This window comes from Thunnus maccoyii, chromosome 9 (assembly GCF_910596095.1).
Source record: "Thunnus maccoyii chromosome 9, fThuMac1.1, whole genome shotgun sequence".
NCBI classification, from domain to species: Eukaryota; Metazoa; Chordata; class Actinopteri; order Scombriformes; family Scombridae; genus Thunnus; species Thunnus maccoyii.
Window position 1 is genome coordinate 34,897,780 of NC_056541.1, and position 56,363 is coordinate 34,954,142.

The 56,363-nt window shown below is 38.9% G+C and overlaps 3 protein-coding genes across 4 annotated transcripts; all 3 read left to right on the plus strand.

Annotated features, from left to right (window-relative positions):
- The first annotated feature begins 11,285 nt into the window (after positions 1-11,285).
- Positions 11,286-22,975, plus strand: ncaph (non-SMC condensin I complex, subunit H). The gene is made up of 18 exons (XM_042422382.1): positions 11,286-11,405; positions 12,463-12,685; positions 12,867-12,957; positions 13,142-13,234; positions 13,778-13,895; positions 14,093-14,235; positions 14,852-15,041; positions 15,488-15,570; positions 16,558-16,751; positions 17,295-17,440; positions 18,674-18,780; positions 19,567-19,686; positions 20,055-20,162; positions 20,376-20,519; positions 20,800-20,910; positions 21,103-21,179; positions 21,496-21,571; positions 22,674-22,975. Exons 2-18 carry the CDS (start codon positions 12,468-12,470, stop codon positions 22,731-22,733), a joined length of 2,079 nt encoding a protein of 692 aa, XP_042278316.1. The 5' UTR covers positions 11,286-11,405; positions 12,463-12,467; the 3' UTR covers positions 22,734-22,975.
- A 1,197-nt stretch (positions 22,976-24,172) lies between these two features.
- vamp8 (vesicle-associated membrane protein 8 (endobrevin)) lies at positions 24,173-38,913 on the plus strand. Of its 2 annotated transcripts, XM_042422179.1 has the most exons (4): positions 24,173-24,683; positions 27,823-27,999; positions 29,195-29,275; positions 37,989-38,913. In XM_042422179.1, the coding sequence occupies exons 1-4, from the start codon at positions 24,669-24,671 to the stop codon at positions 38,091-38,093; spliced, it is 378 nt and encodes a 125-aa protein (XP_042278113.1). In that variant the 5' UTR covers positions 24,173-24,668; the 3' UTR covers positions 38,094-38,913. The 2 variants fall into 2 exon arrangements, with proteins under 2 accessions (XP_042278113.1, XP_042278112.1); XM_042422178.1 differs by lacking the exon at positions 37,989-38,913 and having other exon boundaries at positions 24,419-24,683; positions 29,195-30,731.
- Positions 38,914-47,060: 8,147 nt separating this feature from the next.
- vamp5 (vesicle-associated membrane protein 5) lies at positions 47,061-52,737 on the plus strand. The gene is made up of 3 exons (XM_042421480.1): positions 47,061-47,359; positions 50,642-50,785; positions 51,854-52,737. The coding sequence occupies exons 1-3, from the start codon at positions 47,357-47,359 to the stop codon at positions 51,995-51,997; spliced, it is 291 nt and encodes a 96-aa protein (XP_042277414.1). The 5' UTR covers positions 47,061-47,356; the 3' UTR covers positions 51,998-52,737.
- The last annotated feature ends 3,626 nt before the right edge of the window (positions 52,738-56,363 follow it).

A 56,363-nucleotide genomic window follows, 5' to 3' on the forward strand; every position in this document is an offset into this window, starting at 1 on the left:
CATCAAGCATAGGTGTGTCGTATTAAAACTCATATATTCTATATATATATATATATATATATATATATATATATATATATATATATATATATATAGTGGAGTTATTTCTTTATTCATCATCAAAGTGTTTTCTACCACAATTAGGGTTAGGGAAAGATCATTGTTTGGGTTGAAACGTGGTAAATGGACTGTACTTGTATAGCATCTTTCTAGTCTTCCGACCACTCAAAGTGCTCTTTACACTATGAATCACATTCACCCGTTCACACACATTCATACGCTGAATGGTACAGGGGCTACCATGCAAGGTCCCAACCTGCCTATCAGAGGAAATCTAATCATTCATACACATTCACACACTGATGGTTCAGCCATCAGGAGCAATTCAGGGTCGGTGTCTTGCCCAAGGACACATCGACATGTGGACATGTGGACTGGGGGAGCTGGGAATCGAACCGCCGACCTACCTCCTGAGCCACAGCCGGGGGTTAAAGTTTAAAAAACTGTCAAAACTCATGGTTGGAAACATGACACTTGCAGTTGGAAGTGGGAACCTTCCACTTTTTGCAAGTTAGGATCTATCCATCCACCCAACCCCTTAGAATATGGAAATTTGTCGCCTTATATAGACGTCATCTGAACTGCGCCACTTGATAGGCTCTTTGAAAGTCGCACACGCATGTACTAAGTTCACACCCAGGTGATCCTCTAGTGGATTGTCAGGTGTATTACATGCTTTGGCATGATATGATATGACGCTTTGGCGTGATATGGGCTGAAATAAGACAGTAAAAGCGTTGAGGCTAGGTTTAGTGACAAGGAGAGAGGAAAGGATATCCTTACTTACAACAGAGGGTTCCTCTGCAAACAACAACAAACCTATGATGACATGCATACATGACATGTCTATCAAGCGTGACAGGTCACATTTATACATACATTTATAATAGAAAACTGCCTTTCTGAGATGAAGTGCTGACTATCAACTAACTTCATGCACCTGAATGCAAGTAAGATGGACATGCTGATAATTTCTCTGGAACTTTTCCCTAAATATTGATAACTGTACAAAATCAGTACACTGGTACATAATAAGGTAAATGATTACAAATACCATTGTTATCAGTTTTGTCTGCAGTTTTGACACAGACAGAATTATGGCCTGGTCACACCAGAGCGTGACACAGTGAAACTCATCCACACATGGTTGCAAAATATGCGGTTCTACAAGTTTGGTAACAAACTATCATGACCACTCAGTGGGCTGGTTGCTGAACAACTGTGTAGCTGTTAAGCTAACTGCTAACCTGCCATTTACATTTACTTCCCCGTGGCATTTTGTTCTCAATATTATACATCATTTCATTTAATAAACAGTTATTGAAGAAGGGAAAAAAGTTCTCAGAGCAGTCACCTAGCTTGTGTCTCACAAATGTAGCACAAATTTTAACCATATTTCCAGAAAATCTGAACAAAGAAAAATTTATTTAATGCGCATTTCCATCCATTGCTGTTATGCAAATATTTTGAGTTAGGTTGTCGAGATAAACAGCCAGTGGTCCTAATTTTCCAGTCGCAGGCCAGTAAAGCATTGCAGAAGAAGGGGGCGCATCAAGATAATGTTAATTAAAAGAGCGCCAGTCAAACCTGAAACAGTTAAAAAACATGTATGTAGAAAAAACATGATGGAAATATAAGTCATGTTTTCACCTACCGGAGTGGAAGCATGAGTGGACATGCTCCATGTCATGATTTATTCGCTGGGTCTGTTTCCGCTGCATTTCGTTACATTTTGCTTTTATCAATACACCAACTTTTCCACCTCAGCCAACATGGAATCCTTTTGATATATTTCAGGATCTTTTCAAATTTCCAGCATTTCAACTTTTGCCAACAACAACAGTTGAAAATGCAAATAAAAACAGGTGGAAATGCACCTACAGTTTATTTATTTGTACCATCGACTCTCATAACTGTTTGCAAACCGTTTCTCTTCTGTTGATTGGTTTATACTTTGACAGAGGAGGTTAAATAAAAGTGAAGACAGCTTGTTATTCATCAGCAGTGACAATTTTCTTGCCAAAATTCACATTAACAAAATCCCAGTGGCAGCAGAAATATTTGAGAGTGTGTGATTTGGATGAAGTGACCATTTAAGAAGGCCAGTTTGGACCTTATGTACCCACCTGGCCCTGAATGTTCGCTGCATACCAGACTTTGAAAAACCAACGAGACAATATTAAGCCTCAGCCTTTAACCTCAATTCTGCAAATGCTCTAAATATTTAGGTGTATGTAAGCAGACTGGATAGTCTAGATAGTAAAGACTAGATAGTAAATGTGCTGGTTTGTGTAAAGTACTGTTAAAATCACCTTCCTTCAGTTTCCTGGTTATTCACTGAACAACGTGATACAAAGAGTCATGACTTAATATTGAAATATAAAGAAGGTCAAGCACTTCCACTGCTTTCTGAGAGCTTGTTAGGCAACTTTGTGGCTCAGCAGTGTGAAGCTCAGCTTGACAGGCACATAATAATTGTCCTCACCTGATTTCTAAGACACATCATTGCTGCTGAATCACATTTGTCTGAGAGTAAATCCACACTGAGGCCACGATCAGACCAACATTAGACATGAAAAAATGCAGCCCTCATTCATTTGAATGGGGGGGGGGGGGTCCAGCAAAAAGTTGAACCAGGCTAAACTTTTGCTCATCGCCTGTATTGGCCAATCACATACATGGAAGAGTTCATTCCTTGTGGATTATTTTGTAATGTGAATACTGTATTTCTGCTGTTTACCTCACAATCATCATGACATAAGCTTCCCAGTGAGGATCAGGGGTTGTATGGCAGTAAAGTGATGAAGGACTTTCTGTGTGATAGATCATTTTAAGTGTCAGGAACTTCGAGCAGAGCTGTAGTCATCCTCCTGTATTTATTTGATTTTGTCACAATGAAATAACTGTTGTCTGACAACAGAAACAGAAAATATGTGAATGAGAACAACTACACTGTGAATGAAAAACACAGTAAAAGTGATCACAAAGAGCAGAATTGAAATATTAGACAGCTACATGTCAACATAGTCTTGATGATATGCTGGGGAAATACAGGTCAGCTCTTCACCCTCTGGAATCAAATCTGCAGCTATCACTGGAAAGATAAGTGAACACACTGATGTGATGGAGAAGGAGGCAGCTGCAGGGGGAGGAGAAGGTGTATATTTCAGCGAACACGGTGCAGTCCTACAACTGTCTTCTTCTACTCCTGAGCCTCATAATCAATGAGGAATGAATGATTGACACAAATTGCACCCTGATTCTAGTAGAGAGAACCAGAGATGCATAATATTTCTTCCCTCCCACCATACAACCCCCTAATGCTTCAATTAATCCTGCATGTAGCGTAGCATTAATTATCAAGATTTCACCAGTTTAAACACTGAGCACATTCATAGTGTGACACGTGATAACGGCAGGAGTTAAGAGAGCCGTTCATCACATCAGCTAGAATACACTGGGTTTCCCATGATAAAGAAGCCTTGTGGACAATTAAACAAAGCTAAATAACACATTATACAACTACACACTAATCTTAAACCTGCATTTCAAACTAACACAGCTGGACATTGATTAGAAGTGTTCAGATTCAATAGTGGATAAGAACACAGAACAGCATAATGGTTTTGAGATATGTACAAAAACATCCGTCTCAACTGAAAAATGTCATTTCATGGACTGTCCTACTGCTTCTTCAGTGGCCCGAGTAGTTTTAAACATAAAGAGCTGAGAATTGTAAATGCATTTAGAACCTGGTCTGTCTGCAGACTAAACATGATGAACATACTGAGCCAGAGAGAGAGATGTCCCAGCAACGCAACGAGCAGAAGATATCATGGCTACGTTCACACTGCAGGCCTTCAGCATTCAGCTATGATCTTTTTAAATTATGATCTGAATGTTATATATATATATATAATGTTACATACAGTATTTCAAGACATATTAAAACACCCTGCTTTGAATATTAATTTCTGTCCTGATAAATGTTTCCAACAGAAAGGTGAAATTACCTCATTAAATATTCTTAAAATGACATCTACTTCGCCCTAATTGAAGAATCCAGAATCTATGAATATCCAAATGTGTTTCCTTTCAAAAGTTTAACCACTGGACACAAAATACGACCATACGACCTTGTGATGTCATAAATCATGACTGCCTTTCAGTGCCTAATGCAATCTCTGCCTAGAAATGAAACACACACACACACACACACACACACACAAACTGTTAATATATAGTAGACTTCTTATTTTATGATAATCCTATTTTAGGATTCTGTTTGCATTTTGCACAAAAAGGTGGGTTTGCTTTGCGTGGCCCTTATCTGCTTCTTGGTAGCTGTGCATTTGTTGAAGTATAAATACTCGATACTAGCATGAATATAAATGCATGCCTTTTTTTAAACCAACTGAGGCCCTGTGTAGTTTCATTTTCACCCATGTGGATACAAACTTCACCTTTTCCCTTGAGGAAGCCGAGCATGAATAACACGAGTACAACTCCTAGCCAATAAGGCCATCATAAAGGCAGACCATGGCCACTGAGGTCATGATGATAACAAGTGTGCACTGCTCCTGATCGGCATCTTCGCTCTGCTGATTATTGTTTCTCTCAAAGATGCTATCGTACTGTCGTTCCCCCTTCTGTCTCCTTCTTGTGTTCGCTTTCCTTCCCCACAGTCCTGTCTGCCCTAAAAGTCAAACCACCCAGCAGTCTGCTCCCCGCAGAGGCCAGAAGATTAGCACACCACATTGTGACAAAGTGGGTGAGAATACACCATTTGTCCCTACTTTCACCATCAATGCCACATAGCTCACAAATTTAACCATGCTTGGTAATTGTTTGTTTAGCCACATGTTTATGATCAATCTGTAACTTGCAGACACATACTATCCCGGGTTTGTTTGTGGTTTGCATTATGTCTGGTTACAGTTCACATACCAGCAACATTTTTGGTTAAAGTAAAACACCGACAAGTATTGTTAAGTTTAGTTATTGTTTATTGGGTTAAGTCTGCATTTCATAATTCAATTCTATTCTTTCTGTGTTACTTACCATACTCACCATGTGCTCCACAGACAAAAGAAGGAGGCACCCAACAATGGCCTGTATTTATACACTGGGTGACATCATTGGTGATGTCACTGGGTTGGATAATGTGGCGGGGGTGGTAGTTAATTATGTTAAGTGAGTTATTTACTGTGACTTTGATCAGTGTATGTATGGTTGGAAGTGTGTTGTGTGGTGAGCTATGATGAAGTGTTTCACCATGGAGATTGGTAAGAGTGAATAACTTTATCTCTGACCTGTTTTAGCAGAGACATGGGATGCACCTGCAGCAATGGTACAGCCCAGATTGACTCTGATGGACTGCTTATGGAAGGGTCTATTTAAGCAGTTGCTTTTTGGCTGTCGGGGGGTTAGTACATCAGTGTGTAGCTGTGTGCACATGATGATAAGTTAATATAAGTTCAGTTGATATGAGTTGAGTTTTGATCAGTTAGGCCAAGTTAACTATTTAGTTGTTTTTTTGTTTTGTACATAATTTTTTTGTTTTTTGTTGTTTTGTTACATGTGTAGCATGGTGCCACTTTTTCTTGTAAATAAACCACCTTGTGATACCTGGATAAGGAGTCCTGTGTCTGCCTCCTACCAAGTGACCAGCCACTCCGGTCAGGCTACACCACACACATCCTGGTGAGTAAGAGCACGCTGGGAGATGCAGACACACCTGGACAATTTAACACGTGCTTGTCTTAATCAGCAGATGGAGCTTTTTGTTTGTTTGTTTGTTTGTTTTTTGTGTGTGATGTGCTAAGTCTCATCTTTTAATTAGAGGGACTACACCACAGGGTTGCTTCACTCCTCAGGGACAAATCATGTAGTAGAAGATGAATAGTAGAAGGTCCTGAACAGGCTTTTAACAGCTTCCTGTGGTGAGAGGCTGCACACAGACCTGTTGTACTGCTCTCTCTCTCTCTCTCTCTCTCTCTCTCTCTCTCTCTCTCTCTCTCTCTCTCTCTCTCTCTCTCTCTCTCTCTCTCTCTCTCTCTCTCTCTCTCTCTCTCTCTCTCTCTCTCTCTCTCTCTCTCTCTCTCTCTCTCTCTCTCTCTCTCTCTCTGCGCATCATTAATTCATGGCACTGGTTACAGGGCTCCTCTTTATTTCTCTCCTTCCACCTCTGATGTGAAATTGTAGGTGCTCCATCACTGGCCTATCCCTCACACTCATGGATATTCATCTTGCTGTGTTGCATGGGAACTGAAAATTCCCCATTAGTCTTTGCATTGAGGGAAGACCTCCATAGGAGATGTAATGTACCTTAATTTGTGTTTTATTTTCCAGATCTCCTTTTTAATGCGACCATAAAGTTTAGAACAAGCCTGATTCTCTGGATAAGAGCGGATACATTTCGGGTGGCGGAGGTGCCGACGTGGTGCTGCACAGTGTTTTCTGTCAAATATCTCAGAGGAAATGACAAATGACATCATCAATAAGTCTCAGGCGGCATCGGTTCGATTTAAAGAGCTTTACGATGCACACAGATGCACCATTGATTCTAGCTGTATGGCATGTCATAAAAATTGATCGGTCTGACAGTCGGAGGTTCCATGTGATCAGCCGCTGGCGAGTCCATAAAGCAGAATCCCAGGTTGGACAGTAAATTAGCTCACGTCAGTCTCGCTAATCACAGTTTTTTACCTGTGATCAGTAGATCGAGAAATCAAATCAATATTTGGAATCCTGCCACCTGCTTTCCTGATATGAGCCATCAGTATTCATGGAGTCACTTATAGGATATTCAGATGTTGGTGATGGAACCAATGGGACCATTACAGAGTTTATACTCGACTTCCCCTCAATATACAAAAAAATATTTGAAAGGATGTTATGAATTTGGTCATTTAATTTGGATATGGATTAAGGCTGCTTCTGAAGTAAATAGTGTATAAATACTAATGTGGAAATATATTGCACATACAGTGTGCACACATGTCTGCGAGTGTTTGCTCATCTGAGTCCTTATGTGTGTGTGTGTGTGTGTGTGTGTGCATGTGTCAATACACATCTGTTAGTGTATGTGTGTGTGCGTGCGTGCGTGCGTGCGTGCGTGCATGTGTGCGTGCATGCGTGCGTGCATGTGTGTGTGCATGTGTGCGTGGGAGACTGACAGACAGAAAGAGGCACAGACATGCTGTCTCTCCAGGTCAACCAGCCTTCCTCAGGTGGTTATTTGACGATCCCAGGCCTCAGTGGATGTCAGGGAATCAGCCTCCCTCCCAGAGAGGCTGCAGCTTCCTCCTGGGAAAGCTTATGTAGCTCCCAGTACAACTCAAAAGGGGAAGTAGCAAGAATGGCACATGCTTCTGAAAATCTGATCATCCTCTTCATGTTAGCTTTATTTTACAAATATTTATGCAAGGTTTGAAATTAAGATTTTTGAAACATGTATAGTGGCTGTTCAGACCAAAAACAGCTGTGCATCAAAAAAATGCAAGTGGCAGCACTGGTGGGGGCTTGTTGCCTCGGCTACTGGTAAGACAATGAAATAGGATCCAGGAAGTCCAGTTAGAGTTAGAAGCACTGCACAACAGTTTATAATTTTGTGAGGAAGAATTTTACTGCTCTGTAAAGTTATCACAGTGGCAATGATTGTATCTGTTGTGTCAAGGTAAACGAGGTAATCTACAAAGACTGTACGCTTGCATGCATTTGTGGATGGTTCAGCTTCTTTTCATTCTGTTTTTCTCACTAAAAGACATCATTTGTGTCCTCAAGGCTCAACAAACATGTTGAATACATTTCCTTCCTCATAAGACATTTTCAGTTGTGTTTTAAACCTGTATTGTTCACATCAATGTTAGTAGCGAGCTACCAGTTCTCCACCTTTTGCTGGTGCATTTCCACATTTCTTGGTGTGTCACTTCCACCAGCTGTCAATCAGATGATTAGCACTGACAGGAATGTGTATCAAATCATTTGCATGCTCATGTGAGTTGTATGTCTTTGTTGCATGTCTCACCACTTCCTGTCTATATCTCTACTGTCACTATAAAATAAAAGCAAAATGCCCAAACAAATGTTTTTAAAAATTGCTGATCCATAAAGAAAAACTCCCAGAGCAAAGTTAGCAACTAGCTGGTGAACATTTAGCAGCTAAAGAGCAGATATTTTTTTCTCAGGAGAGCAGCACAGAGCTAAAAGGAGGATTTATATTCATCAGGTGACCAGGTGTATCAGGACGTGTAAATAGGCTACTGTTTGCTAACATGTCAGCCATCATCAACTGTATAAGATGACAATATGTCAGTTTGGTATTTACAACTTGTTTCACTGCCCCCAAGTGGCCAAAAATACAAATAATTACAGCTTTATATATTTAAGTTATTGTAGTTTTGGTCAGACCTCTAAAGCTGCTGCCGGGGGGTTTGTTCCATCAGTGAAATGACAATATATTCTGCATTTCCTTTTGACTTTTATGATCTTATTCCCAATGACACACTGTCTTCCTGACCCTGGCCCATCTGACATTCCCTGCATGTTCAAACAAATGGCCACCACTCTGCTCTACTGCTTCAGTCTGCCCTTGTTTTAACAACCCTGCCTACACGTTCGCAGCACTCTGCTGCTCAGTAATTTCATTAAAAGCGTTGGACCGTTACAGTACATCTATCTTCCTCATTGACTTGGACCTTATCCCATCAAGTTAACAGCACAACCTAATAGGCTCGCCGTGCACTGCGTATTGTTTGAGTATGCTAGAAGTTAAATGCTCCATTAATGCTGAGCTAACATGATTGTGTAACTTCAGTGTCCAAATCAGAGTGAGTCTGTGTTTGAGTAAAAGCAGGGTTTAACTAAGACGGTCAAAACCTGACTAAGGTTCACTGTTAAAAATAACTTCAGGCCAGAAATGTTCAGTGTTAATAAGCACAGAATAAAAACTACAGAAATGCAGAACAGAAACAGTGAGTCAGTTAAAAATCTTCATCATCTTGCATCAATGACCAGACAGGAAAAATCTATCAAGTGTTGTTGGTTAAAAACAAGTTGAGGCTCCTGTTGAGAAGATTAATGCTTTTCATTTGTTAGGCACTGCTGTATGTATGTGAGTGTGGCTTCTTATATTTATGTGTGTGTGGTTTAAATATAGTGCATACACATAATACACACACACACACACCATGAGTTCATTTCAGTTGTAATGCCACAACCATCTATCACACTGAAGTGCTTCTCTTTGGAGGCATAAACACAGCACTCACACACACACACACACACACACACACACACACACACACACACACAGGCATGTGCCTCTGCTCTTGCTTCTCAGGATGTAAACACAGTATACATAGCTGTATAGCTCAGACTAGTGTCAGAGGACACATGATGTTTGGGTTTGTTCTCCGTCACACATATACTGAAGTCCGTTCTCAACCTCGCGGCTGGAGGAGTCAGAGAGCTAAAATGTCGAGCTGTGCTTTGTGTTAAGTCAGATTAATATTTGGGCTGTAGTGGGTACAGCATTTAACTGAAGATTCAGGCCACATGACCGGGAACGGAGACAATATTTGAGTAACTTGAGACTTTGACACCTGCATAAATGACATTATTGTTCTACGACAGAAAGATTTGTACATCAAACTGTATCAGCTCGGACGCTGGAAACAAGTTGTGGACACAAGGCTGACATGATCACACCTCAGAGACAGTGATGAGCCAGACAGCCTGTAGAATGCAAACTCCAAAACGTTTGTCCTGGGGACTGAGTTTTAATTCAATGCAAGTGGGGAAAATACAACAGACAGTGTTTTACCCAAATGCCAAACCAGTGCTTTAGCATTTACTGCAACCTGCAGTCAGTGGTAGGAACCTTATTTTTTACTGCCATCTAGTGAGCAGCGATTGTATTTTCATTGTCGTCAACTTCTTTCTACTTAATCTTCAACCCATATGTAAGCTGCCTGGGAAATGTATTTGTCAGTAGAAACATAAAATTTAACAAATATGGAGCCCTTGGGTCACAGACTACCCTTTGATAATACTTTAACACTAATATGCAAATGAAGGCTTCATTCATAATTTCAGTCTGTGATTATTGTGGCTTTGTTAGGAAATTCATATATCTTTACCAATTTGCATACTACTTTCACAGGCCTGAGAGAGATGTAATCACACTGCCCACTTATGAAATTAAGATCTGCAGATTTCCACTCTCCACTTAATGAAATGTGAATGAATGTTGTTAGAGGTGCAGGAAGCCCCCAGGAGACAGTGGATGACCCAGAGTGCATGTGTCTTGTTAAAAAACAACCGTGATTCTGATGAAAGAAAACTAATTCCACCCTCACTAAACTTAAGTAAAAAGCAAATCTGTCTGTGTGTCCATGCACAGTATGCTGAATGCTGCTTAAATGTAAGGAAACAATGTAGCTGCAACATGTCATTTCTGAATTACATTGATGGTCCATGAGGTACTCCAATTTTTGTTTATTTGTCCGTTCTGACTTGATGCATGTGGGTTTATTCTACTATGATATTACTACAATATTTGATTTGTTTTACTGAGTCACAGTTGAGTGCCTCCTGCCCATCCCAACCTGTCATGCTACGATTCCCAGTTGAATACTAGGATTACAAAAACAGTATTTCAGTATAAGTCTGCCCATAAGAAAGGCACTCTTGACTCCGATCACTATCCAATATTTTTGCTGGTGAAGGAACATACTGATCATGAACCAGTTGTGCCATGGCAATTTAATGTGTGTATCAAGTGGGTATCAACAACTTTGTGCAAGGATGGCTGCTTCAATCTAAGGTTATAAAGTGTGAGTCATGCAATAGAATAATACAATATGAACAAATACAGATACAACAAATACAAATACAAAATACAGATACAATACAGAATTATACATACATACATACATACATACATACATGTTGTTTTATATATGTATATATATTGTTTTATGTATATTGTTTTACACACAGACACACACACACAGACACACATATGTGTGTGTATATATATATATATATATATATATGTATAGTTTTGCCATAAAAAATATAGTCAAAAAGGGGTTATAGAGCTTCCGTATTATAGTATGTAGTTTGTTCATTTTTTCCCCTTCGTTTGTGAGTCATTAAGAAAAAAAACACAGGGGGCGTGGTTTAACGTCATGACGTTTCATGGTATTACGTAAACCGTTCGGCGCAAAAATTCAAACGCTGAACAGGAAGAAAAAGCTCATCTTGCTCTGATCTTCTGTGCCTTGTTACAAACTATAACGAGCCGCACTGAAGCCACAACGGATTTCAGACATTTTGAGGTACGCTGTTTGGAACAAGAAGGCCTTGTTTTAAGATCCTTGTGTATCAGTAAACCAATTAACTGACGATATTTGGGACAACACGTTCATGTTAGCAATGTTAGCCGAAGCTAGCGTTGTTATGCTAAATTGCATGTATTCTAAGTTGGTGTCGTTAGCAGATCATGGAGCTGGAAAACGAGTTTATTTTCGTTTTATTGTCAGGGTAGAACATGTTTCAGCGAGAAAAGCTAGTTTGTCAAGTGTGCTGTGATAAAATAACGCTTGTTTTCGTAAAATTATCATTAACGATGAGAAATCACATTTAGAAAGTGTTAACGTCACATTTCAGCTGAAATCCTTTTGTTTATATGTGAGTCTTTCGCAACGTTATCGCTCACTTAACGTTAACACAAGCGTTAAAATAAAATGCGACTCAAATCAATGTCAGAAAAATCAGAGTTTAAATTATTAAATTTAGCACATTTGCAATAAAGGAGATTACGTGTGAATAGTTGTACAAACCGAATTCGCCGCACAGGGAAAAAAACGAATGTGTTTCTTTGATCTTTTATCAGTTTTTATTGTTTCCATTTCATAGTTTTGACTTTAACCCTTTAGTCTACATATGATCAACTGCTGTATACCAGCTTTCCTGCAGAGTGAAGACTGTTAACCCTGAGCTTTTAAAGCTCAACTACTAGAGCTGATAAAACTGTTTCCATATTTCTTGGTATTCTCTCTGTAAACCATGATACACATAATGTACATACAAAATAAAATATGTTTCTCTTGAAGTATCCTTTCCTTCCAGTCCTATGCTCAATTCTTAACAGTTGCAGTATATTAAGAATATTGCCCAGTGTAGACTGTTAAAATGAAAGTCATGTACTACTACTGCAAAGTCAGCATTTTTCATTCTATGGAACTTATATAAAATGCATGTAACTCTCATTAAGTGTAATCTTCTACAACAACCTTATTTTATTTTTCTAAACACTGAAACACAATCCCAGCTTTTTTCTTGACTCAGTATCCTACATGCAGCCTCTGTAATAATATTTTTCCCTGTTTCCAGCTAAGATGAGTGCAGCCTCCACACCGGTCTCCCGGGTGCGTCAAGGATGGACGTCGTCTTCCTTGAAGAACAAGGGTCTGTCCCCCGCAGCCTGCAGCACCCCGCTGCTAGCAGCCTTCCCTGGCAACGATGACGAGCAGGAGCGGCGTCAGCGCCGGCGGTCAAGAGTCATTGACCTTCAAGCTGCCACGGACTCCTCTTTCAATGACTCTGCATCTCATAGGTATGCAGTAAAGATAAAGGAACTGTTCAGCAAACCATGTTTTTGACAGTTGGTGACAGTCATGTAAAGGTTGTTGTGCAAACACTGATTTCTAAAAACATGTTCAATCACAACTTAAACAGTCAATATCTGTGAACTGTGTATCTTGAGAGCTTAAAGGTAATCTCATGTCTGTACACAGCGCTGTGGGGACTCCCGCTGCTGTGCCCAAGTTGTCAAATGCACAGATCTCAGAGCATTACTCCACCTGCATCAAGCTCTCCACTGAGAATGTGAGTATACATGCATGATGTCCATGAATATTAAGAGTCTGTGTTACAGAGAAATCATCCTCACAGCGTACATTTGAGGTTTTTATCCTCTTTCTTTGTTTATCACATTTCCCATGTGTTTTAAAGATGTGCTTATTTGAACTGAAAATCAAACACTAACACATTTCTTTTTCTTTTTTGGTAGAAAATTACCACAAAAAACGCCTTTGGTCTGCATCTGATTGATTACATGGCTGATATTCTCAAACAGAAGGATTCTGAGCTCACAAACTTCAAGGTATGTGAGGTTTTTATATCCTCTTAATGAATCTTTGATGAGTTCTTTGATTTGCCAGAAATCCCATTTTTTTGAACTTTTTATTAATTTATTGTTGTTGAATCAAATGTTTCATATCTGTTTTACTATTTCCTGGTTTTAAACTTGTAATTATGAAAACACAGAAACACAGGCTTTCATCAAAAAAGTGTGTGAAAAATGTATCTTTGAATATGTTTCCGTAATTAGATCGATGATGAGTATCAGGCTAATTTCCTTTTTAAAGACAGCTGTGATCCAAATAATTACCCTTCTTAGATACAGTTTCTGAAAACCTGATGAAATAGTCCCACTGACTCTGATAAGGTCTGCAGCATCCTGAGTTAACCTAATGAAAGACTCACTGTTACAGAAGTCTGAAGGGACGTCTGTGGCTATTCAACAAAATAAATGTAATTTGTTTGCACATTGCATGAGTCAGTCATGGTCAGATATGTTAATGTTAATTACGGCTCGTCTATCCTTCATGTGTGTGCGTGTGTGTGTGCGTGTTCCCTCCTGAAGGTAGCGGCTGGCACTTTGGATGCCAGTACAAAGATCTATGCTGTGAGGGTGGATGCTGTCCATGCTGATGCCTACAGGGTGCTGGGTGGTCTGGGAGCCGAGACCAAGCCTGGAGAGGGTGAGATTTTATTGTTGCAAAATGTCAGAACGGATTTTCATTCCTGTACGCTGGAGCCCAGATGGTTTTCAGGGTTTTTCTTTGAGAACGTGAGACTTTGTCTGCCTACATGTTTCTTTGATTTGAACTCTTATTCATCCAGAAATCTCACAAATTCTAAAGTTTTCAGCTTTTTTCCTCCATGTTTTTTTGTGCAGACCATGGTCCGAACGCAGAGGAGCGAGATGATGAAGGAGGTGAGGTGACTGCCAAACAGCCAAAGAAGAAGAGGCCTCCGAAGAGGACGGTGGAGCAGAACCTGAGTAACATCAACAGCGCCGAGTCTGAGAGGAAGTGTGAGGTACGCAGAATGACACTCCGACTCCAAAATGGATCATGGTTGTTATTACAAGTGAGAATCATGAGAATGAAAGTAGGAAGTTTAACTTGATGCTTTTTGTCTTTTTTGTGTGTTGGTCACATAATTAAAAACAATCATAGGCTGGAGAGATGCTCCATCCATGTATTGTGTTTGTTAGTGAAATAAACGCGCTGCTAAACACATCATACATTCAGAGTATTGGAAGGTGAGATGATGCTGTAACTACACATCACTTCTTACCTGCCAGCAGGTAAAAATACACTTCTGCAAATGTAAAGTATATTTTTCTAAAATGACTAAGAAAAGTTATTATCAGACCTGATAGTGATCAAGTGTGTCAGCATTTTTAATTTCTTCAACTTCCTGGTAGATAGTGTATTGTATAATCAGTTTATATCCACAGAACCTCCAACTGATGATTGATAAGTTCATGTTGGGTGATTGAGATCAATTATTGGACACGTGTCACTAAGCTGTCATCTCAGATGGAGCTTTTATCTTTGTGCTCCATTATGATGCATCACATATCAAACAGATCACCATGCTCAGTGCAGCATGTAGAGATTATTGACTTCTGACTGTGTGTCCCGTCCAGGTGGACCCGATGTTCCAGCGGATGGCCTCGTCCTTTGATGAGAGCAGCACAGCCGGTGTTTTCCTGTCGGTTCTGTTCAGTGAGAACAGTCGCTGCGAGCTGCTGTTTCCCTCCTGCATGACCCTCCTGCAGTCCACACCCTCCTACTCTCCTCCACCTCCACAGGGAGTCCCTGCGTCCCCGTTCATGGGTAACAACCACACTGTTCTCCAGAAAATCTAATTTTTGCATTTATATAAATTCTTCAGTGAGTTAATGGGGAGTGAGGTGATTTAAACTCTAAATGCAGCATTTTCATTAATGCATTCATTCAGAAATACATGGATGGTACCAAGTTTACTCAAATAGAAATTCAGCACATTTGACAGGAACGTAGCCTCAAATAATTTGAATTATTGTCTGAGACATGAGAAGTTTATCCTGTTTATCCTGCGTAACATGTTTTAGCAAAAGAAAAAATGATCTGATTCCTACTGTATTACGTTTTTAGAGCTTCATCAGTTTACCTGAATATTTCCAGATAATTGATCTGTTGATGGATTAATCGACTGATCGTTGCAGCCTGAGCGCCGTGCACCTGTGTGTCTCAGTTTTTTTGATCTGATGCTGAACCCAATATTTCTGTGTTCCTGCCAGCCGGACTGCAGCGTTCCCAGGAGAAAAGCTCCATCTGTCCCTCACTGGAGGACTTCTCCTTCACCAGCTGGAACCCTGAGCAGGTCAGAGAAACTATATAACCACCAACCTCATCACCACTGTGACTGTGTCACTGAATATTTAGATTTAACTGGTAGTATGATGCAGGAGTCATCATCTCTGCTCCCTGGAGACAAACGTCCAGCAGCTGCAGCTTGCTTGTAAAGAGCCTTTTCCAGGCAGCCGTCGGAGACTCCAACGAACCAGATGCAGTCTTAAGTAGTGATCTTTAAACGTGCTAGTAGGTGTTACTACAGGCTAGCTGTTTCCAGTCTTTATACTTCCACCTGGTGTCTGTAGCTTCATATTTACTGTACAGACATGAGAGTGTTATAAATCTTCTCATCTAACTCTCGACAAGAATCTCCACAATGTTGAACTGACAGGAAGTAATGAGTCTAGCTGACAGGAACTTGTCAGTAGTCTGTTTTTCAAGGAGCATTGCAGAGAGATAAGTAAAACAAATTGGCCAACCACTTTCATGCCACTGTGAATCTGATCACAAGGCAAAGGCACTGGTATTTTTAACCTGACTGCCTGGACATAGTTGAGTCAGTCTAGAGCCAAAAGGCCGGCCAGGGCTGGTCAGGAACACATGGACCAGCAGCGGCCCGCAGCGGCCCAGCAGCGGACCACATGGCCCACAGTGGACCAGCAGCGGTCCGCAGCGGCCCACAGCAGACCAGCAACGGCCCAGCAGCGGCCCACATGGCCAACAGTGGACCAGCAGCGGCCCGCAGCGGCCTGCAGCGGCCCACATGGACCAGCAGCTTGATGTAATAACACTCTAAGAAGATATTTGTAATGGATTTAGAATTCAATTACAGTCTGGTCTCTCTGTATGGTGAGAATGAGACCATAGATAGTAGTCATGTGCATCTTTTGAATTATACTAAAATTATATTCCACACTTTTCCAGAAACTTTTGTGAATCTACTGAAAGACAGCAGTTTAGGAACCGCAGTTTATAAGTCATATGATCTCCTCCACAACGCTGAATTTTCTTTCAGACCATGAATCAACTGTTGGAGAAGATGAAGCATGGCGAACACGTGTTTGACGTTAATGCTGAGCCGGAGCCTGAACCCGAGGAAGACGACTGCCCTGACTTTGACGCCGACTACGAGGAGGGACTAGGTGACTGTGACGAGGGAAACAAGGAGCACAAGGACGGTTGTGAGGCCTCTGGCTCCGGAAAAGGAAGGTGAGAATCCGGATTACAGGACAGTAGAACAATAATAAATGTATGGTAATGACACTTGAAGAATTTGTAGAGTTACTTAGGGGCCAACAGCAGAAAAGATGACTAAGAACTTACACAACAGACCTTCTGATTAATAGATTTTTCTGTTTTTGTTCAAGCCGTTTATACTTTCAGAAGCATTGGGTATAGGTTTCTGGTAGTGGTTCTCTTTTCTTTCTCTCCTAGTACATTTTAATCCTGTTTGAACCTCGTGTTAGGATGAAAGAATGGACTCTATTATGTTCTATACAGATAAATAGCCTCTTCTCCTGAAGGCCTACTTAAAGGTTTACTATGCAGGATTTGTTTTGACACCAGAGTGAGAGATAAATCGATAAATACAACAGCACACACTTCTAGTGGGTCTCAAGTGATGATTGAGAGGAGTCTATACATTATCACCAGTAGGCATTTAATGGTATGTGTGTATATGTTCTTTGTCAAAGCCTCTATTAATAAAAGCTGATTTGCGTCTGCTTGTGTGTCGGTGTGATGGTGGTTTAGGGACGTCATTCCCATCGGAGGGGGAGATATCACCACTATGTGTCTGCAGCTGTCCTCTCAGCCCAGAGAATATTCCTACTTCAGCCCCCGGACGATGGCCACATGGGCCGGACCTGGATACTGGCAGTTCAAGCCAAAGCACAAGTGTGAGTGAAATTCATGATTTAACACACATTTGGTGACATCAGTGATTAGAGACAAGTGTCCTTAAGGAAGACGCAGTATTTTACCCCAAATGCTTCAGTAGAGCTGCTCAGTAACCAGCAGTGGGATTCACAGGCAGCTCGCTGATGTAAATGTACTTAATAATTAATGTAGGCAGACTAATGCTTTTCATTTTGTGCGTCCTTCACATTTCATTTGTTCCATTTCCAGTAACTTTGAGCTGCCTTTGGTGCAAAGTTACGTTGAGCTTTCACTAGCTTGCAACTGGCTAAGCTAGCTTGCAACTGGCTAAGCTAGCTTGCAACTGGCTAAGCTAGCTTGCAACTGGCTAAGCTAGCTTGCAACTGGCTAAGCTAGCTTACTTTCTGTAAGCTAGCTCACTTTGTGTTTCTGTGGTGAAAACGTTAAAGAACTGTGATGCTAACGAATCAGTTCAATGATGAAGATTATTTAGTTATCACCATTATTTGAACCAGATGTTTTTACTTTATTGGTCTGGGATCTGGTTTATCAACGTACATTAAAACACATCTGTTCACCCAGCTTTATAATATAGTAATATAGTATTTTATTGATAATATAATTTGGAATAATTAGCATGTTAAACAATAAAAAGCCCGTGCCATAGAAAACTGGACTGTGTGTAATAGTGTATTTAACAGTTTACACTGTGTGCACAGTATATATATTATATTATATACTGTATACTATTATATAATATTTTAGCTCATGTTTTGAACGGCTATAAACTTCTGTCATTACATCATATTGTTACAAACAGCATAATAAAACAATAGCAGTGGATGTTAGTCAGACTGCTGTAGGAGGAAGTCACATGTTCATGTACATCCTTCATGCTGTACGTTATATTATGATGTACGTAAATGTACACAAAGTGAAACACGATACGGAGTTAAAAGACAAAAAGTCGGAGCACTTCCTTGTTTCTAAAATGAATGAAGTCAATATTGAATGTATTGCTGTTTTTACTATTGTGATGACAGTTCATGTAGCTTTATCTACAGCGTGTCTTTACTATGTGCAGTAGCTTTACATAAACGTATCAGGAATGTGTTTGGATGTTGTATAATACTGATGACATAATGAATACACATTAGGTTTATCATTTTCATGTTTTAAGGGATGTGTGAGGATAAATTACACTTTCACATTTAGTCTTATCTGTTTGTTTTCATGTACTTTATGTCTTTTAGTGGATCATTTGCCTGACAAGGAGACACGTAAGAGGAAGCCCAAGAAGACCTTTGAAATAGACTTCAATGACGACGTCAACTTTGACACCTACTTCCGCACCACAAGAGTAAAAAACCTTTTTCTACTTTTTCACTCCAGTCCAAACACAACATATCCACTGTGGGAGGGTCAACGGGTGTAAACGTTACCTTGTGTTCACTGCTGAGTAATTAACTGGCTAATTAATATACAGTATGTGACGACCAGGAACTATAGTTTGACCATAGCTCATGTTGTAGGCTGAGAATAAAAATCCTTTAAATGTCTCCATGTTCATTCCAATGATCTAAAATCTCAAGTATTCAGTTAAACTAATGATGATTTTAAAAAAGGTTTTTAAAGAATAATGATCATATTAACGACTAACTGCTAATTGTCATTAGTGCCTGACGTTTGTTTCATTTTAGACTGAAGAACTTGTTCATCATTTACAGTTTGGGTTTATGTTCTCTGCTTCAGTGACACCTACAGAGCCAGAGGTGGGCCGTCTCAACATGTCTCATCTATCGAAATGTGAAGGCATTAAGGCTGTAACATGGCACTTTTTGGTTCAGTAGCCATAGCAACGCAGCATTCAGCACTTTGGGAAATGTTTTTGATGCAGCTGGTGTCACGGTAACCAGCACTGGGAGTCTTTTATACCTCAGCCTGACAGACATGGTGGACCAGAATAAATACAAAAACAACTTCAGACCATGTGAAGCTGGATTTGTACTGATTAATGCTACCTACTCTTAAAAAGTTCCAAGAGCAATTGCACTTTTTCTTCCATGTCTACATGTATGATCACATGACACGCAGCTCAGCAGTGACATCACCTGGAGATCTAACATGATCTGCTTTCCCTCCACAGGCCGCCACCACCAACACCAAGTCTGCCCTCAGTGCCAGCAACAAGAAAACAACTTTACCAGCAGATTTCCAGTTTCCTCCAGAGACGCTGTCACAGCTCAGCCTTAAACCCTCCAGCTCGGTGAGGCCTCGCCGCCTGCGTCAGCTGATAACTCAGACTAACTTCACCCGGCAGCTCGTCTGTGCTCAGCTTGTGGATGCAGAGTATCGGTGTAGTTCATTACATTTAAAGATGTCTGGCGTTGTGCTTCGAGTGCAGATATCTCAGATCTTCTCCGGCACTGACGTCCCATTAGATACATGACATCATTGTGTTTTAATCACCACACAAACATCAGAGAAATGTACAGCTGTCATCGCTGCTGCAGCGTAACTCTCACAGTCATCAGTTGTTACAATTGTTACAGTCAGCTAATAATTAATTTTAATTATCAGTAACAAAATAAAGGTAATTTTTGTGTTGAGGGATATTTCTGGTTTTGTTTCCAGTTATGTCAAGAAGGGCAGAAGCGTCTGTCCGGAGAGCTCGGGGAAGGCATCGGAGACTACGACTACAACAACGCCAACGACACGGCCAACTTCTGTCCAGGTCTTGAGGTCTGAAACACGTATTTTATATTGCTTTGACTGTTTTTCCTTCACCAGAGAGAATTAGAATGAGCGAGCAGCTCTATAATACTTCTTACATTAATTTTTTAGTGTCAAATAGACCAAAATAAATTATCATGTTGAAATTTAATAGTTTTCATAATAAGTAAAAATGTATAACAAACTCCATCTCTGAATGTGTTTATCTGTCTTCCTCTTCAGGGAGGTGACAGTGATGATGATGTTGAAGGGTTTGCCGGTTCAGACGACACACAGCCTTCAGGTGACAGTATAGCTCCGCCCTCACAAGACTCAGAGGGCATCTCCACCTATGGGGAGGAAGATCTGGTACCTGAACCACACAGGGTGAGTCACACAAGATCTTAGTGGATATAAGAATGTATGCGGGTGTCTGTTGTTTTAGAGCTGCTGTCTTTATACTCAAAGCTACAGTAATGATATTTAAAGCCACACAAGGCAGCGCTGTAGACTAGCGGCTGCGTTATGACCTCCGCAAACATAAAAAGTTATTCCCAGCAACAGAATTCTTGCACCTGACGTCAATTACAAAATAACTCATGAAGCCTGATCTCTATGAGTATGGTCATTTTTGCTGCATAGTTTTACATTTTTATTTGTCCATTAGGTCAACAAGATTGAGATCAACTATGCCAAGACAGCCAAGAAAATGGACATGAAGAGACTGAAGACCAGCATGTGGACTCTTCTGACTGAAAGCCAAGAAAAACCACCGAAGGTAAATTACACATAATAACCACGTATCAGCTTTTTATCTGCCGGTTATAGAAGATGGTAAATTGAAATGTTTTAGGTTTTGAAACTCATTAAACACATGAGATGCAGCCTGTCAGATTTAACTGTGTGTATCTGTGTTTGCTTCTATTTGTACAAGTCTACTTTATTAGTTATGTCTTCATGTTCCCTGCAGGAGGTGGAGACTGTGGAGACACCAGAGGTGAGCGGGGAGAAAGTCTTCAGTCAGACGACAAAGACGCTTCTTCAAAGGTATCAACAGACCTCCTGCTACGCCACAACACTGATGAGGAATAATGATGACTGAATAGCACTCACTCGCTCACTGCATGCAAATGTACTGTATGCTTCTGCACATGTGATGTTTTACCACAATATCTTGAAGTGAAACACTTGTGTGGGTGGATGTGTTTCAGCCTGGCAGATTCATCTGAACCCTGCTGGGAACCTGCTGGGAACCTGCCAGCAGAACTCAAACTGCAACTTGCTCAAAGGCACTAAAACTGAACTGCATGACTGATGAAATGTAAACTTTGTTGTCTGTCTCTGTTTCTCTCTGCTGGTCCAGACTACCCAACACAATGGCTCAGAACCTGTCGGTGCCGCTGGCGTTTGTTGCTCTGCTTCATCTTGCCAATGAGAAGGTGAGTGATATTTATCAACACTACGGCTGGGAGTCCTCGGTCCAGCTAACGTTTATCTCTGATTGGCTGGCAGTCGTCCTTTTAACGTCAATACTGTTCTAAATAACTACAAATTACATGAAACTGCCCGTAACCAAAGCAACAGATCGGCTGTGTCACCCTTTCAAAGTTAAAGCTGCACTGAAATATTTTTATATCAACAATGGATCAAATGAATATGTGCCGAGTGAAAGAGGACGAACCCATAGAGAGTTATCATTAACTCTGCAGTTCCCCTCAGCTAGTTGCTTCCCCGACCCACACAATTACAATAACCACCACTTTCATCATCCTGACTTCTAGCAGCAGGCAGCAAAAAAAGCTCTGATAAACCTGCTGAACCTGACATAACCAGCACCAAATGACAGAGTTAGCAACTAGCTGATGAACATAGTGAAGCTTTTAGCAGCTAAAGAGTCGAATGCAAGGCTTTAACGTACATTTGTCAGGCCAGAAACACCAATAATAAGCCGTTGTTTACCAACATGTTCACTTTAATAAGGTGATAATATGTCAGCTTGTTCCACTGGAGGCCAAATAATAATCAATGCAAACACGATGAAAGGTGAAATGACTACATATACTTTTAAAAATGGATGGCAAATGAAAAAGAGAAACAGTTTTCTCTTGTTTAATTGCTTGAAGTGCAGTAAATCCTGAACATGATTATTTTATTACCATAATATATTCTGATTCACATTGGAGCTCTTTTCCCTCCAACTGATCAATGTTTTGGACCGTATATAACTCGACAACATCCTGTGTGTTAAATCAGTTACTAGCGGTTTGTCAAGAATACGCTGCGTAAAACTGCCGTTTGAAATACGACTAACAGTAACTAACATTAATCATAACACATGAGACTACATCTGCTGTAGTTCACATAAAAACACAGAACTAAGATACAGAAAGCTAGAAGCACTTTGAAGAGGAAAATGTAAACTAAATGTTTTATTAGTTAAATATGTTACTTACAGACATTGAAGTGACTGGAATGTTCTTGTGTTGATGTTACAACCTATTAAATATGTAGAGTATCTTTTTGTTTTTGTTTGTTTAACAGAATTTGGAGCTGGTGAGGGTTGATGACATGTCAGACATCATCATCAAACAAGGACACTGAGGAGAATCACTGCTATTATTTTATGCTATTCTGTCCTTCATCTCCTTCTATGTCTGATGTTTCTCTTATTTAGATTTATGTTTCTATCGTTTTCTGACCTTTCTTGCAGGAATAATGTTTTAAACATTTCTCTTTTATTCTGAACTATTGATGCTGTCCTGTGTGTAGATAACGTCACTGCTCAACCATCACATAAAAAATGTATATTGTTAAAAGAAATAAAAGGCTTTTTTTTAAAAATACTTTGTGGTGATTAATTCTAAAACATTTTTTCCCAGAATGCAACAGACCTTATATTTAGCACTCTTGCAGATGCCTGTTAGGCCGATTGTTTTCCAACATGGACATAATGGCTTCGGTTATTTTTAGCTGCTTGTGATTCAGAGCAGCCTGCAGACGTCTGACATGACAGCAGGTAATGAACAGTATTGGCGCCTCGCCGCTGCCCTCCCACATAGAGGAGAAACCGGTTGGTCAGGGCTGCTGCTGCCAGCAGGGCAGGACTCAGTATGACATCCACAGGACAGGCAGTCACTCAGCTGAGAAACATACTGAAGTCTGAACAGTCTGATGGCCTTCTGTAGAGGACACATTAAACTCAGTATGTTACTGATTTAGGAAATTAATAGGAATAACTGATTATATCAGACTCTCTCACCACCAGTTCTTATGGGATGTGTAACATGAGACACTGCTGCTGATCTACAGATAGTTATTGTGTTCAGGAATGAGCTGATGGGGCCTACAAGTGGTGATCCAAGTGGAAAAATAACGCTGCTAATTGGGAGTTAACAGATAAAATTGCAGCATGAGATAAAATGATCATTGGGAGAATGTACTCACTGGTTGTAGATGATTTCAGATAATTCACAAGTGATATAATATATCTTATTAATATGGCCTGATGTGTATCTATCTGGGGGCCTGTACAGTCTATGAAGGGACGTACTGTCCCTCAATCAGGACAGAAAAATGCTTTTATGAATTGCTGAACTATTAAAGTACAATAAATATTAAACCCAACTGTGAAAAAAACATTTTTCTATACCAGAAAAATAAAACAAACAAAAAAACTCCTTCCTGTTACCAGTTGAATTACTGCATTAATTTTGCTGCTTGGTAAATACTTTGCTCAGCTGTCAGTGAATAAACATAAAAAGATGATATAAAACCTCACAGAACACAAAGTGCTGTTGAAGTAGTTTGATAAGTTTGTCTCCATGATTGAACATCTGATGGGAACACGTCGCTATGACGCCATCCTGAGGATAAAACAGGGACAGCACATCAAGCTGCAGGAATTTACAACAATAAAGGAAATGAGGGGAAGTTTCTTCACAGTAAAAGTATTTGTCACAGCGCATGTAGACTATAATTACAATACAATCGTATGAAAAATATGAAAATACAAACTTTGTTTTTAATCAACTGTAGAGCTCTCATATAAACATAAACATGGGCCACAACATTTTGTTAATTATTATCTTGATGTCCAGAATTGAGAAACACTTTGATTCAAGCTTGTATTGTCATATAAACAACATAAAGGTCCTTAAACCTAAACTGACTCAATGAGACCACGGACCCCCATCTGATAAGACCTGGTGGTCCCCGGACCTCACGTTGAGAACCATTGGTTTACAGTGTTTAGTTTTGTCTGTGAGGTTTTGGATGACCACTAAAGCAGCAGCCTGTGAACCTTTATTGTGAAACCGGGTCCGTGCAGGGCGGATGTGTCGCGGTGGACTTGACGCCTGAAGCGAAGGAATCCCGTTTGAAAAAAAACAACCAGGAAGTGAAACAGAGGAGGAAACGTATTCGCTTTGGAGGAACATCAAACTCTCAAGTCTTTAAAAAGTTTTTTAAGGGTCTTAAATAACTGCATCAGCTTCACATCCAGTGGATCCACCGGGTTCAGGCCTTGTTTCCGACACGATGGACGCTGATCCGGTAGGTGATAAAATCCTCTCCGCCGCTTCACACGACATGCAACAGGTGTATCTGCGGACACAATCAGTCACACTGGATTTAAAACTTTGTATTAAGTCTGAAAATTGGTTTGATAAGTCAACGCATTAACTTTTTATTGCGAGAGGAAGTTTAACAAAATGGCCTAAATACACCCGCAGCTGAAACTGTTCATCGTCTCTGGAGCTGCCGAGCTACTCGGTTTATTTAAGCTAACACAAAGTTTGACATTTCAAACTACTGGAAAAAATCTTCACCATCTTTGTTCAGTTTACTTACTGTTAAAATGTTAATTCAACATATTTCTCTCTGCTTCCCTTACTGGTTGTCTGGTAAACAGTCCAGACTCGCCTGAAGGAAAAACAACAAACTCCACTAAAAATGTGACAATTTAAGAAGAATTTATTCCCTATTAACACATTCCTAGATATAACCCTGGCAGGCCATGATTTATGCCGTTTGTAAAGGCTGTTTTTGAAGAAGTGATCCACCTTGCATCACTCTTTTATCCCAATAAAACAAACTACAGCTGGAGGTCACTGCCTCCAAATGCAGGTAAAGTTCTCATGTTATTGGATGAAGTCTTGATTTGCTCATACATACCTATAAATTACACAGGCTCCTAAAATGATTTGTACCTAAATATTAATCCTCAATCATATCAAAGTAGTTTGAAATTGCCAATATTGATAAATTTGGCTGACATGTTTTGATTAAACTGCACCTATCGGGGCTCAAGGTCCTTGAACGTTTCCCAGGAAGTCTCAAGGTTCCCAAGGAGCAAAATGAACAAAACACAAAAGCATCATTTATTGGTAGAAAGTGTTTATTCATTTTGTCTTTCCTTCCGTGTTCTCGGCCTGCTGTGTTTCTGCTCGTATCACTAACAGATCTCAGACTCAAAGTCTCGACCAATGAGGCTCCATGACAGACTCTGCTGGAGACTCTCGACTCACAAACGTTGCTTCATCTGCTAAACTGTTTGAAACTGTGACCTTTGTGGTTTTCAAACATTCCCCTCCGAAAAAACCTTTGAGCTTTACTGATTCAGACTGAGCTGAGAGTTGAACCAGCGTTTATTAACGACATCTTTACATCAGGCTTTGATGAACAGAAACATGGCGTCTGTATCTGTATGTGGTCGTTTCATAGAGGTGATTTTTGCATTTGACTAGATAAGGAGGTGAGCAGTCAGGATTTCATGTGGCCTATCGAGGCAAATAAAATCCTTCCTTTGCATTTACAAGCGCAGTCAAACATTTTAACAGGAAAGATTTGATTGATCTCGTTCACATGTTGGAGAGCACTTCCTCTTGTGTCTTCATAATTCTGCAGGTATCAGCTGAAGGCGTCTTATCTGTCTGCAGCTTGTTTGGTCAGTTGTTGAGTTTAACTGGAAGCTTGAAGTCACTTTCTTTGCTCAGCGGAGGAATTCGGCTTACAACAGTTCAAATGTTTGAATAGCATACTTCATGTAGCTGTCAGTGCATGAACGTCTTGTTCTGGGCTGTTTCTGTCTCTTCTCTTTTTGTAAAACCTGATACTGGATAGCTGTCAGCCATTCAGTGGGCCTCAGTGAACCACCCAGCAGTGGTTCAGACAGGAGGAGGAATGAACTTATGACAGTTAAATAAAGGCAGAGTTACACAAGACGTACAGCGTGGCATCTGATAAGAATGCAGAAACGTATCATGTGATGAGGAGCAGAAAAAAACATGTCAAATTAAACATAAAAGTAACAACACAATGTTGTACATGATCAAAAGCAGCTTTGTTTTCTGAGGTGAATTAATGATGCTGCATGAATCAAAAAAAACAGCTCGAAAGAGAAGAAGGGAGTGAAGGAAAGAAAGAAAGGAGGAAGGAATAAAGACGGGAGGGGAGGAAACAGGACAGAACAACAGATGACGCAGCAAAACCTGCTCTGTTACCTAGAAACTGTTTTGTTTACAGTCTTGTGGTGGCCAATGGGATTCTGAAGTTACTCTGTGTACACTCACACTCACACTCACACCACACTCACACTCACACCACATATCTATAACATTTCTACTTTGAAATCACACCTATAACTGTGTAGAGATCTCAGCTTCTCTTCCTGTTGAATGCACTTTAAAAAGAAACAATAAACCAACACTGGTCTGACAGCCGGCGGTGCAGCAGCCCGACGGACTGAAAGGACATTGACTCACACTATTGTCAGATTGATGAATCCAGTCAACGAGATAATAAATACGAGGAATTAAACACATTTTAAAGCCTTTATGGGAAAAACAGATGATACTGATTCAGTTCCACAAGAACCACATTCGGGAGTCAAGACAGCAAAACCTTGGTGACCCAAAGAATAAAAAGTTCCAAAGAGGACTTTTCAGAGGCCAGACCATGACCAGTGATCTGAAAAATGTTCAAACAGGAAAACAGACACAGTTTCTTAAACAAGCTTCACATGATCCCGTCTCTCAGTTCTTGTTAAAAACCTTCCCACCACATTCTGAACAGACTGATCCTGAACCTGAGACTACAGGACACACTGACTTTTCTCAGATACACTTAATAGTAGAGTTGAATTGATGTAATTTTGCAACATGTCTTAAATGGAAAAAGCATGACGGGACAAGCTTGTTGCTTAAATCAAAGAGTTGAAGTGTAGATGTGTTAAGGGTTAAGTGTAACATGTGTTGAATTAGAGGGATCAGAGCAGTCTGGATACAACTGCAGACATGTACAGGATAATCACTTGGATTGCAGTATTATGAGTCATTAATTCATATGTTATGAGTGTGTGACGTAGAGGTCGTACTAAGAAAAAGGATCCAGTGACTTGAGGTTCACCACCACATGACGTCTAATCCACAGATGCGAGTCTCTTATGCGCTGCCTCAGTGAGGAAGCTATAGTATCAGAAGCTACGCTAACAGCCAGACTCTGACAGAAACCACAGTGTATCTTTACATTAGTACCCAGAACCACATCCAAATAAACATTAGTTATCAGCCCTTTTTTTTTTATTCAGTGTAATTAATAAACTACAAGTGTGAAGTTTGGAGCAAAGCTTAAATCTGTGAAACTTTTTTCCTCAATTTAACTTCCTACATTACTTTTCTCTGCCCCATCACAGGAGCGGGGAGGAGTGGGAGGAGTGGGAGTAGCGCCTGAGCCACAAGACAAGGTTCAGACCTTGAGGGATCAGGTAGATGGAGTCAAAAACATCATGACGCAGAACGTGGACCGGATCCTGGCCCGGGGAGAGAGGCTGGACGACCTCATGGGCAAGTCAGAGGACCTGCAAGCAGGGGTCAGGAGTTTATCCTTTTATTTTTTTATGTCAGAGAGGGTTGAGTTGTGGACTGTGTTGTGGTAAATAAAGAGGCTGTCAAGCTGTGACCTCAGTGATTATCATCAAATGAACCAGCATAACAAGTTAGTATTCAAGACGGTACAGAACACAGATGAACCTTGGCTGAATGTGGCCTTTTTCTCGCTCTGACCTAAACTTTGAATGAAGTTTCTTTAGTGAGGCATTGTTCCAGCTGCACCTTGTTAGGTGATTAAGCTCGTTAACGCCACAACCTTTTGTCTGAGGTTGAAATGCCTCACTGCACAGTCAGTATAAATCTGCTTCATGGTAGGAATTTAGATTCTGTCATTGCAGGAAAAGTACAGGTGGAACTAATAACATTAACGTCAGGAAGCCGCACTAATCAGCCATCATAGACCAAACCAGGACCTTCGCTAAGCCTGCATCCCTTAGTTCATGTTACTACACCTGTCAAGCTTTCCATCTCACACGGTTTGCAATGATAATTGTGGCAGATGAACTACTTAAAAATTGAAGTAACTATTAAAGCAATGCGTTCTTGATTTCAGACAGAGGAAGACAAATGCAGGCATCTCTTTTATTAGTCAGTGACTGGATTTTCCAGCTGAAATGACAGTTGCTAGCAGGTTATATCAGCTGTAGCTAGATAGCTAATTAAGCTAATGTTAGCTCTATTAGTTAGTTGAAAACTGTCTCCACTCGATGTTTCAATGCTTCTAGTTGACTTTTTTTAAAACCAAGAACCCTCCACAGTGGTCAGGAAGATGCACTTGGTGGCTACATACATGATATCATATCAACATGTCCCAGGCTAACAGTTAGCACTGCAGAGCTAGTTGGTCCTAGTAATGTAAGAAGGAAACATGTGAGATCAGACTGGTGTTTTATTATAACATAACACTGTTTGGCTCTGAGCTTACATTCTTGGATAAGCAAGACAGAGGTTAGATTTATGCTTTAATGTTCGTATTCTCAAACTTTTCACACTTTCACACTTTATAAGAGAAAAAGTGTTCAGGATGAGGACTAACCGGAGTATACTTCTATCTTGGATAACAAGTTTGGTAGTTGTTGCTGGAGTGTAAACTTCCCCAGATTGTAATATTAAACTATAATCTGATATATTAGCATCCAGGACCGGCTTAAACATGTATGGATTGTCTCGTCTCAGGCTCAGCACTTTAAGCAGACGTCTCAGAAAGTGGCTCGCTCCTACTGGTGGAAGAATGTCAAGCTGATCGTGATCATCGTGGTGGTCGTCCTCATCATCGTCCTCATCATCATCCTGTTGGCCACCGGAGTCATCCCCACCAGCGCCCCTGTGCCTCCTATAGTCAATCCCACCGGCAACCCATAAACACACACACATAATGTACATACAGACATATTTAAATCATAAACAAATGCATTCCTATTGCACATTATACAAAAGTTTTGCAAGTCACTGCTGTCTGGTGAAACCTTTATCACTTCTGGTAACTTTCATGCTTATATTGGAATTTAAGTATTTCCTGCTTTGGTTCCAGGAACTTTAATGACACAACGAATCCTTTCAAAACACAATTCCAGCAGCCATTTTTGAGTAAGGAAGAAATCAACTTTGCTTTTTAAACAAAAGTCTCTGGAAGGTCGGAGGTCTTCATCTGACGGCAGCATAATCACTGTTCTTAAAGGACGGCTTATTCCACCGCTGGCAGCTCTTTGTTTAAGCACCAACGGTTATTTCATCCTGGCAAACAGGAAGTCAGCAAGCCCACTTTAATGTGTGTAGATGGAAATAATGAATGTAGATTCCTCTACTCTCTTACCAGACGTTATGTTTGTCTTAAATGTTATCACTTACTTGCACCTTTATAAAAGACAGTTTGTATGGTTTAAAAGATGGAAAAATGCAGCAAACACCAACCTGTAACTATTTTAGGTCACAATATATTTAATGAAAGTCTGAATCGTGTGTTGGATACATATGTTACCATTTGTGGGCTGATTCCTTTCAAAGTGCTTCCACTTTCTTTGTAGTCCAACAATCGAGTAATCATTCCTAGAAGTTCTTTTCATATTTGTCAGATAGTTTATTATTATAAACATAAGACTACTTTAGCTGTTTCTAATATGTTGTAATAAGCTCCTTAATTTGTATTGAAGGCTTGTGATTGTAGAGAGGTTTGTATTCTGTCAATAGTATATACCGTCAGCGTTAAAGAAACAATTTTTATGCTCTAAAAACATCTGTTGTTGGACAAAAATCACATAATAGTGAAATTAGGAAACCAAGAACTTAATTGATGAATTGTGTGGTTTTTTGACTAAACAGAAATGTGTAGTGTTGAGAAGGGAAGATATCGAAGAGTTTGTAGATTTGTACATTTGTGTTGTGCAGTATAATTGGTCTTTTTAACTGATCATGTTAATTCTCTTCCTCTAACTCTAGAAATATTGCAGCTTGTGAGCTCAGACACAGTTTTCTTGTTTCACTCTTTTTCTTCACAGCAGAGGTCACTGATTAGTCGATTGACAGAAAGTTTTTGGAGCTCCACATTTTTAACACAGAGCTTTACTTTGATTTAAGAAACAGACCAGCAGGGACAGCTGTTAAAGGTCAATTCCCACAAGTCTAGTGTTGGAGGATCCAAGCTGAGAGAGATCACTTACAGCCCCTCCATGGCTCCCCCTGCCGGGTTCATGTCAACCAATAGGCCCTCGTAATCACAAAAAACACATATTCCAAAACATGTAGTGTTAAATCTGGAGCAAAGATCTTGTGTGTCTGTAACTGTATCACCAGCATCTCCCACCTCGCTCTGCTGTTACAGTAACTGGTTTAGCTTCAAAGAGGTCAAAATAATTCCCATTATGAACTGTATATAGTAACACATTCATATATATATATCTATATATAATATATATATATTAGCAACAGCCTTTAACTAATATGTTAGAGTATCCATTCTTTAGAGGCTATTTATTTAATGCGTTATGTTATTGGTGTGCCTTCTTTTTTTAATCAAAAATGATCCACTGAAAGCTGTTTGTGTATAAACAGATTATCCAAAATGATTCATCAGAAATGGTACAATTCAATTACTATGTTGTCAATCAGTTTCTAGAAGTAGGTATGAAGAGTAGGCTGTGTTGGAACATATTCTCCTTTTGTACATGCTTCTGGGGGGCAGTAGTGCTCGTCTCATTGCCTTCTTCACACACTCATGCTGACCTGATCCGTGCTGTGTGAGGCCACAATCATATTTCTGTTCATCTGCAGATCTGTCACTGTGTTAGAGGTTTTTCCCACCTTTAACTTTTCTTAAGTTGAATCCACATTCTGAAAACAGATTAATCCTGGTCAGCAGACCTGTGATGTAGCTGTAATGTCTGCTTACCAGAATTCACAAGTGTCTTATTCTTATGATTTATTGTCTTTAACAGTTTTAATGGTCTGATATCAAATAAAAAGTATTTACTTCTGCTAAAGTTGTGATGGTGTGCCTTCCTTTGCTGTTTGTTGAATTGCCACAAGATGGAGACAGAGAGTTGATAAGGTTTGAAGAAGCAGATCAGAGGAGTCTCAAATGGATTTGAACCTCTTGAGCCACATACAGACTCGGTCAGTTCCTCTCCAAAACTTTGCTCAAACTTCCACCGCTGTTCCAAGGCTGCAGCTAACAGTTTCAAGCTATTATTCATTAATCCTCCCGTTATTTCTCAATTTATTGTAATTTCCCAAAGCCCAAATTGATCTTCAATCTTCAGATATCTTTTGTCCAACCACCAGTCCAAATCCAAATATTCACTTATAATTAATTCAGATAGTCAGTTTATTATTGTAGAAGATGAATAAATCCAGGAAATGGTCACATTTGTCGGGCTGTAAGCAGCAAAAATAGTTGCAAATTAATCAACTAATTGTTTCAGATGTAAAAAACAAAACACTGAACACGTCACAGTAAAGGACATGTAACTTTAAAGAAATTAAATTAGTATTGCAAACACTGCAACGGAATGAGTTAATTAATTTGATGGACATTTTACAGAGTTCAGCAATCACATTCTTAAAGGGATACTCCAGTGATTAAGTATCACTTTTAAGTAGAACTTACATAAAGTTAGAAGGAGTTGCAAAACACATTTGAAAAAGAATGATCAGAATGAGAGCAGAGGCTGAGAGTCAGTCACCTTGAAAGAATCTCTGAATGCCTTACCAACAATTCCACAAGTCAGCAAATCCAGGTCATAGCTGACATTGGTTAGGACAGTCACATGATCAACTGTAGTAATTGTAAACTGTCTGAGAATACATTAAACGAATCCTAATCAGAGAGCACGAAGTCAAACAATCGCAGCTATCCAGTGAGTCCTGAATTCTTACAAAGACTAAACACAAAGCACAGCTGAGGCTGATGGGATTTTATTATTTTTGCAGGTGTTTGGTCATAAACCAAAGTGTTGGAACAGTTTAAATATTGACCTGATGATGGCATGAAAAGTCAGGGTATCACCAAAGTTGTTACAATTCATCCTGAGGAGGACATGAATGTGTTTCATGGTAATCCATCCATATGTGGAGCCATAAATGTGTTCATGGTGGCACTAGAGGAAAGGTCATGGGATCATTTGAGTCATTAGGATTCATTCTCTGAAGATCACAACCAAAGTGGTGGACTGACCAGTAGACCATCAGAACCATCAGTCAGTCACACATCATAGTTAAGTCTTTAGAAATGATGAAATGGGTGAGAGATGGTTTGTTAATCTTGAGTGTAAACTGTCAGTTATAAAGAGAAAGGCAGTTTGATTTTATGGGACTGACGATGTTACTGGTTGGACACTTCTGGTTCTCCCACTAATGCAGGATGACATCACCACTGAAGATGCCCTGTTTTTCAGGAAGTTCAAGAGTTCATGTCATGGATCTATAAAAGCACTGAAGATGTGACAGCTTTTGCACATACACAGCAAGAGACAGGGCAGAGAGACAGAGATGGTAAGTGAACAGCAGCTTCATTTTATAGGCTAATTTGCTTTACAATAAATGTTAACACAACTTAAAGAGAGAGAGAAGTAGAAAGGCATTTTTGTTTTGGCAGACGTTTTTTTAATATACATTGATCCTCTAATCTAATCTAATGTAATGATGGGACACTAGCTGCTGTGAACTTCAAAATCTTCTATTTAAATTACAAATATTTATTCCAGGAAAAAAAGATTAAAAAGCTTTGCCAGTGACTGCACTTATTTGGAAATTTGGGTCAGGTTGAAACAAAAATTATTTGAAAGATAAATTTCATTTCAAGATTTTGAACATATTAAGTGATACAAAATGCATTTTGGCAGTATGGGCAGTCATCAACAACACATGCGTTGTCTTACAATAATTACTAACCCTAACCCTGTCAACTTCTAAGATGCTGCTGTCCTCTCATGGCTCAGAGGGTCAAGGAGAAATCTCTCAGGATATCAATTGCTCTGAGGTAAAACAAGTATGTGGTCACCCAGGCTGCTGTTGTTTTGATCATTTACTGCCCAGGCCCTTGGGTGACACTGTTTCCTCAGATAGAGGTTACTGTAAACATTGTTCATGATCTGGGAAAACCTGCCTGACTTGATAACGTTTGTTTCATGTCTCATAACTTGTTCTTCTTGTCACTTAAGCTTCATCCAAGCCTTTGTTTCATTACACACTTTAAAAAATAACTAGCTCAGCTATAAAGCTACAAATGAATGTAATCCTGATTTTATCCAAGAGAGGGTTTTGTTAGTCATTAGGAGGTGGATCCTGGGACATTAAAGTTGAAAAGACTCTCATAGCCAATACCAGCTGTCATGCACACTAATTAATCCTGATAGTAAATAATTTGATATCTTCCTCAGATCCTGGTGCCATGTTAATTAATCTTGCTTATCCTACATTCTTTGAAGTGTGTTGAATTAGAGGGGAAGGAGCAGGCTAGATACAAGTTTGAACGTGCACAGGCCAATCACTGAAATATGCTCTAAAGCATCCTTTAATGTGCAGAGGTGCTGTCAAAGGCCTCTGTGACCTGGCTCACTGAACAGCCTAGCAGCAGTACAGAGATATTCCCTTCTCAAGTTCTTAAGCGAGCTTTGCTCTTCTGACCAATCAGATGAGGCTAAAGTTAAAGGAGGTCACGGCTGTCAATTCTCATGTGAAGCTAGCTCGATTTACAGAATTTGCACATTATAGCTTTAAGTACCAGTAGCAATACCATACTATATAATTACTCACTTGTACTTTTCACAAAAGCAAAAGTTCTGTATTCTAAAGTGCAGAAGTACCATCAGAAAAAAGTACTTAAAGTAAAAGTACTCATTATTCAAAATGGCCCCGTCATAGTAAATAAAAAATACATCATAGAGGATTTTATAAAAGTATACAATAAAGTACTATAAATATGTGATTCTCAACTGGTGGGTCGTGACCCAAAAGTATATATATCTATATATATATATATATATATATATATATACAGTTCTGTGCAAAAGTTTTAGGCACTTTAGATGTTTAGATTCTTATTCATAATGTAATACCATCAGGGAGGCATCTGATCGGTCCCAAACTTATTCTGCACAGTACTGTGTATATATATATATATATATATATATATATATATATATATATGTATACTATAACTATGTAAAACTATATAGTGAATAAAAATAATAGAAATAAAATAATATGAATTATTATGTAATTGGTGTATTACTGATACGTTAACATATAAGCTGCCTCATTCATTAGCTTTCAGCCTGTACACATCACCCGTCAATGCTTATATAACTGACACTTCAACTATCTCTGGCACTTCATCTTCAAACATTTCAACTGCTTTCATCTTGTTTCCTCAACTGACAGTTCAACTGCTTTCAGCATCTATCAGCTGACACTTCATTTAATTCTTCCTCTTCAATGACACTTTAAACACTTCACTGTCACTGCTTATATAACAACTGACACATCAACTATTCACCTATATGTGGCGCTTGAGCTTCACCTTAGATTTAAACTGCTTCCAGTGTTTACAGTTCAACTGACATTTCAGCGCCGACTCTTCAATTGACAGTTCACCTGCTTTGAGCTCTTACTCTTCAATGGTTAGTTTAACTACTTTCAGTGTTTATATACAAACTGTCAATTCATTCTCAAATAAAGATGTTGTTAAACTATGACCTTAGCATTAATCGTAATCATAAACCAATATAACAGCAGAGGCCATCCCACATTCAAGACACTACAGAAAACACATGAAGCTTTCTCCTGCTTTAACTAAACTTTGATTAAAGCTTGTTAACCCAACAACCTTTTGTCTGTGGTTCAAATGCCTCACTGCACAGGTTGTGTTGCTCATCATACTTTCTCTCAAGTATACAACCTGTAATTCTAGTTTTCTCATTCCAGGAAATGTTGTTTTCCTCTTCAAGGACATGCTTGGTATTATGACAGTGACAACATCATGCCAAGCACCTGTTAGAAACTTAGAACCTCCTGCTGTCTCATCAAACACGTCATTCTCGAGGCGACATTTGGACTTGTCATAACAGAAAAGGCACCGCTGTATGTAATCACATACAATTACATGCGCACTAGTATCCTGGTTTTGATCATATTTGTGATCAACTGACAGTTCAACTGCTTTCAGCATCTATCAACTGACACTTCATTTAATTCTTCCTCTTCAACTGATACTTAAAACACTTCACTGTCACTGCTTATAAAACAACCGACATATCAACTATTCAACTATATCTGGTGCTTGAGCTTCAACTGAGATTTATTTTGCTTTCAGTGTTTGCAGTTCAACTGACATTTTAACAGTTTTTAGTACCCACTCTTCAATTGACAGTTCACCTGCTTTGAGCTCTTACTCTTCAGTGGTTAGTTTAACTACTTTCAGTGTTTACATACAAACTGACAATTCATCTGCCTGCAGGGTTTAAACTTGAACAAAAAATTTCAGTGTCTTTCAGCTGTTGCATTAACAACAGAGACTTCAAACCCTTTCACTGCTTCGTCTACTAACACTTCAACTGCTTTAACCACTTAAACTCCCATACAACATCTCACATGCATACATTTAACATTTCAAGACATTTGAACTTATTTTAAGTGTTTGCACCTACAGTTTTCAGCAGTGAGCACACCTACATGTTTTTCAGGAAATGTATTCTAGTTTTAACTACTTTAAAATATATTGGATAATTTATCTGTAACAAAACAATGCACTATTATAAAGTGAATATTTGCCCATAAAGTATAAGATGTCAAATAGAAATGCTCCAGTAAGGTCAAAGTGGTAGATACCTAAGATATGATTAAATTCTTGCATTTAGTGCCACTTACCACTACTTGTGTCCCATAGCAGGAGCAGGGAGGAGTGGCAGCACAGCCAGTGCCACAAAACAAGATACAAGCCATACATTATCAGACAGGTGAGGTAGAAGACAAGATGAAAGAGAACATGAAAGAAATCCTGGAGCAAGTGGACAAGCTGGACAACGCCGTCAAAAAGTCAGAGGAAATGGAAGAAGCGGTCAGTCTCACTGCCAGAATTTATCCCTTTTACTTTGTCATGTGTCTTTTACATGAGGTCAAATAAATGTGTTGTTAAACTATGACCTTAGCATTCACTGTAATCATAAACCAATATAACAGCAGAGGCCATCCCACATTCAAGACACTACAGAAAACACATGAAGCTTTCTCCTGCTTTAACCTCAACTTTGAATTAAGCTTGTTAACCCAACAACCTTTTGTCTGTGGTTCAAATGCTTCACTGCATAGGTTGTGTTGCTCATCATACTTTCTCTAAAGTATACAACCTGTCATTCTAGTTTTCTCATTCCAGGAAATGTTGTGTTTTCCTCTTTCAGTAAGCGCTTGCTAGTTTAATAAATCTGAGTTCAAACAGAGACCAGAATTTATGTGGGATAAATGACAGAGACCTCAGAATAACTGACACCAGACCACAAAAGTATCAGGCAAAATGGAAATCTTTATTAAGTTAACACCAATAAAAAAGGGTCTTTGGAGTTTCACTAGATAGGATAGTTATGCCACTTGAGGGGGAGTCAGGGCTGGCCACACTATAAAAATACACACCACCATCCAGAGATGCAACACACATCACAGCAACTTCAGGAAGCGCCTGGGAGCTCACCACACTGCTCACAGTGGAGTCACACATCTACTTTAAGAAATGAATGAGCGCAGGCACACCGCAGAGAAGCTCGCTCTCCACACCCTTCCCCCCTTTCCAGAGTCCAACAGCTGCGCAATCAGTCACACCTGACACTCATTACTTCATCGCTTGTCAGTCCAATCAAGGTATCTTCACCAATTCACATCACAGTATTATGACAGTGACAACATCATGCCAAGCACCTGTTAGAAACTTAGAACCTCCTGCTATCTCATCAAACATGTCATTCTCGAGGTGACATTTGGACTTCTCCTAACAGAAAACGCACCGCTGTATATAATTACATTATGAGTGCGTTTACATGCACACTAGTAGCTAGTAGCACTCGCACGGTTTTGAGTCTTATCCTGGTTTGATCATATTCGTGATATGTTGTTTCCATAGAACATGAGAAACCTGGTTTCTATTTGAGTACTCCAGGTAGCATGTTCAGGTTTCTCAAAACCGGGACAAGGTGTGCAAAGCATAACCAGGATACTCCAAAAACCTGATCATAACCAGGATACTAGTGCGCATGTAAATGCAGCAGTGAACCAGGGTGCACGGTGAATGGATTGCAGACATTATTAAGGTTACTAGTTACACCATTATTTAAAAAGCCCAAATATAAAAAAACTCTGCTAGCGTATGCTTGTAGGTTTTGATGACATTGACGGTTTTGACTGTTTTGATGTCTGTCCATCTTCAATGGATTGTCTCATCTCCCTCCCTGCTCAGGCTCTGCACTCGTGATCGATCGTGATCATCGTGGTGGTCGTCCTCATCATCGTCCTCATCATCATCCTGTTGGCCACCGGAGTCATCCCCACCAGCGCCCCTGTGCCTCCTACAGTCAATCCCAACTCCAAGCCATAAACACACACACATAATGTACATACAGACATATTTAAACAACATATTTCTATTGCACATTATACAAAGCATTGCATGAATCCCTTTTTTTCACGGGGGCCTTAATTATCAACTATTGCATACATGCACAGTCAAAAAATGAGCCACTGCAAAATGCAGTTTGTGAGTTCCCTGGCTCAGCCTGACACAGTGCTCCTGTTTCACTCTTTCTTTGTGTTTACACTGAAGTGAAGCAACAGAGATCACGGAGGAATTGAATGACAGAAAACAGGCCCAGCTTTTAGAGGCACAGGAGCTCCACACTTAAACACAGGATTCAGTACTTTGATTTAATAAACAGACCAGCAGGGACAGCTGTTAAAGGTCAGTTTTCAGGCCCATGTCTGTTCCCACATGTCTAGTGTTGGAGGATCTCTCTCAGCCATCCAGATGAGAGAGATCGTTTACAGCCCCTGCATGGCTCCCCTGCTGGACCCATGTCAACCAATAATAAACAGCTTCTAACAAAAACCAAAAATTTATTCCAAAACATTTTTATAATAGTCTTGAGCAATGATCTTGTGTATCTGTACCTGTGACAACATCATCTCCCACCTCTCACTGCTGTTACTGGAACCAGTTTAGCTTCAAAGAGGTCAAAATAATTCCTATCATGAACTGTATTTTGTCAAAACATTCACATTTATATATATATTTGCAACAGCCTTTCATGTGTTAATGAAAGTATTTGTTCTTTAGATGCTATTTACTTATGCTTTATTCATGTACTTTTTCAAATCATAAATTGACCTGTAAAATCTGTATGTAAATAAAAAAATCTTCACAAAATGAATAAAGTTAATCATAAAGAACTAGGAATAAAAAGTAGGCAAAATATATTAGAAAGAAATTCTCCAATGTTTTTCACATGCTTCGGTAGTTTCAGTCTTATTGCCTTTTCACACATGAATAATGAGCTGATCCATGCTGAGTGAGGCCAAGATCATTGTCTGTTCATACAGACTTCAGCTGCAGCAGATCTGTTGCTGTGTTTAAAGATTTTTTTCCAATGTCTTTATCTGTTTGATTAGCAGAATTCACATGGGTTTCGATGGTCTGTATATACAGACAGGTGACAAATGGAAAAGGAAAAGCCAAAGACAAAGGAAAAAACAACATAAAGTGTCTTCGTAAGGTGTTGGGCCACCATGTGCCACCAGAACAGCTTCAGTGTGCCTCGGCATTGATTCTACAGATCTCTGAATTCTTCTGGAGGGATGAACACCATTTTTCAGAAGGATTGTCCCTCATTCGGTGTTTTGATGATGGTGGTGGAGAGCGCTGTCCAAAATCTCCCATAGGTGTTCACTTGGGTTAAGATCTGGTGACTGTGAAGGCACCACAGTCTCGTGCCCTGTGAATCAAGGCATTGTCATCCTGGAAGAGACCACTCCCATCAGGATAGAAATGTTTCATCATTAGATAAAGGTAATCACTCAGTGACTCAGTATTGATTAGCAGTGACCCTTCCCTCTAAGGGAACAAGTGGACCCAAACCATGCCAGCAAAATTCCCCCCACAGCGTAACAGAGCCACTGGATCCCCTCACTGTAGGGGTCAAGCATTCAGACCTGTACCGGTTTTTCCTTTAATTTGTCACCCGTCTGTATAATAAATACTTTTGTTTCTTACCCATTTGCTTTTTGGTAAATTTCCACAAGATGGAGACAGAGAGTCTGACCAATCTGAGACTTGACGTGGATCAGTAGGAATTCCCCCCGCAGCTTCTCTGGTGATGAAACTATGTAGGGCAAGTTGGGCAACATGACACTTTTGCTCACACTTTTGGTTTCTGTTCATTCTTTGGAATTACAAACAAGCAATGAGCAATAGGAAAAAGCTGAAAATCATTTTGGTGTATACAAAAGACATTCCACCTCACAGAAAGTGGGTCACATTTGGTTGAGTACTGGAAGAATGCAGTAAGAAAAAGAAGGGGTATACTACAAATCAGGCCCAGCTGGTGAGGTTAGTTGCCAGCACGCTTAAGTGTGCACACATCTGTTTTCAAGTGAGGAGAGATCAGTAGAACTTTAAGGTTTATTATTACTGATGATTTAGAAATTCTCATAATTGTTTCTGCTGTTAGTCAGTTATGAAATAATTCTTATTTTAATTTCTGATTTTAAAGCTCTCCTGAATTCAGTGCCCTAAATGAAAGGCAACAGATATTTCCAAATCTTGAGATATGCTCACCAAACATCAAATGTAACAGAATGCATTCAAACCAAACAACCTATAGAAGGAGTACCAAGCAAGCCAAAACTCAGGCAGACTGTTAGACAGGTTGTAACAGGCTCACCTCCCCTGTTGACTCAACAACAGTGAACCTCTGCATCCCATCGGTGTGAATGTGCTGTTTTGTCAACAAGCAGTGACTGAAATATTAAGGTTTTATCCCCGTGACAAAAGTCCTGATGAGTTTTTGGAACAACAGTCTCTGAGACAAACACAAACAGCACTGAAAGCCCTTTTGTTACTGATGGGAAATCAGCTCAGACTCAGACTGTTGTAGTCATGCGGATGTGAGTCTACCATCCATTGACGACTATTATACAATGATGCAGAGGGAGGGTGTTCAGTATGCTGAATATGGCCTTTGTATTTGTCCAGTTTTTCCCAGAAGAAGCCTTTTGTTGGCTGGGTCTTTGACCCCGGCAGCTCTGACCTGACAAAATCTCATGTGCTGCCTCAGTTAGAAAAATGTTCAATACTCTATCCCACATGTATTATGATCGTTATATGGTCATTTTGATGAGGTGATAGTAAAACAAAAGTGGTTAGGAGCAAATGCAGGTTTATCAAGGTCAGTGATATTCAGTACTAAAGTAGACTGACTAGACAATACTATAGACCATATCATGTGATACTACACAACACTCTACTATACATGCTATGGTACAGTATAATATGGTATGGTATATGGTATAATGTAGTATACTATATGGGGACTATAATACAATACTATACAATACTAATATACTAACTATGCCCTAATATACCTGTATACCATTGTATGGTAGTAGTAGTATACTAGACTAGTGTAGACTATACAATACCATGATATAAGACTATACTATACCATACTGCACTTCACCATACTATATTAAACTATACCATACTATACTTCAAATACTATACAGTACTATAATATGGTATAGAAAGGTACAGTAAACACTGCACAACACTATATTATACAGCACTATACTATTCCATACTCTATTATTGTATGGTATACTACAGAAGTACTATACTACACCACACTACACTTCATGTCTATACTGTACTATATTATATTATGGTATAATATGGTATAGTACAGTATAGTATAATATACACTAGACTAGACTAGGCTCTGGTATAGACCATACTTTATGAAACTACACTACACTACACTACACTATACTAGTGTAGTAGTACTACACTATACTATACTATACTATACTATACTATACTATACGATAGTAGACTAGACTAGATAATACTATACTGTAGTAGGACCAGAATAGGCTAGACTAGACAATACTGTTATTTACCATACTATTCGATTAAATACTATACTATACTATGCTATGCTATGCTATGCTATGCTATGCTATGCTATGCTATGCACTGCTATGATATGCTATGCTATACTATCCTATTCTATACTATGGTAGGATATAATAAGGTATAGTATAAAACTACACTACTATACTATACTATACTATGCTATGCTATACTATGATATGATATGCTATGCTATACTATCCTATACAATACTATGGTAGGATATAATAAGGTATAGTATAAAACTACACTAAACTACTATACTATACTACTACTACTATATCATACTATGGCAAGTGTCAATATGATGGCATGCCACAGCTTTAAACCACTGACTTGATATGATATCATTTGTTTCACAGTTTTAGCTTGGATCAGGTAATAAAACTTGTTAAAAGGAAGCAGTTGCAGGAACAGGCTGTTTCTTGTTTCCCCTCTGATAAAAGCAGATTATTGGTTTGGTTGTATTTATTCATGGTTATCATTAGGTCTGTGTTGATTCACATGGACCGGGTCTTTCTCTTTACTGTTTACTATTGAAGAGGCATATCACCAATACTTCCCAGAAATGCAAACAATGCTGGATAATTTCATAATGGAAATGAAAAGAGCAGTTCAAACCCTTCAATGAGGAATATGGCTATAAAATTATATATTATAGTGTGGTATGACAAGGTAAAGCATTCTACTAAAAAACACTACACTACTATACTGCTTCAAATAAACAATTCCAAACAAATACCCAAAGGCCCCTGGAAAAATCCATTACATATTACAATCACATACTTTTCCCTCCCACAGGACGTATCTATAATCTGTTCTAGTTGTGTATTTACTTTCATATCCCTACTGGGCTGCAGTCTCATACCATTTGCTGCTCAGCATCCCAGTGCTTCCAACTTTAACCTTTAAACAATATGTTAGTTAGTTAAGTTAGTTAAATTTATTCATTGGACATGGACATCAAAATAGCATCAGAACTGCAACAGTGTTTGTGGCGAAATGCTAAAATACAACACCTGTCCACAGGAGGCTTAAAAAAAAAAAATTTAGAATATAAAATTAAATGTAAGGAAGAAAAGGAAAACAGAAAGATGAGAGGAAAAACAAGAATACATGCACAAATACATACATAAAAAATACAGGTGTCTATACAGGGGTATTAGTTGTGAGAACAGTGCTGTTTCTCTTTTAGCCATAATTTAATACCTATGTTAAAAACGTTGAAATTGTGTTGCATTTTCAACTCAGTGGGTAGACAGTTCCATAGTTTTTCTCATTTAACAGAGAAGACTGATTGTCCAAATGAGGTTTTGCACATTGCAATGCGACAGTTACTGTTTGTTGAGGCCCGTGTGCTGACTCTACTGGAGTGCTGGTCTTGTCTTGATAACAAATTCAAAGAAGGAGCATGACCATGTAAGCATTTAAAAACAAGCTTTAGGGTGCAATAGCTTATAAAGCTTCCGAAACTGAACATATTGTGTTTCTCCAAGATGTGACAATAGTGCTACCTCATTGTGTTTTTTATCCATGATTTTTATTGTCTTATTATATAATGATGTGACAGGTTTTATTGTTGATTGTGAGGCTTGTGATCAGGTAGTGACGCAGTATGATGGGTTTGAGAATATCATGGCATGCATGTAGAGCTAGGCTGTGCTGAAAGGGAGATACTTTCTGATGAGTCTGAAACAGTTGAGATTTAATATTTTTACAGATATCATTCACTTGTTTATCAAATTTTAGATGTGAGTCTAAGATGAATCCTAAGTACTTGACTTTGTCAACCTCAATGATGACCTCATTCTTTATTCTTACCATGAATCTTTCATTGTTGTGTTTATGAATAGAAAGACAGATTGAAACAATTTTTTTACATTCAGAGTAAAGTGAGATGACTCCAGCCATTGTGATACAGAATGTAGGGATTCAGTAGGCAGGACAGCGGCCTTGCTAGATGTTCCTGATGTATAAATGACTGTATCGTCTGCATACATTTGGCAGTCAACCCCAGAATGGACCTAGAATTGACCCCTGGGGTTTCCCTATGTTATTTATTCACTGTTACACATTGTGTTCTTTCCCTGAGGTACGAGTCAAACCATTGTGAGGCATGGTCAGAGAATTGGAATTTGGGAAATTGGGATATCAACACACTGTATTTAACAGTGTCGAAGGCCCTTTTCCAGTCTAAGAAGACTGCTCGACCTCATGACCTTTATCCAAAAGACCTTTTATTTTTTCAATTAAATAGCAGTTAGCAGTCTCAGTAGAATGTTTGGGTCTGAATCTAAATTGATGTTGATGCAGAAACCGATTTCTCTCTAGATGCAATATGAGTTGTTCTGCTACAAGTTTTTCCAGTATGTCAGAGACAGCTGGGAGAATGGCAAAGGGTCTGTAATTACATGTGAAGTCTTGCTCTCCAGATTTAAAGATTGTACTAATAACAGCTGTTTCCAGGTCTCAAGGAAAGTTCTTGTTTTAATTGATAAGTTCACAAGGTGTGTTATTGACTTAAGTAGTTGGGCTCTGTATTTCTTTATCAGTGCAGGATCAAGATAATGGATGTCCTTGGCCTTTGAGCTAATAAAGTGACTCATGATTGTGTTGACTTTTTCAAGATTGACCTCTTTGATATAAAATAGATTTTGAGTGTTCTGGTCCAGCGTGTTGGCTTGAAGCTCTACTGTTTTAAAATCATTTGCAAGTTCTTGAACTGACTCTACAAAAAAAAGCCTTGAATTCATTTGCAATTGTTGCATTATCAGACAGATGTTTGTTGTTTATTCTTAGCTCCTTTATTCTCTGTTGTTTATGGGTGTTGAGTTGGTTAAACATTTGATGTGTTTCCACAGTTTGGAGCTACTACCCTTAGCCTCTTATATAAATTTTGAGAAGTAATTGTTCTTAGCCTTGCGTAGTTCAGTGACAACTGTGTAAATGAGACGATCACTATAAGTCTTTGTGACTAGAAAACTTTTGAGGGCAAAGTCATGTTTTTTCATTAATGCCAGATACCTTGACTAAACCATGTGATGAAGCAATCTATAAAATAGGAAGTGGGCACAAATAAAATTATACAAAATCTTTCAGAGCTGATCGTGGGCTGTAGTTGATGTACATAAGCTGAGGCTTTTGATATTCAACTCAATAATTCACACTCACAGCAGTAGGTGTAGGTTTATGTTTTCATTCAGCCAATTACTGTAAATGAACTTAGGGGATTTTTATCTTTTGAAAAGCTCTCATGAAACAGGTGATTTAGCCCTTTTAGGTTTCAGTTAGAGGTCTATGAATTACCCTTCTTCCTGTTTTTGATATTTCAGTGACCTCTTTTAGCTTCAGATCCTCTATTCCTCTTTGCACCCTTTGACACAGATGACGGGAAATACAGCAGTGTGCCAACTGTTGTTATAAATTAATTGTGCCGCAACTTTTGATGATCTAAGTTTTTTTTTTCTTTTTTTTTTTTGGATCTGTCAATTATGTTTGGACCTTTTCCATAAACAGAGGCGGTAATAGGGTCTCTCTTTTGGTGTGTTTTGTTTGGCATATAACTCATACTGAATGAATCGAAGACTGTCGGAAAGAATTTTAATTGCCCGCATGAGTGACGCAGTTGAGCTACAATGGAGTTGTGTTGTCTACCTGTCAGCTCCTTATCATATGTGTGGTGGGGAGCACAGTTGTTCTGTATATCAGTCCCTCGTCAGAGGACACACAGAGACGTTGTGGTCTCAGTGCCACCCAACACACGTCATAGCAGAGACTTATGTCTGACAAGAACACCATTGTTTTTATTTCACAGGAAAAAGAACCACAGTTATAACAAAGGATACAGATATCAGAACTATAGCACAAAAGTTACATGCCAGACTTCTTTTGTAATGGCAGTTTGAGTACCATGGACACACGGTAAGTCCCTGTGGGAATATTATATGAATATTATAAATACTTCTCACAAGGGTGGACCAGCAGTCATTTTCTTAAAGTCTTGCACGACCTTTAAGTAGGCAACACCCATCAGTGGCCACACAGCACACAATGTTCTACAGTAAATCTGCAAAGGCCTGCTGGAAATGGACAGTAGTAGAACATTCATGACATGTTTGAGAGGTAAAGAGTGGAAGCTGGATACTGAAAATGTGATATGCTTGTATGCCCATACTTGCTCAGCATAAAGGCAAATGAGTGTGTTTATGATGCATTTTTTTTGTGGAGCTTTCGTTAGTTTCCCTGCTGCATGAAGCAGATAAGGAGAAGTCAGTGTGGAGTCCCTGTACTGCTGCATTCAGGTGCCCCTGGTAATTTAAAGATCATCTCAGAGAAAAGAAGAACATCACATGGTATAATAATTAACCTCAGATGCTCAAACAGCTTTCATGTTCTCCGGGTGACTTTGCCTTTGACAAAATATTTTCAACCCATATTTAATATAAAGTAAGATATCGTGTTTTAGTCCCCAGTAGTAAATGAAATCATCTCAGGTGGTGAAGACAATTACAGTAATATAGCCTATCAAAAGTAAACAGTAAACAATAAAAAAATATATAGGTTTTGTAGTGTGTGGAATGAACCATGGATTATTTTACATAATTTTGTAATGACTGCACCACAACCAGAAAACATAAACAACACTTGACAGCTGATGTCACTTCTTGTAACAATAAAATATTTTAATAATGGAGAAAAAAAAGCTTTATAAACGAAAGTCATAATGGGGAAGTCATAATTTTCTAAAGCATAGAAAATTATAACTTCCCATTTTGTTTTGTACACATTTTTGTTGCTGAATTTGTTCTGCATTGTTAAATAAGCAGAGGTGGAAGATGTACTGAGCTCCAATAGCTACTTAAGTAAAAGCAGCAAAACAAAACTATAAATACTTTAAGTCCTGCAGCAGAATTTTATAAAAGCACAAGAGTATTATCAGTAAAATATATTTACAATATTAGAGGTAAAAGTAACCATTGTACAGAATTTCCAGTGTTACATATCTTTATATATGATTGTATTATTGTTATTATTATTATTGATGCATTAACATGTAAGCTGCACTTTAATGTTAGTTCAATACTTTAACTATGCATCATACTTGTAACCAGTGACTATAATTATGAAATAAATGTAGTTAGTAAAAATAGTCAGTGTTTACCTCTAAAATGTCGTTGAGTGGAAATATAAAATAGCAAAATTGAAAATAATAAAGTACTTTGCATTACAGTGAATGAGCCTTTCTATGCATGATAAAGCAGCATCTTCTCCACTTGCAGCCAACAAAAAACCCCTTTACCAACAAGTCCAGACAACGGGAAATCCGGACTTTATCGACTCAGTATTAGTCACGTGATCACTTTTCGGGAATTGTAACCTTTCCGGGAATACCATGAACGTCTCACAGTCAGAGGACGAAGTGCAGCAACAGCCGCAGAGGGACGAGTCTGCCGGGGAGAAGTGAAAGTGATAGAGGCAAAGTCACTTCCAGAGAACAAAGAAAGCCGCAAAAACGTTGCAGAGCTTGTTTTGGGGCACAGAGGGGAACATTCAGGCAGGTTCAAACCGTAGAGCTGGTGAGCTGTGCTTCCTGTTTCTGAAGTTAACTTCAGTCGCACTTTAAATGCACTGGATCCGGTGACAGCCTCGGCGCAAGCACAGCAAGACACGGGACAGCAATGGTGAGTGAATATCAGTCTCTGACAGGGTAAATCGGTGTGTATTAATAGTTAACAGGCTGGGGAAAGAGAGCGAAATGAGAAGGGTTTGTTCTAATCATTATCTGTGGGCAAAGTCCCACAAGTGGGCAACAGGGAAGTTGTAGTACTGCTGTGACCTGCAGCGTCTTCCATTTTAAATGTTTATTCAGGAGATACACACGAGACATATCTAATACCTAGATACACGAGAGAATCTTTACATGAATAAACTTCAATTCATACAAAAACAAAAGAAAAAATTCAATAGAAACAAATCAGGACGATGTCAGTACAGTGTTAAAGGATAAGTTCACAATTTTTCAAGTGTGTCTTAAAACAACAGTCAGGTGTTCATAGTAACAGTGAAAGAGGTTTTTCTTGCTGTAATCATTCCTCCTGTTCATACTGACTAATAAAAGATCCCCTTCAAATGTGCTTTCAATGTGAGTGATGGAGGCCAAAATCCACAGTGTGTCCACACAGTCATTTTATCTGAAGCTGATATGAGTCTTCATCAGTCTGTGTTAGTCATATCAAGTGGATATCTGACACATTTACAGTCTTTTTAGCATCAAATTCACCTCTTTGTGTTTCCTCGGACAGTGTTTCCCTGTTGAGCTGCAGGTGGAAGTATAGTAACAAAAAGAGGAACTTTGGCACTAAAAAGACTGTAACGTTGAAAGATATCTACTTGATTTGACTCATTTGGACGCTGAAGCTTCATATTAGCTTCAGATAAACTTTAAAATACATTTCAGCACAGAAGGAGGACTGTGGATTTTGTCCCCCATCACTTCCATTGTAAGGTCATTATGAAGGATCTTCTAATGGTCAGTATGAACAGGAGGAATGATTACAGCAAGAAACACATGTTTCAATGTATATTTGGGTTTCTGACTGTTGTCTTAAGACAGACATGACAAATTGTGAACTTGTCCTTTAATATGGAGAAATTTAGTGTTATGATGACTCTAACTAGACGGAGGTCTAGATTTAAGAGCAGCATTGGGAGAGAAGTGAAAATTAGAATTAATAAAATAAACATATTCAATTTCTCTGCCATGTCCTCTCTTGTTTTTCTAAAATGAAGACAGTTCATAAAGTCATGAATTAAGAAAGCATTTTTTGCAGTGTGGGCAGTCAACAACAGCATGGGTCACATCATTTGATCCCGGATGTTCTCATTAAAATAATAAGACCTCATAAACTGAATGAACTCTATTTCACAAAAAAAATGATTAGATTATTATTAGGTAACAGCAGAGCACGTGTTTTAGGATGGAGTGCCATACTACACTACAATGAACATGCTATTACATGATGTGGGTGTGGTTTCCCTGGATATTATGCCAGGTACGTTAATGCAGGCAGGAGGGAGGGAGTGAGGGAAGGAAGGAAGCAAGGAGGGAAACTGGAATGGGCAGCAGTTCCTGTGTTAAGACGTCGCCGGCTGAATTTTAAACACAGACTATTGTTCTTCTATCACTACTATTTGGTTGGCCAAAAATGAGATGACTGGGCATCCATTAATCAGCTCTACCAGTCGTCTATAAGTAGCAGGTTTACTCCTCTTATCCTACTGTGCTTTAACAGGAAATGACAGTGAATTGTGAGCTGAATCAAGATGCTGAGTGCGTACTTGTTTTGTTCTATCTGTCTGTTTCCTGTCCCTGTCAACTTCTGAGATGCTGGCTTCCTCTCAGGGCTCACAAGAGGCAAAGGTCAAAGGAAAACTGTCAGGATACTAATTGCTGTGAGGTGAAGCTACTCTCTAAATATCCTGCTCCAGGGTTTTATGAACCTGTAGTCACCCAGGCTGCTGTTGTTCTGTTCATTTACTGTCCGGGCCTTCGGGTGCTGCCTTGTCCTCAGAGCAGACATACAGTAACCTTCATGCTCTGAAAAAAATCCATCCTACCTCATTTTTATTAGTTTCATGTCTTGTTCCTCTTTTCATTTAAGTTTCAGGTTTCTCTCAGCACTAGGGAATATTACTTTTAATAATACATTTGTCCCTTTGTTTGCTTTAAAAAAAAAACCTTTTTTTTAGGTATAAAGCTACAAATGAATGTGCTCTTGCTTTAATCCATTTGAAATAGATGCTGCAGGATGACTTGCTCACTGCAAGACTGTTGCTCTGTTTACTAAACAGTAAGCCAGTTTGATTTATATCACACAGATACAGGTTGATTTTTTTCAGTTGGTGGGCTGATGTTTGTACAAAAAGCTGTACGATTTTCATTTTACTCCCTATTTTGAAAACGTGTGCTGACAAAACAAACATGAAGAAAATGCAGGTGTGATCATCATAAAATTAGATGATTTTAGAAAGTAGCTAATAATAAACACTGCTTACAGGAAGTGAATGATTATGCAATAATTAGCACAAAAAAATACTGAACACATGTTCTCAGTAGCAAAATGCAAAAGACCTTAAGTTTGGCTCCTGACACCTGCATACAAAACCCAAAATAAAAGGATGTGGTGAATGCTAGTCCTCCTCAGCTTTTATATGCATCAACTCTTTTTGTGCTGAGGCAATTAATATTTTCCCCAAAGGAGCAGCTCTCATAAAATATTTAAGTGTAAAAAAAACAGAAAAGACATTAAACAAAAAAGGTCAAAAGGTCAAGGTTCATCTAATAATGACTGTGAGTCCAACTGTTGTTGATTCTTGAATCACATCTTTTGGTGCTTAAAGGGGAATTTTAAGCATGAAGGTCTGTTTAGCAGTCACTGGGAGTGCTACTCAGCCTGTGACAACAGTTATGTAAAGTCTTCTGTGGCTCTTGAGAAACTTTTGTCAAGTCTGAGAAAAAAAACCCCTGATGATGTGTGGCCATCCACAAGTTCCTCATACTTTAAATCTAGTCTCCATTTCAAGAGCTGGATCGACATTCCTAGGTGTTTCTGAACTGCACTTCACAGAGATCACTTGTGAATCAATAAGCGTGTTCACTACTGTGATGTCTTTTCCTTGGGTTTTCAGAAGATGAAGGCTGAGTTTTGTTGTCCTCCTCAGCAATATGTGCTCATGTCAACTGCCCTCTGTTTATCCCAAAACATAAAATCCATCACTTCTCATCTGAGGAAGGACATAGCTGGTGCTGGGTGTTTGCAAAATTACTTTTATCCATCTTTCTTTCTCAATTGGAAAGTCCAAACAATTTAAGCACATTAATTCCTGCAAAACAGTTCCAAGTGAGCGGACTAATCTGCATCATGTCTCACCCTGTAACCGCGTTGTGTGTGTTGAATGGACAGGAGAATGGGAAGAGCCGCCTGCAGCAGGCCCAGGAGGATGTGGAGGAGGTGAAGGTCATTATGCTGGACAACCTGAACAAGGCTGATGAGAGATCTACTAAACTGGGTGAACTGGAGGACAGGGCTGATGAGCTGCTGGCAAAGGTAAGCAGGAGGAGTTCAGATAAGATGTTGGAAAGAAGACATCATTACTTAGCTATTTTTACTTACTGTGGTCTGTGGAAGTCTTTGGGTTGATTGAATAACACACTCCCTTTCCACGGGCGTCCAGGGATTAAAACTAGGAAATGTCATATTGATGTTTATAAATACACCTTAGGTGGAGCTGGAGAGGAAAACAAATGTACAATTTACATCCTGATTGTGTTTTATGGTGCTATTTTTAGAAAGGTATTTCCTATTGTTTCCTAAGATGAATGAAGTGAGCTGGTCTCCCTGGGTATGACAGAGTGAGTCCAGGACATGCCACGAGGCGAATGTCCGTCCGGGGGTCGACAAGTGGGTAACATCATTCCCACATTGCCCCGTTGGCTCGAGTTACATCACACTGTTGAGCAATTCTCAAAGAAGCAAACAAGCAGACAACTGAGATTTTAGTTTAAGGGCCCCTTAGGGAGACACTCTGGGATATCATAGATTAGAAACAGCCAAACTAGGAAAGCAGCTCTCAGGGATAACACCACGGTTAAAGCTGCACTAATCAATATTTTTCAATATTTTTATTTTTATAATAATGGATCAAATGACTTTGTGTGATTGGAAAGTGACAAACCCACGTAGAATTATTACCCGACTCTGCAGTTCCACTCAACGCTGTGGAGCATTTTAGCTTCTTTAAGATCATTGTCTTGGTTTCAGGACTTCAGCAACTTTGCTGTTTTTGTTCAGTCAAGCTCTGATCAACCTTCTGTTTGCCACCTGCCCAGCACCAAACGACAGACAGGCATACTTACTTTGGCCAGAGTCCTGTATCACAAAGCAGGTCCAACTTAGTCCGGCTCTATCTCATTGGTGATGCTGGATAACCGGTAGCAAGTAGCTGGTTATCAACTGGCTCAGTTAATGCTGGGTTTTCAAATTCAGCTGCGAGTGCACTCATTGTGAAAGAGGCAAAGTTGTTGGCGTGAGCATGAAGTACTTAATATGAAATGATATGATATAATGAAATGACATAATGTAACATCTTCTATTTGTGTTTGTGTGTTTCCCCAGAGTAAAGCCTTTGAAAAGACAGCCAACCAAGTGAAGCAAAAGAAAAGATGGGAGAACAAGAGGATGAAAGTGTTTATTGCCATCTTTGTAGCGGTTGTGATACTCATCATTCTCATAGTTTCGATCTATCTCAGTGTTGGATAGTGTGCTCCTTCACTGATGAAAGTTAAGTAAAATTTTTGGACTGAAAGACATGAAGTGTACAAAGATAAAAAGTCCAGGAAAGGAGGCGTGTAAACTGTTGGACTCGCCTGAACTGCTCAGTCTGTGGTGTTCTGTGTTAGAGATATTTATGGGAGTGTCACTCCCTATCTTCATTAGTGTAAGTCTTCAGTTGATATGGTACCATTGATAGCTCAGCTGCTTCTTGTCTTTTTCTATCATTTCTCAAAGGTCATGTCTCTGCTCGACACACCAGTTCATAGAGCCACATAATGTTGAACCGATGGAAACAGTGGTTCAAAGTCTTAAAAGTCCTTGATGGACATCCACAGAGTAAAACCAGTGCACTGTCCTCCCTGCTGAAACACAATACTATGTTGAGACTTTTTCAATCTGGATCTAAATAAAAAGTGCTCAAGCACCACCTCACCACTTTTAGAAAAGCTATGAATTACTAATATAATTAACCATGAATTTATTTGGCTGCAACTGTTGCACAATTTGCTTGTACATAGTCCTTCACATTCTGGGGTCAACCTCAATTTGGGGAGAGTCAAGCATCAGTGCAAGAAGACAGGAGAGAAAACTGTACAGATACCAAATGTGGTAAAAAGATAAATTGGAGAGAATGAACCGATGTATTGTAACATAAAATTTCAGCTATCAAAAATTAAATGTCACCAATGTTGTCTGTATCATTAAAATATGTGTTTTTAAAGATGCAAAAGACTAATCGGTTTATTTTTGAGTTGTCATATTAGTTTTACTGACGTTGTTGTTGTTTTTGTGTGTGTGTGGTTCATATTACTCCCAAAACACAGACTATATTTCAAAAATCAATTTCCTGATTGCAGAGCTTGTTTTGGGGTGTAGTGTACATAAGTATAAGATGTGCATAGAACGGCTCATATTTTGTGTTGTTTTTGTCAAATTACAAATCACACTGCACAGGGAACATATTGCACAAACTTCGGGTTTAACTGTTCTATGTAATACACATGGAATCAGTACTTTGGGTGTAAACATCTGAAATCATCCTGAAGAGGCATAGTTTAAGAGTTTGTCTTGAAACAGTATTACATTTCTTTTTAATTGCAAGCAGAGACCATGTACTGTTTCAGTGAGGACTGTCAGTATGACTGATAGTGACTCCTGGTGGCTGATGGTTATACTTGAGTAAAATATGAACTATAATGAACCAAACATTATGTTTATTGTCCATGGTCTAAATGACCTGATGAAATTAATCTGAATCTGTAATGCAAACTTTCCTCTAGAGTTTCCTGTAGAATATGCATGTCTTCTATATCAAGCAGGGATACTTAAAGGATGGGTTCATAATTTTTCTTGCAGTAATTATTCCTCCTGTTCATACTGACCATTAAAATATCTCTTCATAATGTACGTACAATGTAAGTGATGGGGGACAAAATCCACAGTCCTCCTTTTGTGAAAAAATGTATTTAAAGTTTATCTGAAGCTAATATGAAGCTTCAGCGTCCAAATGAGTCAAATCAAGTAGATATCTTTCAACGTTACAGTCTTTTTAGTGCCAAAGTTCCTCTTTTTGTTACTATACTTCCACCTGCAGCTCAACAGGGAAACACTGTCCGAGGAAACACAAAGAGGGAATTTGATGCTAAAAAGACTGTAAATGTGTCAGATATCCACTTGATATGACTAACTCAGACTGCTGAAGGGGATCTTTTAATAGTTAGTATGAACAGGAGGAATGATAACAGTGAGAAAAACCTCGTTCACTGTTCATATGAACACCTGACTGTAGTTTTAAGACAGACTTGAAAAATTGTGAACCTGTCCTTTAATAGGACATGTTTACAGAAAGAGGTGCAGGTGGTCTCTTGAGATTATTATATGTTTACCAGTGATCCTGCTTCCCTTCAGATCATTTAAACCCATTAAGACAGTGCAGTCTACATGTAATCATATATAATTCATCATATATGAAATTTAATAGGGATTTTGATTAATATTTAAAGTGAGGAGTGGAAAATGACATAAAAATCCATATACTATATGGAGGTGCTGTATAACCGTTTCTATTTAAGCAATCAATCAGCACAGCCAGACAAGTTTAAATGTGTTGTATGATAGTCACAAAACAGTTTGCAGTTACTATGGAGATAAGGTGTGCCTGTGTTTGACATGCAGACTTTACAGCCTGCCATGTGACTGCAATAAACAGAATGTGGGTTTGTTGTTATCATGTTGAAACAAGTAAACATGAAAAGATGTTTCAACGTGTTTTCATCATGTTTTGCAAATCCTACAGATTGTGGGCCAAAACCATGTTTTGTTTTATTACAATGAAACATAGATCACCTTGTTGCTTTGACAACCACACCTGGATCTCTTTAAAGGTTTTCCAAAATTAACTTTGAATATCATTGTGTTCCCACTCTGAATCAGGTAGAATCCCAAATCTTGCCAATTTTAAATTTGTGTATACTGTCTCTCAAAATTTTCTGTACTTACAAACATGTAAGTAAAAGATCAAATAATGACCTGTCTCAATAGCTATCTGCATTTTTGAAAATGTAAATATTTATAGACATTAATAATATATACTTGTACATTGCCTCTTTTTATTTGTATAGATTTGTAATATAACATATAACTTTAAATCATTTTCTGCCTCTCAAATATTATATTAAAGAAAAAAGGTTTTAAAGGTTTTAAATCTGCTTTTATTATTTTTATTGAAACTTTATAATAACACATTCAAACATGGCTTGAAATTAAAGCCAGTGCAGAAGTCCCTTAAAGTGCCGTACCACTGACAAAAAATCTCTGGCTCCAATAGACTCCCATTCAAAAAGTGACAACTTCTGTCATGAAAGTCATTACATTTTTCAATGAGTCATTATGGTCTCAAATATGTAAATCTGTCAAGTACAAATGTGATCAGTCCGTTTGAGTAGACATGAAAACTAGGTGGTTCTTTTTACTTTACCATATCAGGTAGGATGGATCTCTAACCAGTCTGCAGAAATACACTGAGTGTGTTTTTGCCTCCGTGTGATCACAGCTGATGGAGGCGACAGTCCAGTGAGAGTTTGAGTCCAACTGATACTACCTGGATGAGAAACAGATTTATTGCACAATAGTTTAGGCTTAATATGATGCTCACTCTCTCTGTAGATCATTCACTGCATAAACCTATCTATAGATGCCTTTTTTGTCTAGCTGTCAACATATCCACATTTCTACTTATTTTTGAGACAATGAGTGTACAAACCTATTGAAGAGGAGGTTCACACAGTGCGACACCTGCTGGTCATTTTTGTAACTACTTTTGGCCAGTTTGCTGTTGGTTTTATGCTGTCTATGCTGATTACGAAGGAGAAGCGAGAAAATCTGCTGATTAACAAAATTCTCATAATGGCAAAATATTATATACACAAAGCCAAATTTATGAAAACCCCACCAATTTCCAATGCTTTTTATAATGAGTTTCGACTGTATTGTATGATTCTAATACCTGAAGTGTATGAATTTAAAGTCTGCAAGAACTGCTGATATGTGCACAATTTCACAAATTAACAGACTCTTTTTAACTTTATTTATTGTATTATTTATGTTGTATTATTGAGAATTTATAGATTTTATTTTCTTACTTTTAATAGTATAATTGAATGGTTTTGTTTTGTCTTTTTGTATGTGTGTGTGTTTGACTTGCCTTACGGTCTGTAAATATATTATTCGATAAAGCATACTTTTTAAAAAGAAAACATTTTTTAAAAAGAAAGAAAGTGGCGCCCTTTTGCTTGATTACATCATCAAAGCGTCACCAACCGTTACTGGTCTGTGTGGGCCTGGCTTGGAGGGCTAATGGCTCTGACGTTTTTTTTTTTTACATTTTCAATCGATGAGCACCAGCATGTCTTTCTAATCTGCCGTGAAAGGAGTATGCTTATTTTGATTAAATAAAAACATAGCATCGAATAAATATAGGTTAATCAGATGAATTTAATAAATAATTAGTGTAGTTTTGAGTCAAACAGCCTGTTCATTCAACGGCGCCACCCGCCGTCAGTGAGAGCTAGCAGGCTAACGTTCATGTAATGTTAGCTACCATTTATAACTGTTGCCGAGCAGAGAAGTTAAATGACAGTCATAAATGTCACCAAACTTAAATTACTAGTTACGTCGATATTAGGCCGAGGAAAAGTAACTTATTTCCCCCAGTGCTGAGTATATTTTAACAGAAGACAGATTTCTCCTCCGCTAATGCTAACGGCACAGAGAATGCACAGAATTAAGATAACTGGCGTTAGGTTAAAAAACGCAGCAGCATGACGTTAGTTCATTAAATGGTCTGTTGGCT

Bases quoted from the DNA above. Each gene is read 5' to 3' on its own strand.
- ncaph (XM_042422382.1), top strand. From the start codon at position 12,468: ATGAGTGCAGCCTCCACACCGGTCTCCCGGGTGCGTCAAGGATGGACG. The intron at 15,042-15,487 runs GTAACAACCACA...TGTTCCTGCCAG, and splicing joins CCCTGCGTCCCCGTTCATGG to CCGGACTGCAGCGTTCCCAG. The intron at 21,180-21,495 runs GTATCAACAGAC...CTGCTGGTCCAG, and splicing joins ACAAAGACGCTTCTTCAAAG to ACTACCCAACACAATGGCTC.
- vamp8 (XM_042422179.1), top strand. The intron at 28,000-29,194 runs GTCAGGAGTTTA...GTCTCGTCTCAG, and splicing joins CAGAGGACCTGCAAGCAGGG to GCTCAGCACTTTAAGCAGAC. The intron at 29,276-37,988 runs GTGGTCGTCCTC...GTGATCATCGTG, and splicing joins AGCTGATCGTGATCATCGTG to GTGGTCGTCCTCATCATCGT.
- vamp5 (XM_042421480.1), top strand. The intron at 50,786-51,853 runs GTAAGCAGGAGG...GTGTTTCCCCAG, and splicing joins CTGATGAGCTGCTGGCAAAG to AGTAAAGCCTTTGAAAAGAC.